The sequence below is a fragment of the Eubalaena glacialis genome, chromosome 1 (genome assembly GCF_028564815.1).
Source record: "Eubalaena glacialis isolate mEubGla1 chromosome 1, mEubGla1.1.hap2.+ XY, whole genome shotgun sequence".
NCBI classification, from domain to species: domain Eukaryota; kingdom Metazoa; phylum Chordata; class Mammalia; order Artiodactyla; family Balaenidae; genus Eubalaena; species Eubalaena glacialis.
This window is the reverse complement of record NC_083716.1, coordinates 8,793,192-8,865,280: the sequence shown is the minus strand read 5'-3', so window position 1 is coordinate 8,865,280 and position 72,089 is coordinate 8,793,192. Positions and strand designations below refer to the sequence as shown.

The window sequence follows — 72,089 nt, the reverse complement described above, 5'->3', positions numbered from 1 at the left end:
CCTTGGACAGCTGCCCTTGCACAGCTGTGTGAGTATCTCTGTTGCATAGATCCCTAGAATAAGATAGGACTTTCAATTAAAGCCCCCAGCACAGACACAAGCCTCAGAGGGCTGCTCCATAAATATTGGTTGATGACAATGCTATGTTGTCATATTAATTAGAACAGGAAGAGACCCATTAGGGCAACAAATGCACATTCATAGGGCAAACTGGTTCTATAGAAGGAGGATATAACACTTAATATTCTCATCTTTGAAAAGACAAACCACGTTAAATGTAATGAGTAGCAAGTTGCCTGTATATCAGTGTGTAAAATATTCCCCAGGGAGTGTTAGCGTGACAGAATGCATAAAATACAGATATTGCATTAAAGATAAAACTGAGGGAATATTTACCCAGCATGGTTACCTAGAAAATATACAATTTGATCTAGAGGCTTTTCCTGTATAAATTATTGTGGCCTCTACTTCAATCACAAACAGCCTTCAAGTTGGGCAATTGCCTTATAAAAAAAGGAGAAGAGAACAGTTTCCAATTGTGTGGAATGAAGCTTCAAAAACAGGCAACTCGGTTCTGATAGAACAATTTAAACCGTCCATCTCCTTATCTGATGTGGACATCATTTTTCAGAGGGGCAACCAGCTCAAATTAAATAGTTTTCCCGCAGACAGTCTGTCTGTCTTTTTTTTTTTTTTTTCCCTTTCCTTCACCAGGCAGGGTGCTGTAGGACTCCGTTAATTTAGGAAGATTTGTCTGGGCAATGCCAAAGTGAGATGAATAGGAACAACTTTAACAGAGAAAAAAATGAGTGATATTAAAAAAAAATGATAATAAAGGATGGCCAGAGGCGGATTCGACATGGGAGACTATATTCCTGCCTGGTTGATTGCCTCAGAAACCCCTTGAAACCCTGGGCTTTATTTGCAGATGATCTCCACTCTGGACCAAAGAGTTCAACAGGAAAAGTAATGAGCAAAATCAATGAGCTGGCTTGAACCAAACAGGGTCATCGAGCCTCAGTGAGAAGAGGTGGGCTAGAGCGTCCCTGGGACCATTTTGATCAAATTGCCGTGGAGGAGGAGGGCTGCTTCTCGCTGTCTCAGGGGCTTCACAGGCTCTCCCTGCACTTCTCTGCTCCTCCTTCAGCCATTGTAGCTTCGGGCCAGTGAGCTGCAGTTCTGAGGATGGGGGGCTTCTTCCCAATGGGGGGAGTGCAAAGAGTGGGACCATGCATTTAGAGACCTTGAGGAAATCCAAAGACGGATTTTTTTGGGTACTGGCTGCAAGACACCACAGCTCAAAGCCTGTCCTTAAATTATCTTTCCTCCCAGCTTACAAGTGTACTTGTGCATAATTAAAAAAAAATTTTTTTAATAGATATATTTTTAATTAATTAATTTATTTTTGGCTGCCTTGGGTCTTCGTTGCTGCGCCCAGGCTTTCTCTAGTTGTGGCGAGCGGGGACTACTCTTCGTTGCGGTGCACGAGCTTCTCATTGTGGTGGCTTCTCTTGTTGTGGAGCACGGGCTCTAGGCACGCAGGCTTCAGTAATTGTGGCACGCGGGCTTCAGTAGTTGTGGCTCGCGGCCTCTAGAGCGCAGGCTTAGTAGTTGTGGCACATGGGCTTTGTTGCTCTGTGGCATGTGGGATCTTCCCGGCCCAGGGCTCGAACCCGTGTCCCCTGCATTGGCAGGCGGATTCTTAACCACTGTACCACCAGCGAAGCCCTGTGCGTAATTTTTGAAAACTTTTTTTTTGAAATAATTGCAAACTTATAGAAAGAACTCGTAAGTGTGAGTCACCTAGATTCACCTGTTGGTACCATACAGTGATGTTGACTTGGATTACTTAGTAAGAGGGTGTCTGCCACAGTTAAGTTACTGTTTTTTCCTTTGTAATTAAAAAATAATCTGAGTCTTATAACTATCCTGTTCCCCACCAAACTTTCACCCAATAGTTTTAGCATCTGTTGGTGATTCTCACATATTTTTTAAATAATGAGTGGGACACATAAGCTGGATTTTTAGAGATGCAGGCACTGGGTGAAAGAGTGTGTTTCTGAGTAGCTGGAGTGGATCCAGCCAGACTAGTGGTAATCTGGGTGACTTGGAACTCACCCTGCTTTTCCTTACCTTAGGCTGGACGTTCTTCTCCCATTGGGCCCAAGCTGTTCTGTGTTGGGGGTGTGCCCTGGGGTGAGGAGCAGGCTGGGGATGTGGCTTGCGTCCCCCTTCTCCTCCCTTCTTCCTGACCATCCACTGCCGCCCTGCACCCCATTCTCCTCTTCCTGCCAGTCCGCCAACATAGGCCAGTGATGGGGCAAGTGCTGTGGAGTGAAGCTGCAGAAAAGCTCAGAGAAGTGCCCGGGTCACCGTCAGAGAGGACAGAAGCCTCCCTGTGGTCCTTCAGCTGGAGCGTCCATCTGTCAAGAGAGAATAGCTCCAGAAGAGGCCTTGACGGTGGGCAACCTGTGGGCGAATGCTGCCTCTGCCGTTTCCTAGGTGTACGGAAAGTGACTTGAGGCAAGCGACTTCCCCTCTGAGCCTTAGTTTCCTCATCTGTAAACTGGGAGAATCACATCCCTACCTAATAGAGCTGCAGGAAGGCTGAAATGCCCCAAGGGATATAAAGCATTTGTTAGAGTGTCTGCTGTATAAATATTAGCTCTCATCATCATATTATCAAAATCAATTATAAGTGAAAGTGCTTTGGTGCTTGTGGGGCTCTATACACACAGTAGCTGTAGGGGGAGGTGTTCTGTTGAGAGACTCAGGGCTGCCTTAACATTGTGCAGGTCTTTTTTTAAAAATTAAAAAAAAATTTTTATTTATTTTTGGCTGCATTGGGTCTTCGTTGCTGCGTGCAGGCTTTCTCTAGTCGCGGCGAGCGGGGGCTACTCTTTGTTGTGGTGCACGGGCTTCTCATTGTGGTGGCTTCTCTTGTCGCGGGAAACGGGCTCTAGGCATGTGGGCTTCAGTAGTTGTGGCACGTGGGCTTTGTAGTTGTGGCTCGCGGGATTTAGAGCACAGGCTCAGTAGTTGTGACGCACGGGTTTAGTTGCCCTGCGGCATGTGGGATCTTCCCAGACCAGGGCTTGAACCTGTGTCCCCTGCCTTGGCAGGCGGATTTTTAACCACCGTGCCACCAAGGAAGCCCTGTGCAGGTCTTTTAATAGCCAGTCAAATGCGCGTTTCCAGCCTTAGAAACAGCGACACAACAGCTCCCTCTTCCAGGACGACCAGCGCATAGGACAGGCAGGGAGAAATGTATGTTGATACCATCTGCCTTGCTACCAAGCGCACAAGGGAAGTGTAAGTAATTCACAGTCACACAAATTACTGTGGGACCTCCCGGGGAAGGAGAAGCAGGAACTGGACAGTGTCGTGTCCCGAGGCCGCCATCTCGTTCTCTTTTCCTCCCCTCTCACCTTGTGGCTGGGGATAGCCCTCCTGTAACCCTGAGAGTTGCCAGGTCGCCACTGTTGCCAGTCTCGGGGACCAAGGCTAACACATCCCAGCTTTGATTCTAGACTCTATCCCGAGGCCAGTCGTGCGTGGTTGGGATGGAGTTAAGTATTCCCAGCAAGGCTGCTGGGGCCCCTTCCTTGGGTTGGGAGAAGTAGCTTTCACAGAAAGGGGTTTTTAGTGCATCTGGGAGATCTCTCTTTCAGGTATCTATTGCTGTATAGGAAACTACCCCCAAATTTAGTAGCTTAAAACTACAGCCACTTAATTATTTCTCATGATTCTGTGGGTTGAGAATTTGGACGGGGCGCCGTGGGATCAGTCTGCCTCTCTTCCGCTTGATGTCTGCTGGGACTGGAACAGCCATGTGGCTTCTCTCCTCCTGTGTCTGGTGGCTCAGCTAGAAAGGCTCTGGGGCTTGGACCTGCAGCAGCTCCACTGGGGCCACGTGTCTGGGGCTCACCGGCGGCTGGGTTCATTCCTCCCCCAGGGGGTCTCAGGGCCTTTCTCTCCCTGTAATGCCCTCCGTGTGGTCTCGCCATGTGGTGTCTCCAGCAGGGTAGCTGGACTTCTTACATGACTCCTAAGAGATTAAAAGCAGAAGCGTCCAAACTTTCAGGCTTAGGCTCAGAACTGGCACGATGTCACTTCCGCTGCATTCTACAGGTTAGGGCAGTGGCAAGCTCAGCCCAGATACGAGGGGAGGCGAGTCCACAAAGGCATGGCTCCCGGAGGTGTGGTTCACGGGAGATTTCCAGGAAGACCCAAGAGTTCTATCACAGAAAACAATCAGATCAACTTTACATATTTAATTAACTAGCTGTTGCAAGAAGGTGTACACGTACTAAACACATCACATTTAGCTAACTTCGTTGACCGTGGAGACCAGCACTAATCTGCAGTCTCGTTCTTAGCCCAGAAGGCAAATCCCCACCTTGAAACGCACCCTTGAAATGACACTGAGTTACTTAGGTTGACTCCTCCCTTGTCTTGCCTAGGCCTTTCCACTTTGTTGGTAGACTGTTCCATTACTTCCTAAATGGCCTCCCACTTCCAGTGTGTCTTTGTTATAATCTATCCTCTACCTCACTGCCAGGCTAATCTTTCTAACGTGGTGATTTTATTGTGTCACTCTCCTGCCCTAACACTTTCAATGATTTCCGTTTATCTACCAATAAGATCTAAAATCCTGACCTGGCATTCAATGCTTCCTATAGTCTGGCCCAGCCAACTGCTCTAAGTGTATGGCTCCAACTCAAGATTGGTCTTCTAGCCACTGCAGATTCCTCTCCAGTTCTTGTTCTGGTTCTGCCTCTTTCCTCTCCCCAGTGCCCTCACCTGGAATGTCCTCCCCCTCTTACCTGCATTCACATCAGCCCCTCCCACAAGACTGAAGGTCTTTCCTGTCACCCCAGGCTACAAGGATCTCACCTTTTATAATTCCTTCAAGAGGATCCCTGGATTTTAGCATAATTATATTCAGTTGGGGAGTAAGGAGAAATTTAGAGGCTGCATACTGAGTTTAACCCTCCACTGAAAGTAGGAATCCCTTCTAGGGCAGAAGGGGATGCGCAGCCTACTTAAACACATGTGCTCTGGAGTTGGATGGGCAGTGCTGAATCTGGGCTTTGTTAGTTACCAAGCATATCCTTGTTTCTCTCTCTTTTTTAAAATTAATTAATTAATTATTATTTATTTTTGGCTGCGTTGGGTCTTCATTGCTGCGTGCGGGCATTCTCTAGTTGCGGTGAGTGGGGGCTACTCTTCGTTGTGGTGCGCGGGCTTCTCATTGCTGTGGCTTCTCTTTGTTGCGGAGCATGGGCTCTAGGCGTGCAGGCTTCAGTAGTTGTGGCATGTGGGCGCAGTAGTTGTGGCTCACGGGCTCTAGAGCGCAGGCTTAGCAGTTGTGGCACACGGGCTTAGTTGCTCCGCGGCATGTTGGATCTTCCTGGACCAGGGCTCGAACCTGTGTCCCCTGCATTGGCAGGCGGATTCTTAACCATGAGCCACCAGGGAAGCCCCTGGTCTTCTCTTTTGAAATTGGAGATGATACCAGTACATCCTTAGTAGAGTGAATGCATCTATGCTTGTCAAGCACACAGCAAAGAGCTTGGAAGAAAATAAAGCACAAGCACAGGCCTCTGTCTTCATCCCTTTGTCATCTACCTGCAGCCTCTGCTGCAGGAATATGAGGCCATCACCTATTTTGCAGAAGCTCATTCCTTAGTTTGGTAGCCTGAAGTCTTTGAAAGTTCTTCCTTTATGGAGCTGCAATTGATCTCTTTCTACCATTGGTCCTGGCTCTGTCCTCTGGAATGACACAGAGATCTGGACATTCTCTTTTCTGAAAGACAGTCTTTCATATATTGAAGGCAGTTATTATGTTCCCGTGAATTGTCTTCTCTAGATACAACTCCTGTTTCCCTTCACGACTCCTCAGATGAATGGTTCTGAGATCCTTGGTCTTTGATCTGAGCAAAACACTGGTCAGGACAGACTGTTCTCCCCACCCTGCCACTTGTCCCTTTGGGATTTAAAGCTTACAGATCTTTCTGCAGCCACCAAAAGAACACATCAGCGTACTAGGTCCTCTTTAATGACGCCCCCCACAAAAAGGGGAGTATCAATTTTAGAATAAAACATAAAGGACACACAGTCCATCTAATCTGGGAGTTCTAAATTCTACTTTTTGTATTGTGTCACATCATCATAAAGTGACATGCCAAATCATATTAGCATATGCTTTGTAGAATGTCCTTTCTGAATTATGTTGAATATTCATTTCTCTCTCTTTTTGTATATGAAAAGCAATATTATCAAATATTGTTTATACTTTCTGTAAAACCACTTGTGCCAGTTCTCTGCTCTTTACCCCTCCAGATCCACTCCTTGACTTTCTCCCCGCTGCCTTGTGCCCCAGGAGGCCGCCCTGTGTGGACTGCATCCAAGGGGCTCTTTCTGACTTCTCGTTGAGCTCAGTGGGGAGCCTTGGCAGGAGATTGGAGGGTGGGAGGAGAGCTCCATTTTTGCAAGGTTGCCTTGAGTTGACTGCATCCCTCTGTAGTCTCTGCCAGCCTGGGGTGTATGTAATAGCCCCAACGCTAGCAGCCGCCCCCCAGGGTATTGCACTGCTCCTGTGGCTTCCTGCACCCTGCTCATACCTTTGGAAGGAGTCCCTTTATTAAACTCTCTGCAGATTATCCCAAACTGAGTGTGCCGAATGTTTCCTGCTGGTACCCTCACTGAAGACGTTGCTGTGATATGCTTGCTGTACGTATCCTGTGTGAGGTCCCAGCTGATAGATTCCTCTCTTAATCTGGTACCAAGATAAAACTGCATTGTCTTTCTATGAGCAGAAATGAAACCAGTCATGCTTCCCTTCTTGCTTCGGCTGCTGAGAAGCTCAGAGTCAAATGTAATGCTCACTCTTGGAAACATTTCTGGTTAGAATGTACAGCTCTTCTTCCTTTTCATGGTTTTGATTTTCTGATTCTATTTTTTTTTTTATTTGGCCGTGCCGCCCGGTATGCAGGATCTTGTTTCCCCAACCAGGGATCGAACCCGAGCCCCTTGCAGTGGAAGCTCGAACTCTTAACCACGGGACCTCCAGGGAAATCCCTGATTCTATTTTTAATAATCTATTCTGCATACCTTCTAGAGTTGCCTCAGATAGATAGGTAGACAGACAGACAGACAGGTCAAATTTAAAAAAGATGATGCCATTGTGGGAGTTCTCTGGCAGTCCAGTGGTTAGGACTCAGTGCTTCCACTGCAGTGGGCATGGGTTCGATCCCTGGTCGGGGAGCTAAGATCCTGCAAGCCACAAAGCATGGCAAAAAAAAAAAAAAGATGATGTCATTGTGACGAGGGTGGGCCCAGGTGGTTGAACCTTCCCACATTCACCACCAGGAACTTCCAAGGCTGGGAATGATAGAGAGACCAGGATTCTGGCTTTGGGTGTTCACCTCACCATCTACTATCATCAAGGCACAAGATGTGTGTCCTCATCATAAGGCTACCAAGGAAGATTAGTGATATCATAGTACCATTTCTGTGTTTCTTCCTGATCTACCTGTCTAGCTACCCTGTGTTTGTTTGGAGTGAATTCTTGAGTAAGTTCATGTTGATTGCTGGTAATGAATGCTTCCTTCCTTCCTCCCTTCCTCCCTCCCTTCCTCCCTCCCTCCCTCCCTTCCTTCCTTCCTTCTTTCCTTCCTTCCTTCCTTCCTTCCTTCCTTCCTTCCTTCCTTCCTTCCTTTCCTCAATTCAGACCAGCCATCTGTTTATTAATTCATGTAAGAATTTTGTGAAGGTGTAAATTAAAGTTCATCAACCCCGAGTTTCTAGGATACAACTTTATTTGAAAATGGCAGTGGTATTTGTCCCTCTCTAGGTTTCCAGTTTTAACCTGTTTTCCAGTGAATGCTGACAGTTGTCCTTAGATTAAATCCACAGATTCTTCTTTTATCTCTGGATGTATTTATTTGGGCTTAGAGGCTTGAGCCAATTTGATTGATCCTGAGCTTTCATACAATCTTCTCACCTATGTTGGGCCTCAGTTACTTGTTAACCATGAATAATTTACTGTTTCTTTTTTGAAGGTCACTTTTTTCTTTTAAGATGGAGAAGAGTCCTATTATCCATCTTACCCAAGTGATGTGACTATGTTCATTTCCTCCCTTAGGTTCCAAATAGAGCTAAAAACACACAAGGTATCTTTTATTTTGAGGGGAATTCTTTCCACGGATGGGGGAATATGAGAATGGGCCTCATTGACAGAGAGACTGGATGAATTCCATGTTGCTGTCCAACTCTAGGAGTCAACAAAAGGTCCAAGCCTCTGTCCTCACAGCTTTATAAGCATCACCCATTTTATGTTTAGTGACCAACAGTGAGTCTTTCTTATAAGTTTAGGACATACTTTATGTGCATGTTTTTCTCCTTTGCTCTGTACCTCTTTTTGTTGCAGGGTTTTTTCTAAGTTTTAGTTTCACAGCCTCCTGTGGGACTACAGTACATTGTTTTGTTTTAGTTTTGGTTACATTTTTTCTCCCTTTCTCTTTGGGAACAATTTTTTTTTTTTTTTTATTACGTCGCACAGCTTGCCTGATCTTTGTTCCCCAACCAGGGATTGACGCTGGGTCCTCGGCAGTGAAAGTGCGGAGTCCTAACCACTGGCCCGCCAGGGAATTCCCCTTTGGGAACAATTTGATTGTATAAATAGGACTGACTTCTTCCGGGCCTCTCATATTTCCTGAACTGATTGTCAAACTCATCTTTTCTGAGAACTTTTTGAATTCTACTTTAATAAGTTTTAGTGGTTCTCAATTTGGTCTATCAGTTGGAATCATAATGAAGTAATTCTCAGTGCCTTGGCTCCATCCGCAGAGGTTTTGAATTAATTGGTTTGGAGTGTGGCCTGGTGTTTATATTTTTAAAGTTTCCTCAGGTGATTCTAAGGTGTACCCAGGCTTCTGAACCACTGGCCTAGGACTCCAGGGTCATGATTCTGAGCTGAGTGTCATGTGGCTGGTGGATAGCCATCAGCTCTGAGAAAAGGAGGTGGGACGGCTGATCCTCTGGGATTTGGCTACACTCTGGACTCTGTCTTCTCCCTTGTTGCAAATGTAGAACGCCCATGGGAACGTTGTGCGTGTCAGTGTGGGTGCTGCGAGACAGATGGGGACACTGGTCTTCAGGACGTTTCTGATGCTGTCTAGCACTCCTGTCTTCTCTGTACAGAATCTATACTGGCCTTCTCACGTGTCGACGTCATCGGTGGCATAATTCACAGTAAGAGATTTTCTACTTTACTTTCAGAATTGACTAAAGCAATTCCATCATCACATTGGCAAAACTACGTAAGGGCTACTGGGTGGAATTAGGTGAGAAACTAGCTCTTCTAGACTCTCCTTTCCCTGGAGACGATAGGATCCTGTCGCCTGGAGGCCCTATTCTTCTCTGAAGTTCTGATTTGGGAAGCGTCTCAGCTGGTGAGCTGGCCAAGCAATCCAATTAGGGAACTGAATTGCAGAGTGACCTGGGAATCATTCAGACCTGGGCTCGAATCCTGGCTCTGCCGCTGGCTGGCTGAACAATGCTGGGCAAGTTGCTCAGTTTCACTGAGTCTAAGTTTCCTTGTGGAAAATGTGAGAAGGAATAATGGTGCCCACCTCTTGTGAGGGTAAAATGAGGTAGAGTGTAGAGTTTCCTTATCTCAAACACAGAGTAAGTAGTCAGCAAATCAAGGCGCACAGGGGCACACGTGTATAGAGGGACGGCCATGTGAGGACACAGTGAGAAGGTGCCACCAGCAAGCCAAGGAGGCATTAGAAGAAGCAAAACCCACCGACACCTTGGTCTTGGACTTCTAGCCTCCTGAACTGTGAGAAAATAAATTTGTTTTTTATCCAAGTTTATTGTTACTAATAAGTTTTATTGTTATTAATACTGACTTTTATTATTAATAATTACGATGAACGGACGTTTTACTTTTTGAAATATTGCCTCAGTTGTATGTGCAGAGATATCCCATAATACTTTGAGTGCAAGTTGACTCTTTCCTTTGTTGGTTACACTTGGTGCTGTTCTGGGGACACCATGCTGCACAGTGTCCTGACACATGGATGTGCCATAATTATTTAGCCAGTCGTGATTCCTGGCTGTTCAGTTCATTTCCAGTTATTCCTGCTTTAAATAATGCTTAGGCGAGTATACTTGTGCATGAGTCTTTATGTGACATTTCTGGTCATTTCCTTGGGAAACAGTCCTAGAAGTGGAATAACTGGGTCAGAGGGATGGACATCACTAACTGCTCTCCAGAAGTAAGAAGAGATTCAGCTACTCTGTCAGGCCCTCTTCCGAGTCTCCCAACAGTAAGACGGAGTGACTCTGTCACCACTTCCCATTCCATTGATAAGAAAACTGAGGTTGGGAGGGTCAAGTCATTCGCATGAGGTCACACAGCTAGTCAGTGGTGGAGCCAGGGTCTGCACCCGTTCTGTCAGCCTCCAGTTCCAAAACATTCCGCCTGCCACCCCCCCATCCGTGCACGTGAGAGGGCTCATCCCCACCTTCCTTCTTTGATGACACTGGATGTTACCATTTTTGAAATGTTTTCCTCCAGTGGTCTTCGCGGCTGCTTTACTTCCTTTGGGGTAGGTGAGAGGGACTTGACTGTGGACCAGAGATGGAGCTTCTGTGTGGCTTCTCCTGGGGGAGGGGAGCCGGGCTGCGCTGAGCAGCCCAGGGAGAAGGGGGAGAGCTGCAAGCCCGGCCCAGCTGAGGTGGAGGGGAAGCCCAGGAGCGCCTCCTGAGCCTCAGCGCTCACCCCCAGCGATGGCCTTCAGCCCAAGGCACTGAAGAAAATGAGAAGGAAATGGGGAGACAAGGAATTCCAGTTCCTCCAGGAATCTGTCGAAGACCACGAGACCTCCCACCACGAGGAGGGACCAAGCCTTCAGCGCTTGAGCCTTGGCTCACCCGCCAGGTAGGCTCCCTGACCTGACAGCCAGAGCACACTTTGATGGGAGCTGCCAGGACTGCCCATCCCCTGATACATGGAGGGAAAGGGCCTCCGTGTGTATCCAGTGATCAAAGTAAATCACCCACTTGTATTATTTTTAAACCACTTAAAATGTTTTCTAAGGTTACCTCCGGGCCAAGGGAAAGGAAATGTTTTTATAGATCTGCTGGACATCTGGGGACTTGGAATTTCTTTGGAATTTGCAGAGACTTTCGCATTTTATGGTATCCTGTGCTCTCTGGGTCTTCATGTTTATGCTGGTTCCCATTTGCTGTTCTTTATGTAACCAGTTAAGCATACGAAGGGTTAAATGCCTAGAGGCTGGTAGCACTATCACTCCAGATGGTCCAGCTAGGGGACCCCTCCGTCTGCCGTGGCGCTACCTCGGGACAGGGTAGCTAGTGCGTCTTTGCAGAGCACACACAGCCCTAATTCTGAGAATACCAGAACGAAGGGGGAGGGCGCTCATACGTGCAGGGTGGGGAAGGACGTGGAGGATGCTGGGAATCCACAGCTGGGAAGCATTTGCAGAAGGAATCTGATGGAACAGGTTGGCTGTGGTCCCTTATGAATCTTAAATGCCTTAACCGAAATAGGTACTTTTGACCTAACAGAAGAGAAATCCACAATTGTTGGGATAGAGAAAACTCCTTGATATGGTGAAAAGGGAGGCCCTGGGAGGTGCTCCGCCCCCCATTCTCTTCCCCCTCTCTGAGTCCCCACCCTCCTCATTTGTAACCAGTACTTGGGCGTCATGCTGGGTGATGTTTTGGCAGCTGCGAGCCGGAGCGGTCCTGGCCGCGGAGGTGAGAGGAGGGCCTGCCTCCCCCTGCCCGAGGCCCATGAATCACGGAGGGCTGCCTGGTAACCTGAGCCCAACTCGCCCCTTGCCACAGGTCTCCATGACACTCCTTCCAACTTAATTTCAGCCTAAGGGATGCTTTTAAGAAGATTTTAGAGCGCAGAAACATCTCCTCGAAAGAATTGTAGTTACATTAAAAACTAATTATCGGAGCTTAGGGGTATAGATCCACTGCCATATTTTACACAGAGAGCAATTTATCTCCCAGACCCTGAAATATCATTACATAATAGGTTAAGGACACCCACCCAGGGGATACTGGGAAAAAGGTAGTAAAATCACCAAACGCCTGGAAGTGACGAGCAATATGATGATGACAAAATAGCTCTGCCCTCCCGCTACAGCAGTTTCTAACATAGCACAGTTTCAAAGTAGCACATCCTAACTCAGCCCGTGCATAAAACGGTGGGTAAGTGTGGTTTGTCTGGGGCCCTCAGGCTAAATGTGATATTTATCTTTGAAAGACTTGGCTTTTTTGGCACAAAGACCCAGACGTCACAGTGACGTCACAGTGAGAAAAAGTGAGATGTTCCTACCTGTCCGCAGGTGGGGTAACGGGCTTGTCAGGAGCAGGACGGTGCCAAGAGTTCCTGTGTGGTACCTCCTCTGAGCCTCACAGCAGACTTAGGAAGGTGACTGTTATTACTTATTGCTCTTCTGCAGTTGCAGAGACTGGGCGAATCGGTTAGGATGGTTTTGGTTGCACTGGGAAACCCAATCAAATTGGCTTAAAATATATTATTTCAAGAAACTGAAAGATCCGGAGTTCAGGGCAGGTTTGAGTCAGAGTTTCAACAGCGTTATCGGGGACCCAGTTTCTTTCCACGTGTCTGCTCTGCCTTCCGGATTGTCACCTTCTTCCTAAGGCTGATCCCCTTTGTGGATCCAAGGTGGCTGCTGCAGCTCCCAGGACTCTGTGCTTCCTGGTTCACTACCAGTGGGAGGTTTTTGTCCCAGCATTCCCTGCAGGAGTCCTGGGGTTTCCTCTGATTGGACTAGCTGGGGTGACATGGGCATGGCTGAATCAGTGACATGGCCTGAAGGATGGAATGAATTGATTGGCTTAGCTTCGATCACTTTTGCTCCCCTGGGAGCTGGCATTAGAGTCGGGGTTCTTGTATCCATGAGGACCCCTAAATGTATGCCTGGGAGAATGGAGATGACCCCACATGTCCATCAGGGACGGGGACATGAAGGAACTGGTCCATGGTTCATTCAGGTGTTAGTGACAGATCCTGAATCTGAACCCAGGCAGCCAATCTTAAGAGGCCCTTCTCTGAGCCATGGTCCTTCTAGCATTCTCTCTCTCATGAAGTCTTGCAGCGAATATCTTATACACATCTCTTATGGTTTCTTTGCCAAGAATGTCACTCTGCATCTAAGTGATACAAACTTTTGGCAAACAATAATTCTAGAAAACCATAGGATGTATTGCCTTATCACATGAAATGGTAGAAAGAGTATGGGATTAAGAACTGGCATTGGTCACTCCATTAACCTTGGATAGGTCGCCTCACCTCACAGGGTCTCTGTTTTCCTCTCTGATAAATGAGGGGTGATGTCTCCCCCTATGTACCTGGCAGAGTGTTCCAGGGTTCAAACAAGAGAGTACTGTTTGAAGGAGCCTGAAAAGCACTAAATATTTGTACACAAATTATTATTATGCATAGGATCATGAGCAGCTTCATTCTAAATATGAGAAACTGACACTTTATAGCAGGATCTCTTTTAAGCCCCAGACACATACTCTAATTTAACAAAGTTTTTCATTGATATAGCCTATCGATGTCACCCATACAGAAAATTAGCCAGCGTTAAGGATGTTTCATGAAACCCACACCAAGGTGGCAGGATATGCATTCATAAGAAGCTTTTAGTTACCTCTTGTTGAGGTGTGATGATTATATATGTAAATGTTATTCTACTTCCAATTAAACTACAGCCTCATCGAAATGGAAGGTGGAGAGATCCTGACCAGCTCCATTTCAAGATACAATATACCTATTAGGTAGAAAAAAGCACGTGGCAATAGTAGGCATCAGATGGCACTTAGAGATGAGATCTTTGTCCTCTCCCATCCCCATCACCTGCCTCCTCTGAGGCTGAATTATGAATGGAGGCACACTTACAACAAAGGGAAGGACTCCCCAAAGCTTTGACATTGATTCTCAGGCAGGTGGTTTTAAGGGTACCTTGTGACCTTTTAGGAATAATGTAAGTACCAGGTGTGTTTACTAACCTGTGTTATTTGTTGTTGTTTTTGATGGGGTGACCAGAAAGGTGACTCAGGCAGGGAGGTCAGTGGTATCCTTCCTCCTTGCTTGCTTCCTTTATTCATTCCACAGTTATTCATTGAGAGCCTACCGTGTCTCAGACCTGGGAAATGGCAGTGAATGAAACAGATGACAACCGCTGTCCTCCCAGAGCTTCCAGTCAAATGTGTTTCATATCCTTCCTTCAGGAAGATGTTAGATCAGGCCTCCCTTGGGATCCTTAAGACAAGATGGAGACACCACGGGTTGATTTATAACCCTGCTTGAAGAGCAGCGATTCATGGCCTGGGGGGCGGGGCAAGGCCTCTGGAGGTGTGCCAAGGGCTCTGACCTGTTTTATACAGGGCACTGGATGAGGGCACGGTGGAGCCGGCCTCTGTGCTCCAGCCACACCTAGCTTCATGCAGCTCCGTGTATCTCTGAGCTTTGCACATGCTCTTCCTCTGCCTGGAACGCGACTCCCCTTCCACCCCTCTAGCCGCCTGCCCAACTCCTGCTCCTCCTTCCAACGTCAGGTTACCTGCTGCTTTCTCTGGGGAACTTCCCCTGAGTCCTCAAGTCTGTGTTGGTGTCCCTGCTGCTCGTTCCCACGTCTCCTTTATTATCGTACTTGCATACGTGCCTACTTAGCTGTCGCCTGTCCCACTAGACTCGAGCCTCTAGCCCAGCCTGGTTGCCACCCTATCCCAGGATCCAATACCTGGCCTGACATGGCTTGGGGTCTTGATAAGTATTTACTGATTGATAAGCATGTTCTTACCTTCCTCGTCATAAGACCCAGGGTACTTTCTAATCCCCATTTTTATTTGACCACTCCGTGGCACTTAGCACTTGTAACAACTTCTTTTATGAAACTCATTCCTCCCTGGTTTCTGAACCATCATTGTCTGCTGGTTTTCTTCCTAGCCCTAGGGTGGTCCACCTCAGCTTCCTTCCTGAGAGTTCACTGACAATGGACATTTGTTGGTGGCCCCTTTCTCTCTCTCCCAGTTCTAACTTCATTGATTCTTGAGGTTTGGGAAAGCTGATGCCAGCCCAGGTTCTAAGGGTAGAGCCCATGACCTGGGTTAAGGCCATCGGCACATTCCATGCCTCTGACCAGGGAGACTGATTCATAAGCAGGCATCCATCTGAGCCAGTCCACGTGGAAGGAAGCTCAGGACTTGTGCTGGGGCAGAGACGCTCTCTCTTTTTTGAGGAAAGGTATAGCTCCGGGAACCAGCCTTAGGATGAAGACAACACTGGCAGAAGCTGAGCAGAGAGATGGAAAGAAAATGGGTCCCTGCAGACCTGGCTGTGTCCTTGGATCAGGCGTTGGCCCAGGCCTGAGATTCCCTCCGGACTTTCCAATTTCATGAATTTATTTTATTGTTTGAGTTGACCATTCCGTCACTTGTAACCAAAAGCGTGTTCCTCTTCCATCCCTTGGAGGCTGGTGGTCTGCAGGGTGTTGTCTTCGGTTCTTTGCTTCTCACTTCCACACCTGCCCTGGGCACCTTGGTTCTCCTCCATGACTTAAATTATACTAAGATTTCACTTAAATTATACTACGACTTAAGTTAAACTCGCACCCATCTATTTTTTAAAAAATGTATTTATTTTCATTTTATTTCTTTATTTTTGGCTGTGTTTTGGTCTTCGTTGCTGCGCGCGGGCTTTCTCTAGTTGCGGCGAGCAGCGGCTACTCTTCGTTGCGGTGCGTGGGCTTCTCACTGCGGTGGCTTCTCTTGTTGCGGAGCACGGGCTCTAGGCGCGGAGGCTTCAGTAGTTGTGGCACGTGGGCTCAGTAGTTGTGGCTCGCGGGCTCTAGAGCGCAGGCTCAGTAGTTGTGGCGCATGGGCTTAGCTGCTCCGCGGCATGTGGGATCTTCCCGGCCCAGGGCTCGAACCCGTGTCCCCTGCCTTGGCAGGCAGATTCTTAACCACTGCACCACCAGGGAAGTCCGCCTCTGCCTCCTGAGTTCACCACCTGTAGACCCAGATGCCTTCTGCACGTGTCCACTTGGCTGTCTGGGTAGCACCACTACCCCAACATGTCCCCAGGTGAAGGGGCCTCATCTTCACCGGCAGCTCCTTCTCCTCTCATCTTCCTGTGCACACGCTGATTGGCATTGCCATCCACCTGGTTGCTCTAGGTGGAACCTGGCGAGTCCTTGCCCCCACCTCTCCCTCACTCTTCACCTTGCCCATGACATCATTCACCAAGTTTGGCCGATCTCCTCCCCACCCCCCATTATCTCTCAAGAGCGTCCACCTCTGACGTCACTGAGCTTCACTGCTGACTCTGGTCAGAGTGCCACCACCACTGGACCTTCTCAGTAGCCCTGGGCTTTCCAGGTTATTCTCACCCCATCCATCCACGAGCCAGAGGGGCTCTTCCAAAGTAAGGCACGACGTCCCTCCACTGCTTAAAATCCTTACCGCCCAGAGAATCCACAGGGCCCCTCATGAATGACGGAGACCCAGCTCTGGGGTCCCTTCCCGCGTCTTCCTCCCACCCTGCTGGAGCCACCGGACATGTGCCGTAAGCAAGCCCTGCTCTCCGTGGCCTCAGGACACTGGCCTTTGCCTAGGCTCTTCCCTTTGCCTGGAATGCCCGTCCTCACCTCCTTTCCTTTTCCTTCCTTGGTTACCTCTCGTTTGACCTTCAAGTCTCAGTTTCCTCTGAGAGGCCTCTTGCAGGTCCCTGCTCCAGGTCTGGCTTTGGTGCTTTCCCCAAGGGCCCTCTGTCGTGCTCAAAGCCCCCCGCAGGCCGCAGCGTACGCTCAGTGTGTGCTGGTGCGAATCACGTCAGCTCGCCCCGGCTGGTACCAGCTCGTCCTGCCTCATGCTGGCTTCTGAGAACCAACACCAGGCATCTCTCGCCAGCTCCAAGTCCAGTGCTGTCACACGGACAGCTTGAAGTCGGCACAGGGGAAATATTTACTGGAAATGCTACCGATCTCGGCATTTTTGTTTGTTTGTTTGTTCCCAGAGAGCCAGTTTCCCAGCACATCACTGGGCACAGCTGCCTGCTGACTCTCCCCCTTCCCTCTCTAACTTGGCAAAGCCTTGGGGCAGCCCCTGCCGCCCACCTGCCCTCAACCCCGGCTCCACCCAGGGCTCACACACAGCACGACGCGGTGCTTAGGGTGCTCTCGCCTTGCTACTTGACCGAAGTTGAAAGTCGACACTTTTCCTCCTCCCGTTTCTAAAGACCTGGAAGGGATTTCTGACAAAGTATCATATCCTGGCGTCCTTCCTGACTTTATCTGTTAGAGCGTTGCATCCCAGTTGCCATTAGCATGGTCCAGTGTTCCAAAGGAGACACATTTCCAAAGAAATGCATCCTTCTTTTTTCCAAGGGAGACAATTTAGAGTGAACATTTTTCCATCCCTCAGGGGTCAGCAGTTTGAGTAGAAACAAAGGGAATTAACACAAAGGGTATTAATTAAACAGACAATCCAGGACCAATGCTTTCTCAAAAGGCAGCGTTAATTGAGTGGGTAAAAAATAAACTTGGAAAATTGTTCTGTTTCTACGTTTTGGTTATGCTTCATCCTTGACTTGTTGAGTGACCAGGGTGAGTGCTTTGTGCATTCTTGCTTCCTGGGAACAGCTTCCATCCTCGGCAAATCTAAGCACAATTTAAGGGGCAAACTTACCAGCTTGGTAAAAATAAAAAAATAAATTCAGTTTATTTGCTTCAACAACTTAAAATCTTGGTTTAAAGACTCTAGAATTGGCATAGAGCTGCATATTTATTGGGCATATACTCTGTGCCAGACATTGTCATAGGGGCAGTGGATACAATTGAATGAGACATAATCCTTTCTCGGAGGAACACGTGGTCCAGCCCAATGGGCAGCACACGTGAGCATCTGCTATTTAAGAGGGTAGCAGTGCTTATAAAGGAGCCACACGTAACTGAAGTTCAGGGAGGCTGTGGATTTTAACTCACTCAGCACGTATTTGTTGAATGTCTCCCATGTGCCAGGCTCAGAGTGGGCTCCAGGGGTTAGGTACCGAGAGAAGGGGCAGGTAAATAAGTAATTACAAAGTGAACTGATATTTGCTGTAATAGAGGTTTACACTCAATGCTCTGAGGAAGTAATTCCACCGAGGTTTCTGGGAATCAAGGAGGACTTCTCATAGGAGGTGACTATCAATCTACGATATGAACAGATGTCTAAGAAAGGTGCTCTCTTCCGCGAGATGCCCGGGAGGTGAAGCTGTGAACCCTCACATTTCTGCACCCTTGTCTCCATGATTACCTTCCAAGGCCAGAGAGAAGATCTCCAGAGGCAACTTGTGAGTCTGAGTTCCATTGCCCTCGGCTGATGGAACTTACACCCTTGGGCCTCTGGACGGGCCACTTGGGATTTGTCTGGCTGTGTGGACCTCCTGGGAGTTTAAACATCTGTCAGCTAAAGCAGAGACTCAGATACAAAGCTGAGAACCAGGCACATTAGGTGGATTTGTGATGTTCTGTGGAGGATTCTGGGCACTTAAACGGATGAATGGATTTTGCCAAGATATAAATACAGCCTTTTCATTGGTGACAGGTATGCCTGCAACCTCCCATCAGTGCAGGATGGCCACGTTATTGTGGCGAATTGTTTACAGAGAAACTCGCTGAGGTGTCAGAAAACACATGGGCAGTGTTGGAACCAGAGGGGAGCGGGGGATGACTTGCTCATATGAACCTGGGGCTGGTGTGGTGGGCAGCAGCTGGGCACGGAGGTGGAACATGGGCACCGTTTTAAGCTGAAGGTGAGTGTAGTCTGATCCTGCTTCCTCAACCAATATTTGTTGAGAACCTACTACAGGCAAACCTCGTTTTACTGTGCTTCGAAGATAATTGTGTTTTTTACAAATTGAAGGTTTGTGTTAACCCTTTGTGAGGCAAGTCTATCGGCGCCATTCTTCTAACAGCATTTGCTCCCTTCGTGTCTCTGTGTCACATTTTGGTAATTCTCTCAATATTCCAAACTTTTTCATTATTATTGTATTTGCTATGGTGATCTGTGATCTTTTAAAAAAAAAAAAATTAATTATTTTTTGTGGCTGTGTTGGGTCTTCATTGCTGCGCGCAGGCTTTCTCTAGTTGCGGCGAGCGGGGGCTACTCTTCGTTGTGGTGCGCGGGCTTCTCATTTCTAGAGCACAGGCTCAGTAGTTGTGGCGCACGGGCTTAGTTGCTCCATGGCATGTGGGATCTTCCCGGACCAGGGCTCGAACCCGTGTCCCCTGCATTGGCAGGTGGATTCTTAACCATTGCACCACGAGGGAAATCGCGAGCAGTGATCTTTGATGCTACTATTGTAGTTGTTTTGGGATACCACCAACTTTGCCCATAAGACTTAATCAATAGATGTGTGTTTTCTGACTGCTCCACTGACCTGCCGTTCCCCCATCTCTCCCTCTCCTCAGGCCTCCCTGTTCCCTGAGACACAACAATATTGAAAGTAGGCCCATTAATACCCTACAGTGGCCCCTAAGTGTTCAAGTGAAAGGAAGCACTTCTCTCACTTTAAATCAAAAGCTACAAATGACTAAGCTTGGTGAGGAAGCAAATCAAAGGCCAAGATAAGCCCAAAGTGAGGCTTCTTGTGCCAAACAGTTAGCCAAGTTGTGGATGCAAAGGAAAAGTTCTTGAAGGAAATTAAAAGTGCAACTCCAGTGAACACACGAATGAGAGGAAAGCAAGACAGCCTTATTGCTGATATGGAGAAAGCTTTAGTGGTCTGGATAGGAGATTAAACCAGCCACAATCATTCCCTTAAGTCAAAGCCTAATCCAGAGCAAGGCCCTAACGCTCTTCTTTCTTTCTTTCTTCCTCCATTTCTTTCTTTCTTTTTTTTAAATTGGTGTATAGTTGCTTTTCTCTGTTGTGTTAGTTTCTGCTGTACAGCAAAGTGAATCAGCTATACATGTACGTATATCCCCTAGTTTTTGGATTTCTTTCCCATTTAGGTCACCACAGAGTATTGAGTAGAGTTCCCTGTGCTATATAGTAGGTTCTCATTAGTTATCTATTTTATACATAATAGTGTATATACTTCAATTCTGTGAAGGCTGAGAGAGGTGAGGAAGCTGCAGAGGAAAAATTTGAAGCTAGCAGAGGTTGATTCATGAGGTTTAAGGAAAGAAATGGTCTCTATAACATCAAAGTGCAAGGTGAAGCAGCAAGTGCTGATGTAGAAGCTGCAGCAAGTTATCCAGAAGATCCAGCTGAGATAATTAATGAAGGTGGCTGCACCAAACAGCATATTTTCAATGTAGAAGAAATAACCTTCTATTGGAAGAGGATGCCATCTAGGACTTTCATAGCTGGTGAGGAGAAGTCAATGTCTGGCTTCAAAGCTTCAAAGGACAGGCTGACTCTCTTGTTAGGGGCTAATGCAGCTGGTGACTTGAAGTTGAAGCCAATGCTCATTTACCATTCTGAAAATCCTAGGGCCCTTCAGAATTATGCTAAATCTACTCTGCCTGTGCTCACAAATGGAACAACAAAGCCTGGATGATTGCACATCCGTTTACAACGGAATAGTCTAAGTCCACTGTTGAGACCTACTGCTCAGAAAAAAAGATTCCTTTCAAAATGTTACTGCTCATTGACAATGCACCTGGTCACTCAAGAGCTCTGATGGAGATGTACAAAGAGATTCATGGTGTTTTCGTGCCTGCTAACACAATATCCATTCTGCAGCCCATGGATCAAGGAGTAATTTTGACTTTCAAGGCTTATTATTTAAGAAATACATTTCATAAGGCTATAGCTGCCATAGATAGTGATTCTTCTGATGGACCTGGGTAAAGTAAATTGAAAGCCTTCTGGAAAGGATTCACCATTCTAGATGCCATTAAGAACACTCATGATTCATGGGAAGAGGTCAAAATATCAACATTAACAAGAGTTTGGAAGAAGTTAATTCCAACCCTCATGGATGACTCTGAGGGGTTCAGGACTTCAGTGGAGGAAGTAACTGCAGATGTGGTGGAAACGGCAAGAGAACCAGAATTAGAAGTGGAGCCTGAAGATGTGAGTGAATTGTTGCAACCTCATGATTAAACTTGAATGGATGAGGAGTTGCTTCTTATGGGTGAGCAAAGGAAGTGGTTTCTTGAGGTGAAATCTACTCCTGGTGAAGATGCTGTGAAGATTGTTGACACGACAACAAAGGATTTAGAATATTACGTAAATTTAGATGATAAAGCTGTGGAAAGTTTTGAGAGGACTGACTCCAATTTTGAAAGAAATTCTACCATGGGTAAAATGCTATCAAACGGCTTTTCAGGCTACGGAGGAATCGTTCGTGAAAGGACGCGTCAAGAGATGCAGCAAACCTCACTGTTGTCTTAGTTTAAGAAACTGTCACAGCCCCCCCAGCCTTCAGTGGCCATCACGCTGGTCAGTCAGCAGCCGTCAGCATCGAGGCAAGACCCTCCACCAGCAAAAAGATTACGACTCGCTGAAGGCTCAGATGATGGTTAGCTTTATTTAGCAATAAAGTATTTTTTTAATGAAGATATGTACATTGCTTTTTTAGACATAATGCTGTTGCACACTTAATAGTGTAAACATAACTTTTATGCACTGGGAAACCAAAGAAGTTGTGTGACTCACTTTATTGTGATATTTGCTTTATTGCGGTGGTTGGGAACCGAACATGCAATGTCTATGAGGAATGCTGGTATGTTCCAGGCTCTGATGATACAAAGATGACCAAGACATGAACCAGCTTCAAAAGCACTCGCCATATAAATGGCTACATTATAATGTAACATTCCAGGTCTCAGGCTCTGAAGCCAGACTCTTTCAGAAAGTCTGAATCCTGCCTCTGCTACTTACTTTGTGACCTTAGGCAAGTTACTGAACCTCTCTGTGCTTCAGTTTCCTTATCCTCAAAACAGGGATAATGAAAGCTCTTACCTCACAGGGTCTCTGTGAGGATTAAAAGAAGTGTTGTGTTTGAAGTGCTTGGCACGGTTTCCTAGCTAGTGGTCTCTAAAGGAATGACTATTTCCAGCCCAGGAGACAGATAAATGCCTCCCCACAGCAAGAGGAGTTGTGATGGGGGAACATACAAGGAACAGAGGGGTCATGCGTAGGGAGAGGTAAGGAATTCTTTACGTCATTTACTTTTACTCTTCACTAATTTTTTTCGGGTGTGTTGATCTCTGCACCTTGAGGGTGGGGCCGTGCTCTCTTGCTTTTCTGCTTGGGCACAGGAAGGTCATATGTATTACCTGGTGGCTTACTGGTGGAGACAAATCTATTCCAGTTCAGTTGCCATCAACACACATTTCCTGGCAATCCATGCGTTTGTTCACCAAAGGTTAATGGGTCCCCTGGCGTCCCGTTCGAATTTCATAAAATTTTCATATGTGAAAAACTCTCTTTTGATTTTTAAAAAACTTTTAAAAATGTAAAACTGAAAACCATTCTGCGCTCTCAGGACAGACAAAAATAGGTGACAGGCCAGATTCACGCTATGGCTGGTTTGCTGACCCTTGTCATAAAGAAAAACCTAAATTACAGCGGGGTAGAAAACATATGTGAGTAATGGTAAGCCTTGAAGGGAAGAAGTGAGCTTTTGAATAGATGTTTTTAACTGTGGTCCTCCTCATGACTCTTGAGAAATGGACTGTCATCTATGAATTCAAGTATTTATGTACAATTTCCATGTGGACCGACCTGTTTTCAGATTATTGGATAGATTAGATGGCAGGTTAAATAACTTGTTTTCCAAGCCCTGATTCAGGCATATGTGCAAATAGCAATTTGAATATGTTTAGGATTTTTTTTTTTTTAATTTTTACACTTTATTTAATTTATTTATTTATTTTTGGCTGTGTTGGGTCTTCGTTTCTGTGCGTGGGCTTTCTCTAGTTGCGGCGAGTGGGGGCCACTCTCCATCGCGGTGCGCGGTCCTCTCACTATCGCGGCCTCTCTTGTTGCAGAGCGCAGGCTCCAGACGCGCAGGCTCAGTAGTTGTGGCTCACGGGCCTAGTTGCTCCGCGGCATGTGAGATCCTCCCAGACCAGGGCTCAAACCCGTGTCCCCTGCATTGGCAGGCAGATTCTCAACCATTGCGCCACCAGGAAAGTCCATGTTTAGGATTTTGATGAGATAGGAAGCTGAACTTGAATCTGTTAGACAGCTGTTGAGATGAACATTTTAGCCATCACCTTGATTCTCAGAAGGCGTTAGTTAATGGCGGGAGATGTGTGAGAGCTGGCAATACATTTTTAAATCACCACGTGTACTTCATGGGCTGTCTGTGTTCAAGTTTACTTTTCTGTGCAGACGCCAGGATATCTCACCTGCCAAACGCACTGGGGAGAACCACTCTGAATGCGTTTCTGTCAGTACCGTTTCTTTTCCATTTAGGGAGCATCTGCCATTTCAATACCTTGAACACCAACAGATTTGAAGAGGATGCAGACTTCACTGGACAGGAAACCATTATTAAAAAGAAAGAAAATTTATCAAAGAGAGGTGTGGAGGAAGTGGGAGGGAGGCAGAAAAGGGGAAAACAAGCAAGCAGTTGGAGTTTCTGCTTCTTTGAAGGAAATGTCAAGATTAAAAGCATTTTTATCTTCCTGGAAAATCTAATTGGCCTGCCTGCTATGTGAAAAGCCAGCTCGCGGATCACTTAGTACACCAAATGTTCTAGTTTCCCACCAGCCACCCAATCTTTTTGATGAACAGAGCCTTTTCTTAAGTAAACATTTAAGGCCTAATTGGGTCATTGGTGCGGTGTCACAGTAGTTAACGCACAGCTTGGGGTAGTTACATAAAAGTCAGTCTGAGCAGCACCAAGCACTGCTGGGGAGTCAGAAAGGGCCTGTGGGATCCAGTCGAGACTCATGCACCATTGCTCTTGGTGATGAGCAAGAAATAGCAGGAATATCTCCAGGATACATGGCATGTGATACAGAGATTTGAAAAAAAATCTCAGCAATGGCTGACCAGTGATTAGGGCTTCATTATCATGCTTAGCTAAGAATAGATTAAAATGACCCCAAAAGAGACAGTGCAATGTTCTCATTGATTTTATGTCCCGTTCATTGGTTAAGACTGGAATGCAGAAACCAACATGGGCTAGTTTCAGCCTAACAAAGGAATTTACCGTAAGGCTACGGGTGTGTGTGTGTGTGTGTGGGGGGGGGTGTTTTGTTGGAACCTGAGATCAGTGCAGCTCGACCTCTGGAAAGGAGTGGCCTTGGGAATCGGAAAGCTTGCTGTACTCTCTCCACATCTTCTGTCTCTGCTCCCTGTAGCCACTGCCTCACTTTTTCCCCATCTACTTAGTTTTCTCCATTGCTGTTCTGGTAAATGTCTAACAACCAGCTTTCTGGAGGGGAAAAAAGCCTTGATTTGGAGTGTTTTCCAATCTCCATGGTGTAAATACTCCCACTGTGGCTGATTCAAACCTGCCGACACGAAGGTGGAGCTGGGCAGAGATGCCCAGGAGCACACCATTGTATAGTGTTTCCACCTTAAAGATACGTGGATGTAAGTAATCTCAAGAGCATAGATAAAATAAAATGTAAATTCATCATAATAATATAAAATAATAGGAAATAATTAGGAAGTATGAGTGTTGAGTATTCATTACCTTTGTTATTAACATAATTTATTTACATGTAAGTTTATATAATTTAATTTTTAATAATGGTTGTATTAACAATTTTGGCTCAAAAAATTCCCTATGATTTAATAATCAGCTCTTGGGATCTGATATATATGAGGACACACTGACTTTTTCTCACTTTAGTGCATGACATAAAACACCAGTGACCACCACACAGCTCCCGTCCCTAACAACCTCAGGCCCAATTTCACATTCCAGGGAGAGAGGATCTGGTTGGTTGAGCCTATGTCAGGTGCTCTTATTTGGCCAATCAGCTCTGGTTGGGGGTGGGGTAGAGGCTCTTCTTTCCAGGAAGGGGCAGGGATACTGAGTGTGTTGCAAGAATTTCTAGCAGCTTCTGTGTCTGTGGGAAATATTCAGAGGGTAGCATTCAGGATTTCTCATGTACCAGACACTTGACAAATATTTTCTCATTTTATCTTCAGAATTCTGTGATCTGGGCACTATTGTTCCTATTTTACACATGAGGAAACTGAGGCCCAGAGAGGTTTAGTGACTTGCTTAAGTTCACACAGCTAGTAAATTACAGAGCTGAAATTCATATTCAAGCCCATCCTTACCCCAAAGCCTTCTTTCCACCAACCAGTTGTTTCTCACGTGGTGATATCCTGCAAAATGGGACACTTGACCCAGAGAATAAAGTTCCTGACCCTGTGGAGGAATTGCCACAACTGGGCAAAGAAGAAAGGTTGAATAAGAGAAATGAGAGCAAAAGCATGGATTATTTTTACCCCCAAAACCCAATCTCTCTGCAGCCGCCTCTCTTTTTTCTTCTAATCTCTGAGGGGCAAGAGGCAGATACTGGCTTCATTGTAATTTAGGGTTTTGCTGCAGATCATGTTGAGTTGAATGGGGGTGTGGATGTTCATTTTTACCTTTTCCATTGTTTGCCTTCCCCGGTCACTTTTGTGTGTTCCTGCCCCCAGGTACTGGGCACAGTTAATTCTTCCTGCAATTAGTATTCATGGTCAGCTAAGCAGAACTAATGCAACAAACCGTTTTTACTTTGAAGGTTATATTACATGTTTCCAAGCTCCTGCGGAAAAGGCTCTTTATGAATACGATATTCTTGACTATCTCTAGGAATTTAATTTTCCCTTTTCTGAATTTTCAAGCCTGCCTATTGAATTCTTTAATGTGATTCCCCAGGAAGCACCCAAGCCAGACAGACAACCGGATATAGCCAAATTGTTAACATTTTAAAAATCTTTTCTTCCCTGGGGGTGCAAGTCAAGAGTACACGCTTCTGCTTGTTTTTAGAGTGGCACTTGTCTCTTCCTTTTACTGGTTCCTTTGATATTTGTATATCATTACTCCCAATCACATTGGTTAAAAAAAAAAAGAAAAGCCTATTTATTTAAAATAGATACAAGGAGGGTGCTGAGAATTCTAAGTTCTGAACATTTCGAAACTATATTCAATTATTGCTGGTAATTTCCCAGATAGTAGAAGAAGCAAAAGTTATTCCTTAAAAAAAGATCCTTAAATACTTCTTTTAGAATAGCAAAGTGACTTCTTTACACTGAATGCATGATATCAATTAATACTTTAAATGGCCAACGATGGTCAGAAAATTCATTTAGCACCTTTGGGAAAATTCTGATGATCTCAAAATGATGGCGTAAATCAGCTAATTTAGAGTTTTAAAATGTGGTTAAACATACTGTCTTCCAGCTGTTCAGCTTTTAAGATGTGTTGACAATATGATTTTGTCCTGTTTTCTTGCTTTTTTATTCTCCATATAGTTAAGATTAGCATCAGAATTTCAACGGATGCTCTTCAGAGTTTTATATTACATAAAAAACCAAAAAAATCTAGGAAAGAAGTAATAACTGATTTTTTAAAAAAGGTGCCTTTAATTCTTGGTTTCTGAATCTTAACATCGATTTTGCTTATATTTTTCTTTTCAAACTAAAAGATTTTTACTTATTTTTAAATTTACATTTCTTCTTTTGCTAACAGTGAATCCTATATCCATAAGATTGTGTTTTCCATCTTGCTTTGGCCACCAGGAAGCTCTGAGCCAAAATTGCAGCCAGCTTTTAGCAATTTGGAGGGGTGTAGGAACCTAGTTCCACTCCACACCACACCCCACTTAACCTTTTCTCTCTTAATTGATAAAATTTTGTTTGTGAATTTCTATAAGCTATGTACCTCCCTCCTCCACCCCTAAAAAAATAAAACGAGGTATATAAAATATGAATCAAAAACATTGCTTATTGAGAAAATGGTGAGGCCCCTAATGAAAGCGTCTCCCATTTTTCTGCTGGGGTTGAGGTCTCCCACCTGGGTGTCTCTGCTTCATTTACATCTCACCCCAGGGTCTCACCCAGAGCTGGGCCCTCCAGTGCCCAGGTGGGAGGGCAGTACAAAGATAAATCCAGGATGATACGGTGGCTAAGGAGTGCTTAGCAAGGAGGCACAGGAAGCCCACTTCCCAAAGCGCTCTTAAACTTAACGGGAGGAAGCGATTCTGCTGTCTGTGAACGAGGTCTTCAAGTCAGGGCCCTGGAGCATGGTCTTGGCACGTGGGACAGGGGCCTTTTGGGTTGGTGGGTGAGGGTTCTGTCCCCAGCCCGGAGATCATAGCCTGCAAATCCTCTTGCGATGAAATATGCCGTTTCCATCACTATATACATATGCACGTACACATTTTAAAAGATCACACTCTCTGACTTCCCTCTTTCTTCCCCACCAGTTTTCCCATGCAGGTGGTTCCCCACCAGAAGCCCCAGAGATCATATTCACTTTGAGGGAATATGCCCAGATGCATTTACCCTGGCCCTGTCTGTGCAGTGCCTTCACCCCAGGGGAGAAAAGGAGGTCTCCTCTGAAAACATCTATTTTGCCTAGAGGATTCACTTTAAAAACTGTGGAAAGCTACAGCTGCCTCTGGAGGAAAAATTAAAGTGGAGTGTTCTCTCTTAAAAATCCGATTAGTTAATAAGACACCTAAACAAACACACACATACAATGCAAGGCCATTTTTTTTGCTCTGATTAAAATACAGAATCTATTTTCTTGAACACACCAAATGATCATGGCTTTTTTCCTTCCTGAGAATGCTTCAGACCCGTAATCCAATCCATCGACTGTTCATTTCTAAAAAAAAAAAAAAGTCTGTTGGTGGATTTCTTCTCAAAATGTGTGCTTAGGACAGCAGAAATTTCTGACGAGTCAAGTACAGGAGATTAAAGCTTGCAATGTAAATCAGTTAACATCTGTAATTTTTCTTGTTCTCTAATGCTATTAGTTATTTAAAGGGTAAAAAAAGGATGTTTTACTTAATTTTTTTGAATCTTACTAGGTACCCGGAGCTTAACTTGATGATTTGTATAAGTGATAGTAATTGCTGGGACTACAGATGAGTATTATTAGCTATAAAATGAACATGGTTATATGTCCAACAGAACTAGCAAGGGACAGAAATGCGGTTGTATCCAAGAGAAAATAATTACAGCAATAATCAGTGTAATTCATGATAATGGCTGAATTGAATTTCACACCATAGCTCCAAGCACTTACATTTAATGAATGTAGTTTGTGCTTGTTTACTAAAAAGGTTTTTAGCAGAAAATCGATAATGTAACTTCAGTGTTTCTAATTGCAAATGCAATTATTTTTTTTTTAGGTAGTGGTTCAATAAGGATTTTGTAGAGAAAATTGAGGTATGTGAGTGCTGCAAATGCTGGCGCTTTAATTAGTCTACCTGTACATTAGTGCCATGTGCCTTAATATCTATTTATTACAACATATTGATTAAAATGGATTTGTATTCAATTTTAAGGTTAGCTAATGTAATGGACATTGAAACTTTTCTGGAAGCATTGGTTGGGATTACAACATGTCACTGGGTAATGAGGCTTTTCTTCAAGAGGTGATTTCGGAAATCATCCTGCAAACCTGACTGTGAGGCCAAGGAAGGGAGGGCCAGGACACGTGCCGTGCCAGTTTCCAGGGAGCGAGTGGCAGGGACACGTGTGGCGTTCGGTAAAACAGGAGGTGTGTGGATTTATAATGTTGTTACAGATTCTTGCTTATTTGGATTAACTACTGTTTGAACCTTTTCCAAGCTCAAGATATGCCTAAAATTGTTATGTTGGGGTCGATGATCTTCTCCAGAGTAAATCCTTTTGACAGATCTCTGGGTTTGGAGATCCACAGCTTGCCTAGCCTGAACCCCTCAATCTGAAGAAGTGGGGAAAGTGCATTGTCTCAGGTCTCAGGCCCACGTTCATGACTCACCCTGATGTGAACTGATGGATCAGCGTTCTTTGCCTACCCGGATCCCTTTCTCAAAACCAACCCTGAGCCTGCCCTTTCCTCCTCTTGCGTGGTCATCATGGTCACCATCACATCACCACCACCACCACCATCATCACCATCCTCTTTCTTGGTGCCTTATCTCTGCGGCATGTACGTTGGATGTATGATACGGTCTTGCTAAGCATTTTTGGAACTTTATTGCACAAGATGGGAGGATCCAGCTCTTGTCAAGCTGAAATCCCTTTATAGCCTAAATTCTAAATATATTCACTGGACTGGGATTTTTGTTAGTTTGTTTTGTTTTGATGATATCCTGGTGTCGTATCTCAAAACCAAATTAATTTGAAGCTTGAATATTTTGAGTGTGGGCGAGGAGCCGGGTTGTGAATTACAACTTTGTAACCGACAGGGATATGCTGTTGAAATCCAAACAATTTTAAAGTCCCGACTCCCACAGTGTTGCTAGGAGTCTAACTGAGAAGCAAACATATCAACAAACCTGAGGGTCTCTATCAGGCTTTTATTAGAAATGAGGCCCTGGCAGGAGGCCAGTTGAGTTTCTGGACCACCAGGACAAGGCCTGGGGTGCTGCTTTGTGGAGAACTGCCCTCTCCCCTTTGAGGGCCAGCTGGCCGCCTGCCACCTCCGGGAGGTCTTTCCTAAGAGTCAGAGTCCGTGGGTCACTCCCTCCTCTGGCTTCCTATGGAGTATCAGAAGGGGGGCCGCCTAATCAGCACTTCCTGTGTGCCATGCACTGTGCTGGGGGCGTCACACGGATCATCTCCTACTTTTGCAACAATGCTTGGAGGCAGGCAGTATTGTTACTCCCATTTTCCAGATGAGGACACTGAGGCTCAGTGAGGTTAAGTCAGTGGCTCAGATTCAGGAGGCTAGAAAGTCGGTGCAGGTGCTGGAGTTCCACGTGTTTCCTGGAAACACTGGTTCACTGGCTGCCCACTGTCTGTCCTGGGTGCTCCAAGTCGACTCTACCTACTATTTTTTTTTTTTTTTGAGTTTATTTATTTATTTATTTTTGGCTGTGTTGGGTCTTCGTTTCTGTGCAAGGGCCCTCCCTAGTTGTGGCAAGCGGGGACCACTCTTCATCGCGGTGCGCAGGCCTCTCACTATCGCGGCCTCTCTTGTTGCGGAGCACAGGCTCCAGACGCACAGGCTCAGTAGTTGTGGCTCACGGGCCCAGTTGCTCCGTGGCATGTGGGATCTTCCCAGACCAGGGCTCGAACCCGTGTCCCCTGCATTGGCAGGCAGATTCCCAACCACTGCGCCACCAGGGAAGCCCTCTACCTACTATTTTGAGGTTGAGTCGTCAGAGGTGCATTTTTCTCATATCTGGGCTAAATATTAGATTTCATTCTATTTCTCCCATTCCCTACTCCCTTTCTCTGCCACCTCCCTCCACTCCTGGTACCCTGCCTATAGATCAATAAATGTTAGGTAAGTGAATGATGCCAAGACCCGGGTGAATCTGACTTGATTGTATCTCTCTTTATGCAGAGAGCACGGCTGCCTTCCACGTTGGGAGTGAACCTCTGCCCCGTCTCCCTGCCGTCTGAAGGCTGAGCGGGTGGCCTGTTTCCGTTCTGAGACCCGGTTGGCGCCTGCACAACGGCACCAGGTGTGTGGCTTTTATCTTCATGGGCGCGTCCCACAGGGTAAGTGAGATGGAGAACCAGGGGCAAAGCAAGCATTCTGTCGGGGCAGGACGACGGCATGCGGAGAAAGTCAACTGTGGGACCTCCGGGGAGCCCCTTCCCTTCCTGAGCCCCAATTTGCATGTCTGCAAAGTAGAGCTAACGACTCCTGCCCTGACTCCCTCCTGGGCTTGTTGACAAGGCTCAGCTGGGGTGTGTTATTCTCCCTGCATTTTGGAAATTCTAAATTTTAAAGTTAAGGAGGAGGATAAAAAAAAGGCACCAGGTGAATGGGGTTCCTGGTGTGGGATGCAGTCCCTTCCGAAGGGAAATAGCCCCCAGATGCCTCCTCCTTTGCCACCCCTAAGGGGGAAATGGCCCAGTCCTTTGATAGCTGGAGTCATTAATCTATGGATTAAAAAGTTAATGCTTAGCCAAACGTTCTTCATCTTTTGGGATATGGTGTATATTCAATATGGCTCCATGGAGCCAACCAGGAGCCCCTGCTTGACGGAATGATCTCTGTCAGGCTGGAAAAGACAGACACCCTAACTGTTTGACCAACAAATGTATAGAAAATAGTGGCCAGTAAGTAGCAATTACATAATAATCTTATCCAAAGAAAATGTGGGCTCAAATTAAGATGATTTCACCAGGAAAACATTAAGGTATACGAAGAGTTCTTAATAAATAGAAATAAATAGTGCAGGGTTTGCGCCATGGTTATTTTCGATGGTTATCTGTTCTTGCTGCCGCTGCTCTGGCTGCATTTTCCACGGGGCTCAGAGCAGCATTTTGCTCTACAAAAACAACTAGCTCCTTTCCAGCCAATGATTACTTCTAATTATGCTTTCCCCTGCTATTATTCTAATAGACCTGTCATGTTGCTTGAAGGACTCTGGCGTTTGGAATATACGACGGCTTTTATGGATGGACTGCTGGAACACTTAATATAGCTCTTTTTGAATTATCAAGTTCTATCCTTTTGAAGTCTGTGTTAGTGGAACTCCTATTTATGAGATGTGCTGTGCTTAAAGGTTTGCTATTGATGAAGAGGTCCAACAGAGCCTTTATCGTAAGTATGGCAGCATTCTCCCTGAGAGATAAATAGCCGTGCTAAAAGGTATGGTGTGTACCTAGGCTGCAAATTACTAGCCAAGTACCTCATAACAGTGTACTTCAAAAATACCTTTATGCTTCTTGTTTGTTCTCTTTTCCACAGAGAAGAGTGACATTTCTTAAAACATAGAGGGGTGGAAGCATGCTGGTCATCATTGGTCATCGACATTACTCGGGTTTGAGGAACGTGTTTGTTCCGGCACTGGGTGTCTGGATATATGCATACGTGTGGCTTACATCCTCTGTGCTTGCTGTTTCAAGAATTTGCTTTTCTTTAAGTTGCTTTAATTTAATGATGGATGTGGCTGGACTCAAGCACTTTTTGGAGGGGGAAGAGGGTTTATGAACAGGGATGCCTGTTCTGGGGAATCTGGAAAACACTACTGAGGACAGAGCAAGGGATCTTCAGGTAGTGATAGGTACAAATGTTGGGCAGTGGCAGTCGGCTTGCGGCCGACTGGGCAGGCGGCAGGTAGGGATCTTAGAAGGGGGTGGCTTGATGCAGACGTTGTCAACAGAAGTGGTTCCCAAAGGTCTGATTATCTGGGCAATTTGATGACCACCAGCTGGGGTGGAAGTTTCCTTTAGCAGTTCAACCAGGTTGTTCTTTTGTGGACCCAAAGTTGTAGGCATTTGAGGCTAAAGTAATTGGACAATGCAGGCACTTTCTTTGGCCTTGGGCTGCTATCGCACAGAACGACATCGTGCGGTTCACACGCACAGGAATTTGGGGGGAATGGGTGATCTGGCTCCCTCGTGGTGTACAGAAATGCACTCAGGAGACTCCAAGTTTCTAGCAAGCATCCCAGATGCAGACAAAACTCCCTTGGCAGCTGACATCAAAAACACAGAAGCAGGACCATGGAGCAGCTTTTGACCGTGCGGCAAGAATTTGCATCGATTCCCCTAAGAAGGCAGGCTGCTGCTCCGGCGTGTTTGCCTAGTGTTTTTCATTTGGAACCTTCATGCATCAGAACTCTGACTACACAGTGCCTGTCTAATTCATCTTCACCCATATATTTTACCATTACGGACAGCCTTCCCCTTAAGCTTGTCTATTTGCTAGCTGGTGTGACAGATGACAGCGACTCTGAGCCATGTTAGATGGCATTTGTGTGGCTCCGATGCCAGAAGCATTCTAAGCGCCGGTGTTGCATATTTATTGATCTCCATATTCCCAATAATCTGATGCCCGTCACATTTGACAACATTATGTGGAGAGGTCAGCTAGATGGGGCTAATGAAACTGTTTCCAAGATGGATGTTGTTTTCCACAACATTACCCTTGCAAATAGCTGTCAGTGGGGCATTTCACTGTCGGGCCAGGCATTTGAGGACCTTTTTTTTTTTTTTTCTTAAATAGTTGACGTTAACATTAAACAAAACCTGAAGCTATTAAATCATAGTATTTATTTACGATAGAAAACATGGACGCCCTGGCATCTTTCCAAATGAAAATCTTATTAACAGACATGGTGCTTGTGGGAAAGTCCTCAGCAATTGGAGATTGGCTTGGCTGTCTAAAATGCTTGACGGATTAGCCTGAGATGATGTGAAAGACCAAATGCGAAATGGCTGAAGTCTGGAGGATTAAACCAGCAAATAGAAAGGCTTGCTGCAGACCAGAGGCACGTGGTACTTTTGTGACCATGTTTCCAAGCTTCCACACTGCTGCGAACAACCAGCACAAAATGCGCTCAGATTTAGATAAAGATTGACAGGAAAAAAGAAAGAAAGAATATGAAACAGTATTTGCAAAGAGGATACCATTTAGTGAAATGCTGCATGTGAATTAACCACACTGGAAATGCATCGGGAGCAGTAACGAAAATATTAAAGACAGGTTTCCCCCACCTGAATCCAGAGCTCTTTGAAGCCCTGCAAAGGGACATTTAGAGACTTTCACTGTCTGTCCTGAGGGTGACCATGGTAGACAGTGATCCTGATGGCTCTTCTAAGGAATCCATCCTGGTTTAATTCCAGGTGGATGTATCTTCTTTAAACATTCACTGAAGAGTTTTTAGCAGCTATGTGCCAACGTGATTTCTGAGAAACTTATTGCATATCTCGGTAGGGCCACTGAGAATTTTGGGTCCTTTAAGAAAAGCATAGTCAATCTTTAGTTTGAAATGCATTATTTTACAAAGGTACGTGTACTTAATGGGTTTCTTCATGGCAATGTTCCTCTCCCAACTGTATCCCAGAGCAGACACAAACAAGGGTAAATAATGGAATTAATGGTACTTGGCTACTGGCTCATCCAGAACTTTCTTAACAATGAATTCATTTATTCAGTGTTAGCATTTAGGAACATTAATCCACCACATTGCTTACAGTCACAAAAATTGAAGAACTTCTCAACTTGTTTATTTTGTAGGAAGGATTCCAGAGAAGAGATGATTAACTATTGTGCCTTTTCCTTTAGTGGATCTCAGTACCTCTTTTCATCACGCCCTTTTTCAGGTTATGCCTTTCGCATTGTGTTGAATGAAGAGGTAGAAAAGAATTGACGAGTTCCAGAGCAGTGAAGTTCATTGCGGGGCAGATGCTTATGTTCTTTTCGGATGGAAAACTTGTTGCTCCTTCATACCCCATCCTGCACTCTCACGGAATATATATAGCATTAAGAGAGCATGTTCTCTCTTTGATGAATACCTAAAAGTAATAGTGGAAACAAAGTCAGGTAATGGCAAAAGTCAGCTCCAAGTAAGGTAGAGTGGTACAGCATGCTGCCTACAATTTGAGAGACACAATTCTTATTAAACACCGACAAAAAAGTCATATGTGAGAGATGCAAGTTAAAGCTACCCTAGGCAGCTTTAATTTAGGCACGAGCAAATTACATGAATAGCAGTTGCTATAGTAACTAGTAGATAATATAGTGTTTATGTTGCTATTGAGATATCTTGTACTTTACCGGAATAAGAAAAAAAAAAAAAAGATTTCCAGGAGCACACAGACACTGCATGAAGGGAACATATCTCATAACCATTTTAGTTCTTCCATTTTACTGTTTATTTATGGTGAAATGGGTATCTACAATTATATACAGCCCTTGGGTTTGTTGTTATTCGTATTTTCTTAACTGAGATGTCCCTTTGAAAGCCCAGTCCCTGAGACATCTCTGAAGCTGCCCTGTCTGCCATCTTGGATGCCACCAGGGGGAGAATTCTGTGGTTGGGCATGGCATGCCGTGAGCCGTAGGCTACCATGGGTCAGATGACTTTGAACCCAAAGGCCAAGAATGCTTGAGAATTCAGGGCAGGACAGATGCTGTCAGAGGTTGTGATGTTATACATTTGATGTAATGCAAGGTAATGCAATATTATGCATTACGGAGTGTTGGGCAGTTAGCATGATTTTAAAAAGCATTTGAGGTCCTTTCTAGAGACAATGAAAATATCTCAAAGAGGACTTGTGATGGATGAAATGCAGTTGGCGCCCATCGAAGGCTGCAGCTGATGGGGAGGCAGTAGAGAACATAGCAAAGCAGACAGTTGCCATTTTGCTGCATGCAGGAGGCTGGCAGGCAGACCCCAATAACTCGGGTCCCAATTCGGATTTGGGGGCCTGGCTGCTGACTCCATGGCAATTCACCCAATAGTTGCTCTGCCTTTCACTGCTGTATATCACCACTTCCAAAGCTGGTTTGGGCAAACTCAGGGTGCTTCCAGACCTTTCAAATTCTTTTTTTTAAAGCTTTGCTTTAACTATAATTTATTTAACTTTAAGTTTACAGACCTTTCAAATTCTTAACACAACACTGATTTATATTAATTTAACTTAAAAACTCATGTCAGTTAGGGTTTTTTTCTTTGGGGATGGAATAGGGGAGTCTTAAGAAAGGGAAATACAGAGGTAGAGTCCCACCAGCCCCAAATGACTGTGGTGATGGAAACAAAACCTGAATGCACCGAGGTGTCTTCATCTGCATATTCTTCACTTCACACCCTCCTTTGCACAAATTCATTCACAATTTTCTCTCCATAAGATGACGCAGAGTAGAGTAAGCATTGTCTCTGAAGCCAGAAAACCTGAGTTCTAGTCTCAGTTCTGCCATTTCCTAGGATTGCGGCCTAAGGGAAGTAATCCATTAATATTTCTCACTTGTCAAATGCTGTTAGTAATGCCCACCTGATCAGCGGGGACTGGATGAAGCTAGAGCACTCTGGCTGAGCATCTGGCTATGAGCTCCATCTCTCAACAGCTGTTCCTTAATGGTGCATCTGTCTTGGCTAGTCCCAGATTCAGGTGACTCATTTGATTTCTCCGGCCTCAGTTTTCTCATTTGCAAAATGGTATCCTTAACCTTGCCAGCCTCAGAGATGCCTTCCTCCTCACATTCTGCGATTATATGGCATAAGCTTTTCCAGGTTCCTAAATGTCCTTCCCTTAAGAAATGTGTGCAAAGACCTTTTGAGTCTTCATGGCCAAATGCAAATTCCTCTTCTCTTCCTGAGTTTGAAGAGCTTCTCCACTCAAAAGTTGGTTTGAAATGAGGTCTTGTGTATATTACAGGTGTGGCTTCCAGGCTGGAAGGAATGAAGAAATCCATGTGAGCTTTTGCCTTTAGGCTGATAATGTGTTTTAATTTCCATTTCACAAATGAAACAATTGAATTTTCCGGAGCTTAAGCGACCAAGGCAAGGCCTCACTACCCTCAGCATTTTGATAGCCTCTACCTGCTATACGTTTCTTCTCCCGGTGGGGTATGGGGGGCAGTCACCAGAAGGGGGCAGGTCCAAGGAAAAATGTTCAAAGGGGGAGGCCAGTGCATGCATCTTTACTCAGTTACTGTCAAAACCAATACTGCATCACAGGAGAAGCAGATGGTGGTCCAGGAACCCACAGGAGGTGCGAGGAGGGAGAGGGAGGGGTATTGAACTGCTTGAAGAGCAGTATTTGGTCACCAGATTCATAATTCCCATCCGTCTCCAAAGCCCTCGGTACCTGAGACCCTTCAGCACCTCACCCTGCACCATTGCCTCCAGATCGCAAAACTCATCAGACTGTGAAGTAAGCTGAGTAGGAATCAATTTTTTGTCTAGCCCCAGAAATTCTTTGGAATAATATGTCAAAATGGTTATCTCGTCTGTTGCAATTGGCTTGAAAATATCAGAATTTCTATGGATATTTATGAGATTTCCATGTACCATCTGGCTCCCTACCTGTGAGTGTGCCTACACAGCTGCCTGGATAATGTATAGGGAGCCAAGCACATTTATTTTTACAGAGAGTAATTATTACAGTCTCTCCTTCCAGAAATGAGCCTTTTGTTTTATGTTTTCAGAGAGAACTTGTGAAATATTAAGATATTTTACTGCCTTAATGTTCTGAATTGTTTGCCTCTCCATCCTGCAATCTAAAACTCATTAACAGTCGAACAATTTAATCAGAATGAATCAAGTTGTGAAATGGAGACACGGGCAGTTCACACAGCCATAAAGCATGGCTGAAACTTTTCTGAACAGCTTCATAAAACTTAGAAGGCAGCAGGAAATAAATGATTATCCTGGACAATATCAGAGTAAACAGAACCTGGAGCCATGAACTTGGTAATTGTTCTTCCTCACTCAGCACATTTGCTAAGCCTTGGTCTTAATTCATGGGATGGACCGGTGAGTATAGGGATGTAAGTTGCCAGTCCTTCTGTAAATTTTTTCTCTTAATTATAAGCATGATCAGGGAAGCAAAGTGAAAGTGGTACGTTAAGCCTGACTTTAAATTCCAGAAGTTTTCTTCCATTAAAAATAGTCCTTGGGGACGCTGGGAGGCTCCAACCCACAGTTTTTGGGGAAGACCTCAGTTTCAAGAGTGACTTATTCATTATACTTTTAAAATGTCATTCATCCCAGAATTCTCTCTGCAGAGGTGGGCAAGTGTGTTTGGTGGAAATGGGTTTTAGTTTCATTCCTAAGTTTGGGTTGTATCCATGTCAAATATTGTCTGACAGAGTCAGTTGTATTATGCATTTGAAGTCAAGGCCACCAGTAGAGCAACCAACTCGTCCTCAATTGCCTGGAACCCACTGACTCTCAGGCAAATTGGGATGGTTGGTCCCATTAAAAAGTCCCAACTCCCAGATATTTCCTGGCATCAGTGCCTAAAAATTACTCTCCCTTCCAATGTAAGAATTTTGCCTACAACTTCTTAATCAGATGATTATCCAGAATAGTGTCTTATATATATATAAAGTATATATATATATATTGTTCATAACTTTTATCCCATCTTCTTCTGAGAATGAATTGAAGCATCTATGTAGGTATCCAGCACATGTCTGGGTACTGAAGTTTCCCCATCTCTACGTGGTCAGTGAGAATTTGTGAAACAACAAAATACTCTACAGTTTTGATATTATAAACTCAAATTGCACCACCTACACCATGCCTCTTTGTTAATTTTTTTTCACTTTAGAAAGCACAGGCCTTTATTCGAAACTTCAGAATTAGGGAGTCTGATCTTAAAAAAAGGAAAATGTTCCATTCAGTACTTACTCAATTTCCTTATTTAGTGGTATATATAGAGTTTATGAATTAGCTCTTAGTTCTGGCATGCTTAGTAAGTCTGATCTTGCTTACAGAAATAGGTTCTTAATACTTCATTTTCAGAACACTTTAAAACCCAAGCCAATGCTTTTCCTTCAAGGATGTGGAAGGCATTCCTCATTCAAATCTGATTCATGGTTTTATAAAGCATGAAGATCACTTTTATTACTTCATCATCTGTATGCTGGATTCTAATATTCTTTTTGATGGTGATGTGTTCAGTGATAGAAACTTATAAAGAGAGAATTCCTTCTAAATTTGTAAACCAAAAATTTAAAAGCAAAATCCCTGAAGTGATAGGAAGACATTTTTATGACATAAACAGCTACTTCACTCAGCTGCTGGCACAAGCCAAAACGACAAAGGTACAAATTGTTATTTAACCTTTAAATACTGTTTGCTACAAATCTACAAATATTTTAAATATACTTTCTCCTGCAATGAAAATTAAGATAATCCCCAGCTTAACAGCTTTTGAAGATGTAAATATTACGAATAAAAAAGATAACTTTCCTAGTGAATGTCCAATGATAAACTGAACCCCAAGTTTTCTATCCCAAGGACATAAAAATGATCTAAATTGGACTAAGTGCATGGCAAGTTCATATTAAAAATGATTCTTCATATGCTCTTCTACTAAAGCAATCAATATAAAAAGAATCTAAAAGCTTGTTTTCTGCTTGAAGATTTAGGTAACCTCCAAGGAATCACAACTTGTGAGCTTTTAAACCCAGAGCTATAGTATGTGAAAATACTAGTGCCTCATAAAAAAACAAGCCGATAAAATTCCGTACGTAAAATGGCCTAAATATCAGTAATAATTACATTCTGCATAATTTTTTTAATCTAAAACTTCCAAACCATCAACCTTTTTCAGTGCTTCGAGTGAGCAATCAAAATAGTCATATTTATTCAGGTTTAAAACTAAATTTCTCTGCTCTCAATATGAAGGCATAGACAGAATAGACAGTAAAAATTATTTTGTCCAACATTCTGAACCTATGGATGTGGAAACCATCTACAACATGATCTCATTAGGTCATCATCGATTCACCTTCTTCACCAGTAGCATCTTGGGAAATGTGAAGGTCTTCAAGCATCTCAGCCAGACTAATTTGAGGTGCTCCTTCACTACCTGTGTCACTTTCCACAGGAATGGTTGAATCTCTATAAATATTCACATTTTTTCTAATTGCCTCATCTTCTTCAAGATCTTCAAGGAAATCTTGGTATTGCCTTTCATCATCTGTATCCATATTTTCTCTATCTCTTGCAAGCTCTTTCCATTTCCAGTTTCTAAGACACTGACGTTTGGTATGGTCGTAGCTCCTCTTGATTAACACCACATCGAGGACTCTATCTGATTTCATTTTGTTGACATGTTCATCATTTAAGTTACAGTTGGCCAGATCAAACCCCAACACCAGGTCTCCAGGATTTAGAAGATGTCCCAAATGAGTGCGACAAAAATACTGTTTATCCGTATTCATTTCAGATGTTTTCTGTACCCAGACTTCCCCGAGGGTATGCTTTTTGGATACCATTCCAGCACCTGCACTGTGTTTTAGATCTCGGACTATGCTGCATTCCATAACAATAAACTCCTCTAGCTGTTTGGGATGGCATAAACTATTGAAAGGGTGACTCCAGAAAGTGTTCCCATCAATATCTGCAACTTGTAGGGTATTTGGGTAGGGTATCTATGAGATGGATGACGCTGGTTACTCGAATACACACACAAATCTGGTTCATGTTTCCCAGGCTTTGTGCCAATTTTGGAGACAGACAAACAACATTATCCTTGCATATTGGAACAATTTCCACAGAAAAAGTGCCTTTGTAATTGTATGTGTTACTATGGATATCCTGAGAGAGCAGTCTCTGTGAGGCTTTGTATCTAGTGGGAACAGTACACTGAAGAAATTCTACCATCTTCTGAGCATGTTGTTTTCAGGAATAATAGAAATCCAGACCATCATGAATCTCTTTGATACGAAGTGTATTCTGGTGCATGCCATATTTCAAAATCAGCTGTTCCAGATAGTAGAAAGTTTTTTTGTGCAAACTCTTTTGCCTGACTTGAACCACAGCCTTCCAGAAATCCTTAGCTTCCACTCTATGGCAATCTCCACACATCTGGGGCTGAACAACATAATCCACCACAAACACTTGCTGAAGGATAGCACCATTCATCACCTCTTTCTGAATAGTTAGTTTCACTTTAAGTCTCTTAGAATGGGGCTCAGTCCAAACAAAGCTTGCATCTACAGGACGTACCTTACTCAGAGGGGCTTTGATTTTTTTCAAACACAAAGCAAGAAGTTCCCTGGATTCTAAGGCACATTGTACCCAAGTTCCTGGTGGCTGGAAATATCTTTGGCATTGTTTGCAGAAAGATAGAGAGACTTGTTTCGGAATGCCTTGGCTGATATCTACTTTACTTCGCAGACAAGCCACACAAATACTGGCAGGATTTGGACTAATTGGGGCACCACAGTCGCAGCACAAGATGTGTCCAGGTGTGTGCTTCACGGGTTCTGTCATATACTCCGTTTTTCTGTATATCTTAGCGCCTCTGGGCCAGACCCAGATGTGCTGAAAAACCGCGGCAGGGCCAGTTCCTATGGCCCAGTCCTTATTTTGTAATTTGCACCAGCAAAGCACCATTCCTATTCCACACAGGCTCGTGCGGCCCAAATATAGAAGCTCTTACAGTCTCGTCACTCCGTTTTCTTTCTCACTATTAAGCTTTCACCTTCAGGGTTGGGTTTGTTGGACAGACCTGGGCTTCTCAACATCCATTCGTACTCTTTTGACTGTTCAATCAGATGAATTCTAACTTCACCACTTCCTAGCTGTGTCACCGTGGACAAATGCTGTCCCACATTATGCCTCAGTTTTCTCCTCTGTGAAGTGAAGATAGTAAGACTGAAGCTGTAGAGTTGCCATATGGGTCACCATATGTACAACCCATAAGGGAAAAGTACTTTGGTGTGCCAGAACATGCCTGACCATGATTTGGCCAAGTCCAGCTGGGAGTTCTGGGCGGTTCTGGCAGGCAGGGGTCCATTAGTGACCGATTGGGACATGCTGATTTTAGTGTAAGCACAAAATTCTAATCCATGATTTCAGGGGCCCCTCATGACCCACGGTTAGAGAGGCACCATCAGAGAAAGGGCCTGCTCAGTTCTTTGTGAATTATTTCTTGACTTGTGGAATGATTATTTTATCGCAGTTTGTATATAGAACAATCCCTTCCCAGTTCCTTGAGATTTTGGTTTACCTGGGTTTACTTCTGAATACTTTCCCTAGCTACCCCTCATTGGATTAATCAAGATTTGGAAGTGATATGGGTTATTTCTGTTTGTTTAGTGGCTACCCTTAACATTTTAACATGCATACTTCTATTAACAAATAACAAAGTTTCTCAGTATTTTATCCTTCTTTTAAACTATGAGGTCATTAAAACATTACACATAGCCAGCAGTAACAATAACATTTTGGCAATGTTATTTCATCGAACCCTCTCATTATTACTATTATTACTATTGTTGTTATTATTATGGAATATTTTATAGAAAATCCCGGATGTCATGTCTCACCACTTAGAAGTACTTTAGCTGACAAGAAATTTTTCCTCTTAATATAACCACTATGCCATTATCAGCAAACAAAATTAGCAATAATTTCTTAATATGATCACACATCCCTTCCATACTTAAATTTCCCCAGTTGTCCCCAAAATCTTTTTACAGATGGTTTGTTTGAATAAGTGGCCAAATGTGGTTTGCATATCACAGTTATATTTTGAAGAAAACATAAAATGCCCTATGGCCTGGATTTTGTTTGTTGCTTTCACTTGGTGTCCTATAATTTGTTCTTTTATTCCCTGAGGTATTATAAACTTGTGTTTAAATTCAGTGACTATTTGAAATTCAGGACTTTTTGTGTAGTAACACTTCAGAGATGTTTCTGTGTACTGATTGCGTCACATCAAGAGGCACAGAAATATCTGGTGTCCCATGGTTTTATTGATACTGAGATTGATCAGGGTTCAGATGGTAGCAGCTAAGTCTCTCATTATGAAGTTCTCCATAAAACTTCGCACATAATGCTTTTTATTTTTTTTTAACTTTTTAAAGTTTTTTTTTATTTTTAATTTTTTAATTTTAATTTTAACTTTTGGCTGCATTGGGTCTTCATTGCTGTGCACGGGCTTTCTCTAGTGGCGGCAAGTGAAGGCTGCTCTTCATTGCGGTGCGTGTTCTTCTCATTGTGGTGGCTTCTCTTGTTGCAGAGCACGGGCTCTAGGTGAGCGGGCTTCAGTAGTTGCAGCACATGGGATCAGTAGTTGTGGTGCATGGGCTTAGTTGCTCCGCGGCATGTGGGATCTTCCTGGACCAGGGTTTGAACCACTGTCCCCTGCATTGGCAGGCGGATTCTTAACCACTGTGCTACCAGGGAAGTCCCCGTAATGCTTTTTTAAAAAACTGTAAAATATATATAACATAGAACCTGTCATTTTAACTATTTTAAAGTGCATCGTTCTGTGGCATTAAGCAGATCCACAATGTTATATAACGATTGCCACTATCCATTTCCAGAACATTTTCATCATCTGAAACTGAAAGTCTTTACTCATTAAACAATAACTCCCCATTTCTCCTCCCCTCCGGCTCCTGGCAACTACCATTCTCCTTTCTGTCTCTATGAATTTGCCTCTTCTAGGTACCTCATATAAGTGGAATCATACAGTATTTGTCCTTTTGTGGCTGGCTTATTTCCCTTACCATAATGTCCCCAAGGTTCATCTGTGTTGTAGCATGTGTCAGAATTTCATTCCTTTATATGGCTGAATACTATTCCATTGTATAGATGGCCACGTTTTGTCTATCCGTTCACCTGTTTATGGACACTTGGGTTGATTTTGGCTATTGTGAATACTGCTGCTATGAACATGGGTGCACTCACTTAATGCTTTTATTATTCACTGATGATATTTGTCTAGATCCGTCACAGGCATACCTCGTTTTCTTGTGCTTGGCTTTATTACGCTTTGCAGATATCGCATATTTACAAATTGAAGTTTTTGGCAACCCTGCATTGAACAAGTCTACTGGCGCCATTTTTCAAACAGCATTTGCTCACTTTGAGTCTCTGTGTCACATTTTGGTAATTTTCACGATATTTGCAACTTTTTCATTATTATCATATTTGTTATGGTGGTCTGTGATCAGTGATCTTTGATGTTACTATTGTAATTTTTTGTTGTTTTGTAATTTAATTAAAGTATGTACATTGTTTTTTAGATATAATACTGTTGCACACTTAATAGACAACAGTAAACATAACTTTTACATGTACTGGGAAACCAAAAAATTCATGTGACTCACTTTATTGGAATATTTGCTTTATTGTGGTAGTCTGGAACTAAACTTGAAATATCTCTGAGGTGTGCCTGTATTTCATTTTAGGTCACACAATGGTGATTTTCTAATATTTTCTTTTTATATACCAATTTTCAGAATAATGGTTTGATGTACCAGTATCCCACAAAGGTGACCAATGAGGTTTTTGGGTTTTTTTAGCCAGTCTTTTTTTTTTTTTTATAGCTCCTGGAGTTAGTTCTTATGTTCTTTGACACAGCTTCAGTAGTCTTTTGTCACTTCTTTTATTTCTGGCACAACAAAGTGTCCCAGACTCATCTTGTATATTTCCTACCTGAAGGGAAAAATCTCCTTTTCTCTGTTGTGCTCACCACTCTGCTCTCAATACTTCACTTCTGGACAGCAAATGTGTGAGTTTTTCCCACATCAAGCAATTCTCCAATTCTCTGTGGACACCATTGGAGTGTCCTACAATTTAATTCAATTCTGACACTATCTACCCGGAGATAGCATCAGATCTCCCAGGAGCTCAATCCCACAAGACCCTCTCTTCTCCCACTTCAGACAGCAATTGCAAGTCCAGGTTGTCACCTGTGCTTCTGATTGACTATAAGTTGGAGGTTCCTGTCACCCCTCCTCATGTTTAGTATTTACTAGAATGGTTCATAGAACTCAGGGAAACATTTATTTTTATCTGTTTATTGTAAAGGATGCAATTCAGGCATAGCCAGATGAATGAGATGCATAGGGCAAGATATGGGGGAAGGGGTGTGGAGATTCCATGTCCTCTTTTTAAAATTATTTATTTATTTAATTATTTATTTAGGCTGCACTGGCTCTTAGTAGCGGCACACGGGATCTTCGTTGCGGCATGCGAACTCTTAGTTGCAGCATGCATGCGGGATCTAGTTCCCTGACCAGGGATTGAACCTGGGCCCCCTGTATTGGGAGCGCAGAGTCTTACCCAGTGGACCACCAGGGAAGTCCTCCATGTCCTCTTTACACAGGCATGCCACCGGCCCCCCCCCCCACCCCTAGCACCTCCATGTGTTCACCAACCAAGAAACTCACCAAACCCTGTACTTTTAGAGATTTTTAATGGAGGCTTCATTTTGTAGGCATGATTGGCCATTGGGTCCAATTCAATGTCCAGAGGTTGGGGTGAAGCTGAAAGTTCCAGTGCTCTATCTAGTCACATGGATAGTTCCTCTGGCGACAAGCCACTATCTGGTGGTTATCTAGGGGCTTTCAAAAAATCACCTCATTAACATAAGCTCAGGTGGGTTTGAAAGGGGTTTGTTAAGAATAACAAACGATACTCCTTCCACCTTAGTAATTCTTATCACTTAGGAAATTCTAAGGATTTTAGGAGCTCTGTGCCAGGAATGGGGATGAGACAATATATATTTCTTACTATAAATCACAATATCATGCTACTCATTTCTGAAATCAACCATTTTTCCAATGAGACTTGGTTCTTTTGGGGTATGGTACTTAGACACCACAATCTGGGTACTTGGTGTGCTCACTGCTAGTGGATTGTCATTGTTTCAGGCTTTTTGGTAAAGAGAGCTAAAATGTATGTTTTTTTAAAGAGAAAAATTATAAATTCATACTGATATTTTAAATTCAAAATTAGGATCACAGTCTTCTTACTCCTTTGATTTTATACTTGTATATCTTTTATAATGAAAATCTTGGTTCTGTTAAATTAACATAATTATTTTATTCTAGAATATATCTATAGTGGTTTCAAAATAATATCAACATTTATATGATAAGATATTGGACATAGTTTCAGATTTCTTTTTTCTTTCTTTCTTTCTTTCTTTTTTTTTTTTTTTACTGTTTTTGTTCTTAGATTATATCCCATTAGGGATGTACAATCAAACATTGTGCTTTAATATCAATCAAAGTAAATTTTGTCCCTCTAATGTGTGTACCACCACCATGATATGCACTTAGGCTCATTTGTTTCAGTGTGCTTTCAGTTTTTAGGATTTGTTTCTTCTTTTTTTAAACTTTTTTTGGGGTTTGTTTGTTTATTTATTTATTTATTTATTTATTTATTTATTTATTTATGGCTGTGTTGGGTCTTCGTTTCTGTGCGAGGGCTTTCTCTAGTTGCGGCAAGTGGGGGCCACTCTTCATCGCGGTGCGCAGGCCTCTCACTGTCGTGGTCTCTCTTGTTGCGGAGCACAGGCTCCAGACGCGCAGGCTCAGTAAATTGTGGCTCACGGGCCTAGTTGCTCCGCGGCATGTGGGATCCTCCCAGACCAGGGCTCGAACCCCTGCATTGGCAGGCAGATTCTTAACCACTGCGCCACCAGGGAAGCCCCTTGTTTCTTCTTTTTTGAACAAAGAAAAAATTAAAAGGTTCCAAAGTAAAAAAAAAAAAAAAACTGTATGTAATATATGTTACATAATATATATTATATTTTAATTACATATAATAGATATATCCACAGAAGTATTGCTTCCATCCTTTCCTATTCTGTTTCTTCCTTCCTAATGAAATGTAACTGTTTTCATTAGTTTTTGGCTTGTGCTTCAACTGTTTCCTTTTGAAATTATGCCACCGCCACACCCACCACACACACACACTTTCTCTTGTCTTAGACAAAAGATGCATACCTTTTGGTGTGCTGGGTACTGCGTTGTGCTGCTACCATAAGTGTTGGGCATTTGGGTTATTTGCATCATTTAGCTATTATGATCAATGCTGAAATCAATAGCCTTGTGATTACATTGCGTTGCATTTTTGCCAGTGTATCTTTGGGATAGGTTGTTAGAAATGGATTGCTGGGTTAAAGGGCAAATCCAGAGTAAATTTGTTAGGCAGTGCCAAATTCCCCTCTGTAGAGCTTTATCATTGTGCACCCCTGTAATCCTGCAACGTATGAGCCCGCCTGTTTCTCCACAGCATCAGCATTATCAAGAGAGTACATTATAACACTGCCTTAGCTACTAGGAACGGTTACAACATTAATTTTTATCTTGAGATTCCTGTACCACATGGAAAGTACAAATTTGGACTCCTCACCTCTGTATGTTGGGGTTTTTATTTCTTGGAGGATGGGGGAGACTTTCCCCCCACCTAGAGCCTCATCAGATTGCAGTATTTTTCTGATACTTCCTAGGGTGGGAATATTCTAGTCACATTTTGATGGAGGGGCAACCTTTGGAGGCTCCTCTATTATGCTATGCTGTGTCTCAGTTTGGGACACAGACAAGGCCCAGACCCCTGTCCTCATCTGGGTGTTCTGCCCTCAGCCCTGAGCTGTGGAGCCTGTATCTGGATCTATTACTTACTTGGGCACCAAGTTTTCATCTTCTGTGTTTATCACTGTGGTTTTGAAGGCCCTCTTTAAATCTGGTACCTGGAGATTTCTCTTCCTTTCTTTACAGCCTATCTGTATATGGTATTTTCTGCTTACATTTTATGTACACATTTCTATGTCTAATGGGTGGGAGGGGGTTCTTCAGAATCTCAGGTCTCCATGTTGCTGGAGGAAACTCAATGCAGATTTTTATAAAAGTTATGCCAAAGCAGGGAAGTAAAATGGAAATTAGGAGTGAAGGGATTATTTGCTATGCAGAATTATCCTTTAAGAGTGGACTTCTCCTAGTGTGTTGAAACTAAAATTTTTTCTGTAACCAAACTGAGTTTGTAAATATTATCTAAAATGGGGTATACCTGTTATGCAAAGATGCTGTCTCTCTCCCAGCTGTGAGGACACTGGGCCATGGGCTACACATTTTTGCAGTGTAGGCCTGATCAGAGAGAAAAAAAAAAATCACTAAATTATCTTTTTGGCCTCATTCCGAAGTTCAAACTCCAAACACACCACAAAACATACTATACCAGATAGGCCTCTGGGAGCCAAGGACCTGGTATGAACAAGAACGGCAATACAAGATTATTTCAGTCTAAGGAAAGAGATTGAGCTGAGCTATGTGTGTAAAAGAGACAATTGTAGGCATCAGGAATGGAGTCAAGAGGCCTGGGCTTTGCTTCATTGTGAACTTAGGTCATTTGTACCCAACCGTCTAGCTGCCCATTCATTTGTCTACCCATCCATCTATTCAGCTATTTATCTATCCATTCAAATACCAATCTATCCTTCCATCAATTCATCTGTCCATCCATCCATCCATCTGCTGTTCACCTGTTCATCCATCCGTCCGTATATCCATCATTACCAAACACCCACAGTTACTGGGGACTAGAACCCAAATATGAGAAAGACACTGTCTCTCCCTCCATGGGACTCGGTGTGTTAGGGGTAGAATGTCATACAAATAATTACTGTGTAATGAGATAATGACTTCAGAGGAGCCCTGTCGCCTCTGTGCTGAGAGTGAGAGCACTTTAGTTTGTCTAGAGTCGGGAAAGTCTTCCCGGACGAAGCCTTTGAGTCAGGTTCAAACTCAGGTTTGAATTCAGACCTGAGCAGGAAGTTGCCCATTACCTTTGGCCTCAAGTGCCACCTCACCTGTGCAAGGGTGGCATGGGGCCAAATGACGTCCATCTAAAGATCTCTGCTTTCATGTGTGGCAGGTGCAGATTTTGTATTGGGCACCAACAAGAGGCATGGAGGGCTAGTGGGGAAGCAGAGCCAGTTCAAGACTTGGCTGGGATTGGGGCATCCCATCTTTGAGGGGCCCCCAGACTTTGTCCAAGAACTGCTTATTGCCCATGGGTAGCTGGAGGAAAAGCTCGCTGTCCCCAGTTACTTGTTTCCTGGGACAAGGCTAGCAGTGGGCTTTCCAGACTTGTTCGGGGCCCTGGGCCCATTGTAGTGTGACAGGAACCCCATGAATTTTAATAGCCTCCATTCAGAGTGATTAAAACCTTAATGAAATTTAATTATCTTGATGTTAAGCATTTTGTGTTAAGTTATTGCATTCTGACCACTCATTGTTCGCTGCAAGCTCAGGGCAGCATACCTACCTCTGCCTTAATGGAAAGGAAAGTTGAATATATTTAAATGAAATTTCCCCCAAAATAATTGCCTTCAATGAAACACCAAGCAGGCATCAGGATTGAATTTATAAATCGGGCGGCCGCAGATGAGCGCTACTATGTTTGGAATGGTTTTCATTAATCCAGGGTCTCCAGAAGGAGCAATGTGAAAAGTTCAGAATATAAGTGACAGGTGTTTATGGTTCGCAATTGCATTAAACAGGCTCTTAAACGCAGGTTAAAGGCCTCCATGAAATATAGAATATACCTTAAAATGTGGCCTAAATTTTTGGCATTTTGGACTTTGCATTACTTACCTACAGAATTAGCAGGGCTTTCGGTTAATCAACTGTCAGCGTAAATTGTGGCTGAGCAAAATGCTTGTAAATACCGGTAAGCACAGTTCGCTCGGCCTGTTGCATTTTTTGTGTGTGTGTTTTTTTTTTTCTTTCTTCTTCCCTTGGGCCTTCCAAAGGCCTTCAGCTGATGGAGAGCTTTTAATTTCACATTTTGGCCCCCACCGCAGGTGATAAACAAAGGTTTCCCCGCTGCTCTGGCTGGGGTCAGTTATCCGGCCTCCCTCCCCGTAGTCACACACAAAAGGTGCCTGAGATCCACAGCTAATTTGCGGCCTCTGTTTAGCAGAATTTAATAGCAGGTATTACTGCTGCCGCGGTAATTAAGGACCTTTGTCAATAAGACGGAATAGATGGCCACACTTGGTTGTAATCAGTGGGCTCTCGAGAGCCAGAGGAGTGAAAAGGGAGAGAAGCAATCCATTTTGTGAATAACACAATCCTCCCCGGCCTCCCTCCCTCCCAGGTCGGGCAGTGGAATAATAATTCCCCAGGCAATGAAAGTACAGGAATAAAAGTACTTACCCTCCAGCCGGTGATTTTTTTTTTGACTTTTTATTTACTCTACTGAGCTTTCTTATTTGCTCCAGGCTGCATCTGATGAAGTATTGTTTAAACAGCACAGAGCAAAATGGATGTAGGGAGGTGGGGAGAGGAGGAGGAATTTTAACCAGGTGGCAGGGAGGCGCCCCGCTTTAAGGTGGATAGCCATTCGGTTTATCAATTATTTCTCTGGGATACAGGAAAAAAAAAAAAAAGACAAAACCAAGTGGCTTCGTGAAGAGGTAGAGGGTGTCATTTAGAGCTGTCTCCGAACATACTCATTCAGCTCTAAATGGGTCGCCTGTAACAAGCGCGAAGTGAACTTGGGGGAGCATTGTCACCCTCGCCTCGTCCCTAATGTACCGCTGAATGGCCCGGCGGAGGGGGTGGCAGGGGAGGGGAGGGGGCAGGGGCTGGCGGCCACAATTCAAAGAGACCTTCAAGGTGTGTGCCCCTCATAGTAATTGGAGAGGAAGCTGCCTTTCCCTCGCCGATTCCCTGCCTTTTTACTGGTTTTAACAAGCATGATGCTTTTAATAGTGCTTTGAGTACCATCTCTTTATACGCCTCTCCCTTTTTAAAGCAGCTTTAACTATACTCTTTCTGTCGCTAATGTCTGAAAAACTTCTACCTTTAATCATTCCCCGATGAGGTGGCAAACAAGCGGCCCCTCTCCTTTAGCAATTTCGGCTGGGTGGTCGCTGCTGGCTGGGAAGGGAGTGGGTGGCCGGCCGAGGGAGCAGGGGGGCTGCGAGGGTGTGGATTGTGGGGATCTGATGCCAGGTCCAGAGCTTGGGGACATCCAAGGGGCTTCTTGTTAGGGGAGGGCCGGGGGTCAATTTTAAATGCTCAGATCTGCAAGGTGGAAGACAAAAATCCATTTGACCACTGTTAACAATCCACTTGGATTTGGTTAATTAAAAAAGATTGAGATTAGTTTTGTGGCTATTCCAGGACACCTCCCCTTCCCCACCCCCAATCCAACACGCACAGTTTGCTTCTTTTCCATTTAGGAGCCAATCCCAAACCGGGCTGATGAGTGAGGTCTTTCTGTGAGATGAGCTTAAAGGGTTTCACATGCACCTCTGGACTGATGAGGGATTCAGGATGGGCTGGTTCCAAGTGCAGCCTCATAAATACAAATGGAGAATGAGGGGTCCATCCGTCCTCCTGAGGAGCAGCACATGCGCACACACACAGCTTTTGGGTCCCTCAAAAGTGTGGCAGGGGTGAGGCCAGGAGCTGTAGGGCCTCTGGGAAGGCAGGGGCAGGACGGGGGCAGGGAGAGACGTGGTAGTCCCTGTTTCCTCATCCATTCCATTTTCGGCTTCTGAACATGGGCTTCTCCTTCTGGAACGATTTGTCAAACCAAAGTTCAGCAGATGTTTTAGAGGTGAAAACCTTCCCAGAGAGAGTCTCTGGGGGACTGGAGGAGACGGGGCTTCTTTAGAGCTTCTAAGCATCCCTTCTCCAAAGATGTCACCCTGGAAAGCATCCCTTTGGTCCCCTTCTGTCCACGCTTGAGGGTTCAAGTCCCGACTCTGGAGCAGTATAGATCAGCTTGTTAAGCCAGTTTTCTTATCTGTAAAATGCAGGCGATAATTGCTTCTACCGTCTCAGAGGGGTTTGTGAAGGTCCACAAGGTGATGCTGGTAAGACACTCAAACTCACTGCCTGAGGCAGAGGGAGGCATCCTGTGCATATTGGACGTTGTTTTTCCTCTAAGGGTTCATTGGATTTTTCTTAATTATCTGGAGGATGGGGGTGGGCTTGCTGCCTGATTCTGGGGCTCAGGGCAGCAGAGCATGTTGTGGGTTTCCAACAGCTGTTGCGTTGTAACTGTGCCAACATACTTATACCCCCAGGCAACCGCGGGGTTAGGGATCACTTAGGAAAGTTGTGCTTTGCACAAAATCACAGGGGAGAAGTGAGTGCAGAGGTGGCCGGCCAAAGAAAGAGGAGACATCTTTCCCAGGTCTGCCCTCCTCAGGGCCGTGAGAGGAGGGATGCTGTCGCAGGCTGAATGATGCCCCCTAAAGATACAGTCGACCCGCCATGTCCCTGGGGTTCTGCATCCACGGATTCAACCAATGGTGGATCCAAAATATTTGAAAAAAAAAATCCACAGTTCCAAAAGCAAACTTTGAATTTTCCATGCTCTGTCAACTATTTACATAGCATTCACCTTATGTTTACAACTATTTACACAGTATTTATATTGTATTTATAACTATTTACATAGTATTTACATTGTATTAGGTGTTGTAAGTAATCTAGAGATGATTTTAAGTATAATGGAGGATGTGCATAAGTTATAAGCAAATACTAGGCCATTTTATATAAAGGGGTTGAACATCCTTGGATTTTGGTATCCACGGAGGGTCCTGGAACCAATCCCCGGTCATCTGTGGATGTTACCTTACAAAAAAGGGTCTTTCCCCCAGTTTTTTTTTTTTTTTTAATTAATTCATTATTTATTTATTATTTATTTTTGGCTGTGTTGGGTCTTCGTTTCTGTGCAAGGGCTTTCTCTAGTTGCGGCAAGCGGGGGCCACTCTTCATCGCGATGCGCGGGCCTCTCACTATCGCGGCCTCGTTGCGGAGCACAGGCTCCAGACGCGCAGGCTCAGTAGTTGTGGCTCACGGGCCCAGTTGCTCCGCGGCATGTGGGATCTTCCCAGACCAGGGCTCGAACCCGTGTCCCCTGCATTGGCAGGCAGATTCTCAACCACTGCGCCACCAGGGAAGCCCTCCCCCCAGTTTTATTGAGATATAATTGACATATAAAATTTGTATAAGTTTAAGGTGTACAACATAATGCTTTGATATATGTATATATTATGAAATGATTACCATAAGTTTAGTTAACAAACATCACCTCACATAGTTATAAGAAATTTTTTTCCCTTGTGAAAAGAACTTTCAATATCTATTCTCTTAGCACTTTTCAAATATACAATACAGTATTGTTAGCTATAGTCACCATGTTACACATTATATCCTCAGAATTTACTCATTTTATAACTGGAAGTTTGCACATTTTGACCACCTTTACCCATTTTCCCCATCCCTTACCTCTGGCAAATACTAATCTGTTCTCTATTTCTGAGTTTGGTGTTTTAAGATTTTACGTATACTGTAAAGCAATTATACGCCAATAAAAATGTTAAAAAAAAAGATTTTACTTATGAGATCGTACAGTATTTGTCTTACTCTGTCTGACTTATTTTACTTAGCATAATGCCCTCAAGGTCCATTCATATTGTCACAAATAGCAGGATTTTCTTCTTTTTTCATGGCCGAATAGTATTCCATTGTATATATGCACCACATTTTCTTTATCCATTCATCTGTCAATGGACACTTAGGCTGTTTCCATGTCTTGGCTGTTGTAAATAATGCTGCAATGGACACGGGAGTGCAGATGTCTCTTTGGGATAGTGACTTTGTTTTCTTTGAAGTGGGATTGCTAGGGCCTATGGTAGTTCTCATTTTAATTTTTTGAGGATGGTCCATACTGTTCTTCATAGTGGCTGCACCAATTTACATTCCCACCAACAGGGCACAAGGGTTCCGTTTCTCCACACGCTCTCCAGCATTTGTCATCTCTTTGCTTTTTGATGATGGCCCTTCTGACAGGTGTGAGGTGAAAAAGTCTTTTCAGATGCAATTAAGTTAAGGACCTCTAGATGGGGAGATTATTCTGGATTATCTGGGTGGACCCTAAATACAACCACACATGTCTTGATAAGAGGGGCAGAGGAAGATTCAACACAGACAGGTGAGCCGAAGGCAGTGTGGAGACGGAGGCAAGATTGGGGAGATGCTGCCATAAGTCAAGGAACGCCAGCGGCCACCAGAAGCTGGAAAAAGTGAAGAATGGACTCCCTAGAGCCTGCAGAGGGAGCGCAGCCCTGCCGACACCTTGATTTTGGCTTCTGGCCTCTAGAACTATGAGAGGATAGATTTCTCTTGCTTGAAGCCACCCACTGTATGGTAATCAATATAGCAGCTACGGAAAACTAACACCGATGCCTGGTGGAAGTTCCTTTTCCATAAATGAGTCAAGTGAACACTTGAAGAGAAGGAGAAAATGTTCTGTGCCCTGGGCATCGTGGCCAGGATTTCTGATACCTGTTGGATTGTGTGGTGGTATCACTCAGGGGCATTGACTGTGGGGTGCACTGCACTCCAGCCTCAGGGAAAGGGGTGTCGGGCAGGCATGGGTGACCCTGGGGAAGGGGCTGAGGTTTCCGGAGCAGGGCTCTGCCAGGCCTGGTTCTCACTGGCTCAGCCACAGGGTAGGGCCAAGGCTCGGGGCTGCAGGTCTAAGGACAGACCTGGGATGCCTCACTCCATTTAATGAAAAGAACATGTGGAAAAACAAAAGAAAAATATACACCAACCTCTTTGTGGGCAATTTCTTATGCAGAAATGAGTATGCTTTCTCATGTCATATAAAGAAATGTTGTCATCAGTCTGTTCAGCACTGTGCTCATAGATGTCATTCCTTTACACAATAGCCTTAATACTGCGGAATACATTTTTTGGTTACGGGTTAGATTGTTTCCCCTGTGTCAGTGGTAAACTCTACTTTTTCATATTTGGATAGCGAGTCTAATTCATAGCACAACGGAGTTTGCAGTTCAGATAGGATTTACTTCTTGATTGACTTTTTGTTAATATTTATTGGGCACTCGATCCATGTTATGAGGATGAAACGAGAGACTGTGGCTTAGGGGAGGCAAGAAACTTGCCCAAGACACCTCGTGGTGGTGTCACCAGGCTATGCACACACGTAGCCATCCGACTGCAGAGTTTAACTCTTAGCTCCCCTGCTTTCGGAAGCCAAGGGCGCGAATCGCATCTGGGATTGTGATGTTTCGTTGGAAGACCTAGAAGTGCTTCTGCAGACGGCACCCCTCCAGAGCCTGTCCTGGGCCCAGCTACGTCTTCCTTGCCAGGTCTGGGCAGAGTACGTGGCACATGGGGCCCCAAGGAGTGTTTGCTATTTTGTGCTGAATTATCACCGGGAATTAGAAAGGCCGCAGAGGCCTTCCTCCTAAATGTGATCCTTAGAAAGGCACTTCTAAATACAAGCCGAAGTCAAGTTTGGCAGAACTTAGAGGAACAAAGCATATTCTTTTAGCTCCAGTAAGGAGGATTGTCAATTTGTTCTAGAAGCAAAATAATTAAAGGGCAATGTTCACCAAACGGACATTATGGTTTATTGCAGTTCTGACCAAATCCCTAGCAAATCTGAATATTGGTGTTCAGAGTGGAGGATGGGCGAGAGAGAATTTCTGCTGCTGGGAGGGAGCCTGTGGGCTGTAACCCACCACGCCCTGGGCCCTCCCTCAGTGCCTTTGCTCCACAGCTGGCTCCTAAGTGAAGAGAATTCCTGCCGTCCTGCAAGTTCAGGCAAGAGGACCGGGCCAGAGGAGAGGCCAGAGCCGTCTGCCGTGAGAGCCCATTTTGGTTTTGCATTCTGCTCAGAGCACTGGCTGGGGCTTGTGTTTGTATGAGCTGCAGATACTAAGCCGGCGTCTGGATGGTGAGGTCAGTAGTGCGGGCACAAGGCCGTGTAGCGGAGGCTGCAGAGCAGGGAGAGCCCGGTTCAGGCAGCGGGGTGAGTCCCAGCTGTGTGACCCACGGCAAGTGTCTTAACTGCTCTGTGCTGCAGTTTCTCTACTGGAAAATGAGGAGAAAAATCTTATAGCGTTGTTGAGAAACTGAACTACGATAAAACCCATACGGTGCCTGGAGTAGTGTCCGGCCTGGGTGGTAATGCTCCAGCCGGCTTTGATGCCTTTATTAACTCTGGAAAGAGCAGTGCTCTCTGAGTTGGCAGACCTGGGACGAGCCCCGTTCCCGCCACTCAGCAAGGCCCTCTCTGCGCCTTGGTCTCCTCATCCGTAAGCCGTGGCGGGTAACGAGGAGTATCTTGAGGGACGATTAGGAAGATTAAATGGGAACCTTTGTCGAAAGCATCTGGCTCATGTAACTCCCTAACATACAGTTGCTCCTTCCGTCTCTGCATGCCTTCTACAGCATAAGGAAATTTACTCTTTTGGCAGGTCCTTCCTTGTCTCCAATCTTGAATTTTTAGGCAGCCATTGAAGCCCGTTGACTCCATCTACCAGGTTAGCTGACAGTCGTTCATCCACTCGGGGCCTGCTCTGTGCCTACCATGGTCCAGGGCTGTAAGATGGGGTTGGGGGAGGGGCGTCAGACTCTGTCCCTGTCCCAAGAAATGGCCCCTCAAAGGGTTACCAGATAAAGCACAGGATGCCCAGTTAAATTTGAATTTCAGATACTCAACACACACATTTTTTAAGTTTAACTATGCCCCAAACACCATATGGGACATCCTTATACTAAGAAAGTATTCACTGTTTATCCGAATTAAAATGTAACCAGTCGTCCTGAATTTTTATTTGCTAACTCTGGCAACTCAATGGCTCATCCTGCTCAATGAAAATGCCAAATTGGGGTCATGCCCATTGGTCTGGGGAATCCCTCTGAGATTGTTGGTGCCCAGGGTCTGACTGTGCTCTGTCCCTTCCTTGGTCGTGGGACCCTGGGCAAGTCCTCCTCTCCCCCGTTCTGTGCCTTGGTTTCCTCCTCTGCATTGGATTATCTGTCCGTGGTCCTTTCTGGTTCCCGTTCCTAGACTTCAGAGTTGGTAGAAGACATCCGGCCAACCTGGTGTTTTGGTACTGTGTAGACACAATAACCCACTAGCTTGATTGCATCTTTCACTTCTCAAACACTTGTTCTGCTTCATGTAAACGCAATCCAAGTGCCTCTGACCTGCCCTTTCAGTCCCAATTCTCAGCACTTGTAAGAAAAAGTCTCCTTGTAACATAGTCCAATCCCCAGGCTGGGTCTCTAAAGGGCATTTTGAAGCCCTTTTAATTTCCAATCCATTAAAAAAATAAATCTTTGGAGGGTTTGCTTCCTACATAGCAGCATGCTTTTTGGCTCGACAGCTGTCAAACTGAAAAACATTCCATGAATTCTCCAAGTAATTTAAAAGTTGCTCCAACTGAAATACGGGGTGATATCCACTCAGCTGAAAGGGTGCCACTTGTACCTAGGTAATTCTGTTCACTTGATTTTTTTTTTTCTTCAGGGAATTACTTTCATAAGGAGAAGGAGGAGGAGTACATTTTACTCAGTTATGAAATGAATGTTCGGATCTAACTTGTGACTCTATTTCCAATCGGTTCTACCTTTCACCATACCTCTGGGAAGGGCGATCTCTTAAACCATCGCTTGTCTTTGGCAATAATTACTTTTGGACGTGGACAGAAAGTCCATTTGGGGGTTCTGTTCTGTGCAGTCTGTGAATATACGTAATCCTTTTAAGATCTAAGCCTCCCACTCACATCTGAGTTTCCTTCTCTTTAGAGATTAAAACACTGCAGCCACTATTTGTTTTGAGCAAACGGAGTGCTATGAAGTCCTGTAATAGCTCACTGGGGGATTTGGAGCCACAGATTTTCTTATTAATCTCGCGAACACCTTAGAAGTTTCGTCATGCCTCCCAAATGCATACATTTCATTCGCTTTAATTTCTCAGCAATTCCTCCTGCTGCCTTAAGTTGTGGTTCTGTCAGCTTTGTTTCCCCCCCTTTTCTCTCTTTCTTATCTCTCTCTCCTCCCTCCCTCCTTTTCTTCCTTTGTGGATTCGAACTTTTTAGTCTCAATAAAAGGGCTGATGTCTGCCTTCGGGAAATCTTACTTCCATTTTTTCCCCCAGAAAAATGGAACAGGTTTCTTTTAACTAGTGCAAGGCTCTCCTCTCTAAAAGGTTTTTATTATTGAGTGCCCGGGGTCCTTAGTTTCAGACATTTATCTTCTAGCTAAGCAGGAACAAAAGCAGGAGGCAGCCTTCTGCACCCCGAATTTCTGAGTAATCACCCAGTGGTTAAATTGAAGCGGCCACGACATCTTCTTCATTGTGTCACATTGGGCTTGCTCGTTAATTTATGAGCTTCAACTGTCAAAATAGTTTGTGCAATGGACCCTAAAAATGGTGATGGATAATATCAATCAATCGGGTTTTATAGCCCTGGTTTCCCTTGCAGCAGGCCTGCCTGCTGTATACAGCCTGTGAAGAGGAAAGCCACATACACGGTAGATGTGCCCTAAACGAATACATAACACTCCCAGAATGTAGCCCTTCCTGGAGGGCTCTAGGATGCTTAATGCTCCACCCCCGTGGTCCTCGTGATGACAGCCGGAAGTGTTTGGATCCCTTGGGAGGGATGTCCTCATCCTGAAGTACCCTGTTATTTCAAGATTACCACCTCCCATTATTCTTATAATGAGGTCATCTCAAAAGGGCGCCTCTGAAGGCCAGCGTGTGGTGATGAGGTCTGGCAGACAGGGGCAAAATTCAGCTCTAATGAGATGGAAGTTTTAAAAAATCTTTGTGACTATAGAATCTACATATCTACTCAGTAATTCTTATGACCTATTTGCAGATTTGAAGTGCCTTCAGATCCCGGCCTACTTACCTAAGTTTGTCAGGGGTGGGCCCCTTGATAATGTGGGACCTCCTTTATATAAATTTTCCGTGTTCCTTCTATGCCCTGGCTAGGGGTTAGTTATTATGCAGATCTTTTTCACTTTTAAAAAAATCACAAATACAAGTTAATTATTGAAAAACTTGAAAAATACGGAGAAGTATGGAAAAGAGAAAACCCTTCCCTTCAATCCGGGGCCCACCTCTGTTAGCGTGTATTGTATTTTCTGCCTTCTGTGCATGTGATTTTACATATTTGAGATAATCTGCCTAATACAGTTTTGTCTCTTGCTTTTAAAACAATTCTCTAAGCATTTTAATGTTTTATGTTTGATCTCATTGTTGGTAGGTACTGTAGTTTATTTAGTCAATTCTTTTGTGTTGAGTGTTTTAATAGTTTATCATATTTTGTTGTTATCAACAAAAGGGGCCAGGTTGAGAGGCTTTCTGAAACAATTCCACGTTTAACGACCTACTGAACTGGACAGTTCCTGGTCTCCAAATATCTTCTCTCATTCCAAGGACAGTATGAAGTCCCAGTGCCCTCTGGATATGAACTCTCACTAGGGGGCCCTTTCCTAGCCTTCTCTATGGAGCTGATGAACTCCTATTCACCCTTCAAGACCTGGCTGAAGCAGCCCCTCCTCTGTAAATTCCTGATTCTCCCTCTCCATGGAGTCGGCCACACGCTTCTTTGTGTTGGCCTCCATGTTAGCTCATCAGGGGGCTCACTGAATGGTATTCAGCCATCTCTCTGGTCTCCCTCTGTTGGCCTGTAGATGCACAGTGCAAGCTAAGTCATCTGCCTTGGTAATTCTGGCCACCCTCGGCTGGCCAGGACCATCTGGCTTGCATGGATCCTCTAGTTTCCTGAGCTGTGCCTGGCATGCTCACAGATAAACCAGTCATGTAGAGGTACAGCTCAGGTGTTTGGAGGACAAACACCTTTTCAAGCTCCCAGGACTCTTCCTTGATTTCCACTTTGGGCACAAAGACATTTCCTCCAAATGTCCCTGTTGTTGATACCTGCTGTCAGAGTTCATGCCGGCATTTGCACTGAAAACTCCTAATCTGACATTTCTCTAGTGAATGTAATGAATACGAAAAAGTGTCATTTAGAGCTGGTTTTCTCTTTGTGCTTTGAAAAATGAAATGCACATAGTTATCTGTAAATGAGATAATTACCTCCCTACTTTGCTAAAGGCACCTACTAGTGATTTTTTAGCTTGTTTCACTTAATGAAAGCTTTACAGAATGGGGAGCCCAGAGCTGTTAATGGACTTGTTGTAATAGGCTCTGAGAAAAGGGGGAAAAAAAAAAAACCAGTTGTTCCAAACTAGTAACAGAAATAGACTGATGAAACAGCTGGCAGCTCAGACATAAATTTAAGTCTTGGTTGGGTTTAGAGCAAATGTAGTAATAGCTGCAACCAATATTTTTAATATTACTGATCTTTCAGCAATAATTACCTAGAACTTTTAATGTCTGCAATTAGAACGCTAGCAATTCAGTGGTACAGACCAGTGGTAAACTGCATGAAATTGGATACTTGCTATAATTGGTAATTAATCACTTTTCATTACCAGGAAGGGATGTTGCAGTTATTCTGAATAGATACAGCATGCTAATTACAGGAAAACACAAACCTACATATTTGAACTTAGAGCTTTTAGGAAAATAAGCAACTCACGTCAATATTTTATATCTGGGAGGAGATTAGCCCACCCAATTAAACGATGAGGAAGCGGCCATGTATATTTTGACAAGAACCCATCAGGAAAGAGGTCCCTTTTTCCTAAGAGTCTTGATCACATTTCCATTCATTTCTGTGGGTAATTAAAATTCTCATCCTTTATGCAGATTTAGAAATGGTTCCAAATAAATATTTACATGTGCGTGTCTCCCTTGGTGAGCCCACTGATTGTAGGGCTCATCTACTGCGTCATCGGCACAACGGCGCCTCCCGCCTAGACCTTTCTCTCTAGGCCAGGTGTCCCCTGGGATGTTCATCAGCATCACGTCCATCTCTGCAGTCTTCATCTCCTCCTTAGGTGCCTATTCTGTGAATGGGACCATCATTTCCCCAGACTTGAGACTTCAGTTATTTTTCTGGTCTTCTCACCACTTTGTCCCAAACCTACCTCATCCGTCATCAGATCCTGTCACTTCTACCTTCATGGTCTCTGCTGCCTTTGCAGCCCCCCCGCTCTTACCACTGCTGCTCATTCAAGGGGCTCCATGGTATCTGTCAAGATTGCATCCCAGGAAAGCACAACCTGTGGAGAAAGAACTTCTAAAGAGAAAGTATGTCTATGAGAATTACTGTAAAAAACCTTAATCCATGACTAGGTCCCTGCTCCCTATTGATACTAACCCCCGACAGTCAATAACATAGAACATGCCTTTCATAGATAATGCAAGAAGGACCATGGGGACAAGCCAAGCTGTTTCATCAAAGACATGGCCATAAAAGCATATCCCTATGGTGGGAGGGTGGGATTAGCCCCATCATTCACCTTTGTCACCTTCACACTTGCCTCTGGAAGACCAGCTCCAGGCGGAGGACAGGAATGAAGAGCTTGTCGTGGGCCCCAAAGCCCTGGGTTCTCCGTGTTCTTCCTCAGACAGTGAAGAAGGAACGAAGTCCTGACTGTTTTCTTCTCTGAATATTAATATCTGTGATACACCTGCTCTCTCCTGGCCGAAGCTGCCCATGCCCCACCAATCATATCATTGCAAAATTGGGTCATGATGGAGAAATGGGGCCTATATAAATAAGCCGCTTACAGCAAAATGGTGTACACAGAAGCCAACAGAAACCACTGACCCCACACCCCTCACAGTGATCTTTGGAATCTCTTACCTGTTCTCCTGTCACGAGAAGATTTCAAAAGTATCTCTGAGCCTTGGCAGTTCCAGTTTAGCTCTGGTTACCAACTTCCACACACTGGCCTTGGTTTAGATTCAGAGGATTCCTTTCTTTTTTGTTGGCAGTAGAAAAATAATTCCTTGTGGGTATGTGAACCAGAAGAGCGGAGGCCTGATTTTGAAGTTGCAGGTGGTGGACCTGGCCTGCCCTAGGACTTCAGTCATGGGCACCTCACCATTTCTGTCCCGTGGCCAGTCACTTTCCCTGACAGACTCACCAATGGCATCCTGGAACCAAGTTAATACACAGATAGAATTTTAAAAACTAGACGTGAAATGAATAGCCATCCTTATAAAGCATGAACCTCTTATTTCCATTTCCTCTTCAACATGACCCATTACATGGAGCTTCTTTAGCCAAATTTCATTTTGTTCCCTATTCCATCATCGCCAGAGTCCCTGAATTGATTCCTCGCCCAACAGCACAATTTCAGCCGTGGACTCTTTCCTCTGCCTTTGTCACAGAGCTGAGTAAGGATGTGACAACATGTGATTGGGCGATTGATGTCAAATGTGAGCAGCAACATTCATTTTCCCCTGAAATGGACAAAGAAGAGTATTAGTCATTTAGAAATTTCGTCTAGAAGCTACACCTCACGAGTGATATCCCAAAATTGAATTGGTCTGAAATTTAAAGTGGCTTTTAAGTTCTTCTCCTTTGATTGTTCCTCAGGTCACGCAGCATTGTGAGAGGCCGAGGGAGCAAGTTAGTGATGGGAACTGCAAATGTCATTTGTTAGCTCCCTGACTCCTCTGCAGAAATCCATTCCTCCAGTGACAGGATGTTCCTGAGACCTCGTGTTCCATAGAGAAACATCCTGGGCTTTGGAGATGGGCAGGTCTGGGCTCCAGGCTTGGCCTTATCACGGCTTCCCCTGTGAGCCTCAATTTCCCCATTTGTGAAATAGGGTTGACAAGAATGATTATTGTCATCCTCACTTTGCAGAAATAAGAATATAAGATCTAGAGAGGTGAATTAAGGGGCCCAGATACAGAGTGGTGAAGGGCAGAGCGCAACCCTCTCTGGGGCCATTGAGTCCCCAGCAAGATCTTGTCCCATCTTCCAGCCTCACCAGGAGGGCATCGGGCTTTTCACATACGCTCCATGCAGATAGCAGTCCTTCCAACAATAACCAACCAATGTGTGTCTGTGCACGACTTGTGTTCAGAGACACGGCTCCCCCAGGATCCCCCAGAGGTCCGGCCAGTGGAAGCCAAAATGGCCCTGGATGAGACCTTAAAATTCCCGCTCTCTGTGATCAGCATTTTTCAAGAAAAAGAAATGTGCAGCAGTCTGTGCTAGTTATTTAACATCTGGGAAGGCTCTTACTCACTCCGAGCCCTCTGTGCACTCTGAAGTTACTGATATCATCGTTAGAAATGGCTTCCACCTACGGCTCTGATTCATGGCCTGGTGATGATTGTGATTCATAGGCTGCTAAGAAGCGGGCAGAGGCGGCTGGGTTACCTAGAAGCAGTGCCTGGGAATAGGACCACCGATGTGATGCAGTCAGATATGCTAATGAGGTCAACGCAACATTCCATTAAAAAATCCAAACCTCATTTGCAAGTGAATGTTAATAAGGAGAGAAAGCTCAGCTCAGGCTGGGCTAGAATCACTGGCGACTAGTTCTTCCTCAGTTAAGTAACATAATTTGTTCAATTTGTTTTATGTCAGTAAGTGAAGAACCTTTTACTCACTTTGATTCATGGAAGGAAGTGAGACAATGGTACAGTAGAAAGGAAATTAACATTTAACCTGCCTGGCTGGGTTTTCCAACGGATGTCTCAATACGACTGGGGTGGTGTGCGTAAATTCTCCTGATAAACCAGAATGAAACAGCAACTATTTAAATCCCAAAGAAAACCTGGATGGCAGATATTATACTCCAAAGAGAGACCAGTGGGTTTTTGGTCAGGAACTGGAAGACCTGAATCCTAGTCTCATCAATTACTCATTACACAACTTTGAGTCACAAACTCCCCGAGCTTCAGTTCTTGCATCTGTAAAAGGGAGTTAATGCAAAAAGATGTTGTGAGTTCATAAACTGTAACATACCCATACGTCAATTGATTGATCTAACAGCTATTTACGGAGCACCTACTATGTGCCAGGCACGGTGCTAGTTGCTGGAGTTACAGTGATGAACAGAACTGTCAGGGCCCTTGACCTAAGGGAGATGACATTCTGGCATCCTTTACTATTTTTTATTATGAAAAATTTCAAACCTTCATGAGACTGGGCAGAATAGTATAATGAACATCATCTACCCATCACTCAGATTCAAGCATTAACAAGATTTTGCCATGTTTGCTTTGCCTATCTCCCATGTTTTTTGCTGAATTATTTTGAAGCTAATCACAGACACTGTGTTCCTTTTCCATTGCTGTGCAACAAACTGCCACAGATTTAGCTGCTTAAACAACACACATTTGTTATCTCACAGTTTCCGTGGTTTGAGAACCTGGGCACAACTTAGCTGGATCTTCTGCTCAGCCTCCAAAAGCTGCAATCCCGATGTCAGCTAGGGCTGGGGTCTCACCTGAGGCTCAGGGGCCTCAGCCCCATGTAGCTGTTGGCAGAATTCAGCTCCTTGTTGTAGGACTGAAGTCCCCAGCTGCTAGAGGCAGTCCTCTCCATAGGCAGCTCACAACATCGCTGTTTGCTTCTCCTTTGAGGCCAGCAGGAGAATCTCTTTGACACTTTACCCTCGGCTAAGGGCTCACCTGATTAGGTCAGGCCCACCCAGGGTAATTTTCCTTTTGATTAACTCAAAGTCAACTAATTAGCAACACATCACGGGAGTGATATACCATCATATTCACAGGTTTTGCCTCTACTCAGGGGGAAGGCAGTATTCAGAGTGGGTACAGCAGGGGGGTGTGAATCTTGGCGGCTAGCTTAGAATTTTGCCTACCGTGTGGACATTTCATCCCTACCATCTTAAATATGCATTTCTACAAACTATGGGCATTTTTTTATAACTACAATTTCATGTTAATATCTGATAGGGGTTGTTATGTTAGTCAGCTTAGGACATGTTATGCTGTCATAACAAGTGACCCCCAAATCTCAGTGACTTCTAACCACAAAGGTTTCTTTCTTGGCTCACGTTCCACATCTGTCACAGATTGGCTTCAGTGCTTTATCCTCAGGCCCAGCTTGAAGGAGTAGCCCATTTCTGGGAAAAGAGAGTGACATGCAAAGGCTTGTCAAGCTGCATCTGGGAAGTGTTCATGTCCCATATTCTCATCTCTCTTTTGCTCGTCCTGCTCTCCAGGGGCTGGGAGTGCAATCCTTCTACAGAGAGGGGCCTTTAGGAAAGGGTTGACTGGGGGTATATTTTAAAGCAAACAATAGAATCTCCCAGTTATCTCTTAAGTAGCTTTTATTTATTTATTTATTATTTATTTATTTCTTTGGCTGCGTTGGGTCTTCCTTGCTGTGCGTGGGCTTTCTCTAGTTGCAGTGAGCAGGGGCTACTCTTGGTTGCAGCGTGCGAGCTTCTTACTGCGGTGGCTTCTCTTATTACAGAGCACAGGCTCTAGGTGCACGGGCTTCAGTAGTTGCAGCACACGGGCTCAGTAGTTGTGGCATGCGGGCCCTAGGGCACGTGGGCTTCAGTAGTTGTGGCGTGCAGGCTCTAGAGCGCAGGCTCAGTAGTTGCGGCGCATGGGCTTAGTTGCTCTGTGGCATGTGGGATCTTCCTGGACCAGGGTTTGAACCCGTGTCCCCTGCACTGGCAGGCAGATTCTTAGCCACTGCGCCACCAGGGAAGTCCCTCTTAAGTATCTTTTATTCTAGAATAGTCTCACTCACACACCTTTTTTCCACAAGTTAGTGACCCATTGGAGAAAACAATCAGTTGTCCTCTAGAATGTTCTACATTCTGAGTTTGTCTGTTTGCTTCCTTGTGGTGTCATTTCACTTGTACCTTTATGTCCTATATTTTCTGTGAGCTAGAAGTTAGGTTTAATGAACATTTTGGGGGCAAGAATACTTCATAGGGAGTGCTTGGTACTTCGTAATTTATCACATCAAAAAGCACTTGATGTTTGGTGAGGAAATCTTTTTAAAAACTTTATATTTTTTTAATTGAAATTCTTACTCTTATGTTCTTACATCCATTTATTAGACATGTGTTACTGATCAGGTCCTGTGCCATTTGTATGAACTGCCCAGAATAGGCAAATCCATAGAGGTAGAAAGTAGATTAATGCTTGAGAGGTGCTGGTGCGGGGAGGGGAATGGGGAGTAACAGCTAATGGGCACAGGTTTTTTTTTCAGGGTGATGAAAATCTTTTGGAGTTGGTAATGGTTGCTATACAACTTTTCAAAAATAGGTGGCTGCCAAGGTCCTTCCCAGCTGCTAAATACCAATTCAACCCACAAGGGACAGGGACTAACTCTGCTTGGGGATGTCAAATAGAGGTGACCCTGGAGGAGCCCCATAATGGATGAGGAGGAGTTCCAGGGAGCCAGGCAGCAGGTAACGGGCTGCAAGATCCAGACGAAAAAATGTATTCGCTTAGTACTTGGGCTCTCCAGAGCTGCACCCTTAGGAGCTGCTGGGGACAGCAGTTGGATGATGGGCCCTGGGCCCCCCACTTCCTCTTGAACCAAAACAGCTCTGCTCCCTCCTGTTTCACAGGTGAGACTTGTAGGTAAGACTTTGGTCAAACAAAGAATTCTGTGATGCAAAACTCCTGACTTGAGTGAACAATCCTCAGCATTGTTAATTGTACCGTTTTAGAATATTAGTGAGTCCGCATCTAATAATGAAGATGATGACATTGGCAATGACCATCCCCCACAATTAAGCCGCCACTCACGGGACACTATATATACGTCAGACCCCATTTCAGGCACATGATATTCGTCACCTCTTTTACTTTTCACAAGACCCTAATGCGGTGAATGGTCTATCCTCATTTTACAGATGAGGAGACTGAGGCTCTCAGTGTCAAGTGTCTTGATCAAGTTCACACAATCAGGTCTGTTGATCTGGAAAATGAACTCAGATCTTGTTAGTTCAGAAGCCGGCACCCGCGTTATCTTCCTCCCTTGCAGGCGAACAGTACTTTACAGTTTGCAAAGCCCTTCATAAGCCATTTCTTTGTGGAGAGCTGTAGCAGCCCTGGGAAGGAGAACTGTGCTATTGTCCCCATTCTGCAGTTGAAGAGAATGAGGCTGTAAGTCTTGGTCTGGGCTGCAGAATGGTGAGATGGGATGGGTGCTCTGGGCTACAGCGAATCTACCCTGTTCCCTGTGCCAACTGCAGAGGAGCCCGCCAGAGCACAGAGAGTTGGCCGGTGCTCTGTGTGGCCACCCCTCCCTGCCCATCCTTCTCAGTATCCATGAGATGCTCAAATGGTGATGTTTTATTCTAATGACAAAGAGTGTAACAAGCACAGGAAATGGCCTGGCATTAATCTCCACTCCATCTTGTAGCAGTGACTGCAATGAAAATGAGAAATAGTTTAAGCTTAACCCATTCTCATTACAATCATAATTACATTTTGTGGTCATTCTTAGTTTCTAGCAGAACCCAACTGCTCTTCATGTCAATTTGAAAGATACAGACAGCCCTTAATTTTTCTCCAGCATTCATCTGCCCAGCCAGCTGCCAAGGAGTGATCCTTGGGAAGCTGAAAATAAGGCTTAAGGAAATTATCTGTTTTACATTTTAAATGGTTTGGCACGGATCTGCTAAACATCTGGATAAATGTAATTTACCTGCATGTGCCTCAAGAAACATTGGATCAGGCAACCGATTTATCTTTCTAATAATATGTTTAATAGAGAATACTCAAACTTGGGCCCTGATTATACAGCTAATGGCACTGAGAGCTAACCAAGAAGCATGCTGGGTGGCACGAGAGGAGGGGCTGGGGACCAAAACTTGCCAAGGACAACCCTCCAATTCTCAAGCCATCACTGGGGTACTGAGTGGCTATGTCCCCACGGCATTCTCCAGAATAACTACACAGCACACAGCTCCGTAGTATTCGTCTGTGGCTGTTATATAACAAATCCATTTACCAATAAGTATCTCTCCCAATGGTTCATCCATTTTTTTTTTTTTTTGGTACATGTTAACTGAGCACCGTCGGTGTGCTAGGCGTTGGTCAGGAGCTGGGGACACAAAGACAAATGCTTTCAGGGGGACTGCTTTCTGGGGGTCAATAGGAGAGTACAACACAGCACAGAAGGCTATGGGGGTACAGAGGAGCACCCCAATCTCCATCTATCTCCTGGGGTGGAAGGAGGATAAGGAAGGCCCTGCAGTATCTCAGCATCCCAGCCTGGCCTTGACTGTGGTACAATGGATAAATCACCTACTATCTCTGAGCCTCAGTTTTTCTACCTTTAAAACATCTACCTGGGGCCGTGGAGAACAAAAGTAGGTAATGTCATTGAAGTGCTTAGTAGAGGGCTTGGTGTCTAGTCGTCTACTAAGGGCTCACTAGGTAGTTGGCAGGGCTTTGTTAGGGGTGGGGACAGGAAGTGCGTTCCAGGGTGAGGGCTCAGCCTGTGCTAAGATCCAGTGCTGCGAGAGAGCACTGAGCATGGCTGGACCGCAGAGGAGAGGGGAGTGGCAGCAGAGGCCGTATCCTGCAGCCACATGTGATCCAGGCTAAGGGTGGTGGGCTTTGCCCCAATGCCATGCGGAGCCTCATGGCAGGGGAGGCAGGGGAGAGGGAGATGATCAGATAGGTGTTTTAGAAACGTCATCCGGCTACACAGTGGAGAATGAATCCCTCAACCTCAGGGCAAGACTAGAGGCAGGGAGGTTTGGCAACAATTCCAAAGAGGACCTTGGTGGTGGTACATTTCAACGGATTTCGTTTTACACAGTTTTCTTTAAGGGAGCTTTTGGAGAATTTAGTTTCTTGGACTGAACTATTTCAAAATGTCCCCTATTAGAGCCTCCTCCCCAGCCCAGTGGACAGAGAACCAGGCTGCACTTTCAGTGCAAATGCCCACTTTGGGCAAGGCACGGATCATGGTACCGCAGAGTTGGGGCCCTGGGGACTGTGGCCCGGCTTGCATTCAGAGTCCTGGGGTGTGAGGGTCCCTCCCACTTCCTCTGCAAATCCCTCACCTGGCCCAGTGACCAGGGGCTCTGGGTAAACGCAATGAGGTGTCGGGAGAGGGGTGAGGATATGGGTCTGTGCCAACTAGCCATGTGATCCGGGCACAGAACCAGAAGAGCCGTGGAAAGATCTCCTGGAGCGGTGGGTTTCATAGCTGAGTCTCCTGGTATCTCTTTCTGACTCGTGGACTGACTTTCCCCAATGGCTCAGTGGCCAGCAAGTCAACATGTGTGTACCCACTATCCTGCCTTGCTGCCCCAGACAGTAGCCTGTTATATTTTGGATTGGTTTTGAAATGTAACATAAGGCCTCTTAACACTGCTTAAAAATAAATTCACAGACACAGGCAGGGCAGCTGACAAAGGAAATCAGGACAGTAGATGAACACTGAAAGGGAAAATACTGTGATAAAATTGGAAAAGTAAATTAGACATTTGCCATTAGACCTGCCAGGAAACGAGACGGGCCCTAATTGATGCAGCAGATCTTTGCACGAGCCCACAGTCGCACGCGGAGGCCTGTCCCTTCCTTGTCCAGCTGTCTCATCCCCCAGTCCTGAGTCATCTTCTGCTGGCTCCGAGCTGCAGCCTCGGGTTTGGCTGCTCATAATAGGCAGTGGAATTAGATCTCACCTTTACAATCATGGCTTTTAAAAAAATTATTAAATTTAAAAATGGTTAAATCTCAAATGAGCTGAAATCTTTTGTGCGAAGACCCCGTCTATCATTGCTTTTGTCCATAAAATATGTTTAACCTCAACCACGTAATTAACGCCAGTGACTCCACCAGGCCGGTTGGGTTTATTATGGGCATGGAGAGCTCAGCTGTTCTCATCTGAAAAGGACAGTGCCGGGCATTTTCTTGAGTTTCTTGGCAAAAGCTGTAGGTGGAAGGTTGAATCTCTTCTGGAATAGCTTCCACTTTGCTTCCTCCTATCCCTTCCACAATCCAGGGTGAGCAGAGAATGCTTCACGATTAAAGAGAAATGCTCCACAAAGGACAATTCGCCAGGCTGACAGCACGTTCTGGGGAGGATCTGTGTCAGAGGCAGGAATTCGGAGGAGCCAAGTCAGCTTCACGAAGCCCTCAGGTGAAGGCCCAGCCTCAGACACCCAGCCACAGTTTCCAAGCAGGGCAGAGAAAAGGTGCAAGTCTGGTGGCATCTAAAACAGAGATTCTTAACACGATTCTGGGAATCTAAGCTTCCCCAGTGGAACTGAAAGAGCACTGGCTTGAGAGTCCAATAGATTGAGTTAGGATTTGCATCTTTGCTGCTTATTTGGTGTTTAACTTTGGCAAGTCATTAAACCATTCTGAACCTCAGTTTTCTTTTTTTTTAAAAATAAATTTATTTATTTATTTTTGGCTAAGTTGGGTCTTTGTTGCTGCGCACGGGCTCTCTCTAGTTGCGGCGAGCGGGGGCTACTCTTCGTTGCGGCGCGCAGGCTTCTTGTTGCGGTGGCTTCTCTTGTTGCGCAGCACGGGCTCTAGGCACGCGGGCCTCAGCAGTTGTGGCTCACGGGCTCTAGACCGCAGGCTCAGTAGTTGTGGCGCACAGGCTTAGTTGCTCTGCGGCATGTGGGATCTACCCGGACCGGGGCTCGAACCCGTGTCCCCTGCCTTGGCAGGCGGACTCCCAAACACTGCGCCACCAGGGAAGCCCTCATTTTTCTTATTTATGAAATAAAGGTAAAAAAAAAAAGTATTTTGCAGAGTTATTGGGTTTAAATGGGATAATATATGTCAGATTCTTAGCACAGAGGTTGGCACATAGAAATCAGCTACCATTCTTCTTTTCCTTTTATTCCTCCTCCTTCTTCTTTTTGCTCCTGGAAAACGGGTCGACCAAACTGAAAATAGCCAAATAAAAGTTGTGTATGCATGAAGGGGGTGGGGAGTGACTGCCCTATCAAACATCAGGATATATTATACAGCTACAGTCATTGTGATTGTGTGGTACTGGCCCAACAATAGACAGATGTCTAACGGAACTGAATAGAAAGCCTGGATGCAGACCATGCACAAATGACACTGCAGACCATTGAGGGGGAAGCATAGACAACTCAGTAAAAAGGGCTGGGAGCACTGGTTAACCACGTGGGATAAGTGAAATCGGGTCCTTACCTCACACCATACACAAAATCGATCCCAGATAGATTAAATGTGATGGATTAAATTAAAAGGCAACACTTGAACATTTTAAGAAGAAAATAGAGGAGATCCTTTTATGACCTCAAGGTAGGACAGGGTTACTTAAGCAAAATGCAAAACGGTTGATAAGTTAGACTACATTAAAATTCAGAACTTCTTTCAAGAAAAAGTTGGATAAGATATTTGCAGCATAAATAACAAAAGATTAGCATCCAGATTATAGACAAATGGGAAATAATAAGACACAAACAAACAATGTGATAGAAACATGGGGAAAGGACTTGTTCATACAGACATTTTAGGAAATAGTAAAAAGGATTGGCCAATTACATATGAAAAGATGCTCAACCTCATTTGTAATTAGGAAAATGCAAATTAAAACCACAAAGAAACTATGTGAAGTGATGGATGTATTAACTAACCTTATTGTGATCATTTCACAGTATATACAAAAATCTAATCATCACATTGTACACCTTAAATCTATACAATGTTTGCTATATGTCAATTATATCTCAATAAAGCTTGAAAAAAAATTACCAAACCACCAGTAACCTGGTGTGAGCAGTCCTGCTTTTCCCATATAATCAGTTACTGAAGTTCTCTTTCTTCTTTGATTTTTTCCTGAGTATTCCTCATCACCTTAAGATAATAAAGATATAGCTATATTTAGACACACACACGGATACATACACACAAACCCCACAAAGACTTACCATTTTACTCTCGCCAGGTTGACAAAATTGAAGAAGTCTGACAATACCATGCCTTCGTGAGGATGTGGAGAATGGGAACTCTTACATATTGCTGGAGAGGGTAAATTAGAAAACCGTTTTGGAAAACAAATTGGCATTGTCTTGTATAGCTAAGTATTTGCAACCCAGCACCCCACTCTTAGGTACATACTAGACCTCAGAGAAACTCTTGTTCGTGTGCAGCAGGACATGTGCTCTGAGGACTTCATAGCAGTGCTGTGGGTAAAAGCAAAACACTGGAAGCCACCCTAATATCCATTGATAAGAGAATGGTTAAATGGGCTATGAACATTATACGTATGTGAAAATGAATGAGCTCCAGCTACCCACAAAAACCTGTGTGAATCGTAGAGACGTGATGCTGAGTGAACCAAGCAACCTGCAGAAGATCACACAGAGGAAAATGCCATTTTGATAAAACTCAGAAACCAGTCAACACTAAAGAATATTGTTTAGGTGATGGAATGATAAGCACACAATTCAAGATCCTGGCTAACCCTTTGGAAGAGGCAAGGGGATGAACTGGGATGGAGCAAATAGATAACACTACCAGCGTTGGTAACCTTCTGTTTCTCCAGGTGAGTGCTGGTTTTATGAGGTGTATGTTATTATTATGCTTCATAACTTGCACACGTGTTTCATATATTCTTTTGTGTGTCAAGTATTGCTTAATTAAAAACAGAAATAACAACAGAGTGCATGGAAGGGCTAGGATTTGACTAGCTGCAGCTACAGTCACTGGTGGGCTCCCTGGAAGGTGGGAGTGAAGAGACCACTGTGCAATGTAACCAGAGAGGCTGAGCTCACGCTGGAGGGAGAGAAGAGGGGATGCTCTCATGAGAGTAGAGCCTGAAAGGGGTTGCAGACTCCTTCCAAGATCTAACACATTTGGCAACATCCTGGGAAAGGCGGGGGACTACACATGGAAACTGGTGCCCTTCAAGTGTGGTCACATACGACAGAGAACAGCCTGGAATTCCTGGGGAGGGGAACTGGTTTGGCCACCTGCGATCCCTTGGGGTTT

General features: G+C 44.5%; 1 protein-coding gene across 1 annotated transcript; it reads right to left on the bottom strand.

Annotated features, from left to right (window-relative positions):
* Positions 1-39,382: 39,382 nt before the first annotated feature.
* Positions 39,383-63,702, bottom strand: LOC133090917 (60S ribosomal export protein NMD3-like). Its single transcript, XM_061189558.1, is given in 3 exon segments — positions 39,383-40,045; positions 40,047-40,923; positions 63,605-63,702. Coding segments are annotated over 3 exon segments (1,638 nt in total).
* Positions 63,703-72,089: the final 8,387 nt, after the last annotated feature.